The sequence below is a fragment of the Pleurodeles waltl genome, chromosome 3_1, assembly GCF_031143425.1.
Source record: "Pleurodeles waltl isolate 20211129_DDA chromosome 3_1, aPleWal1.hap1.20221129, whole genome shotgun sequence".
Classification (NCBI taxonomy): domain Eukaryota; kingdom Metazoa; phylum Chordata; class Amphibia; order Caudata; family Salamandridae; genus Pleurodeles; species Pleurodeles waltl.
The window spans coordinates 1,936,300,934-1,936,373,022 of record NC_090440.1 but is presented as its reverse complement, the minus strand read 5'-3'; the positions used below and the strand labels follow the sequence as shown (position 1 = coordinate 1,936,373,022).

Genomic DNA, 72,089 nt, shown 5'->3' with positions numbered 1-72,089 from the left:
CAGTGTCTTAAATAATACCTGTTTTGGCCATCATAAGGGCTGTAGCCATCCATTGCCCCCAATAGGACAGGACAGTCTCCACATCTGACACATTGTGTGGCACTGCAAAAAATGGCCGCATCTATAAAGTGACAAAAGCTAGTGTCATGTAGAGTAAGTCAAATATCACTCCAGAATGTAGGTAGGCATGGACAGGACCATAGATTGTGGGCTTGTGCAACACCAACAAATGTTGATTGGTGCTAACTCAGCTTTTTTCAATTTACATGGGGACCAATACTAGTTATGAAGGACCCTGAAGTACATGAATGTCGTACTTGCTTCTCTAAGGGTAAAGTCATGATAGTGCATAACTTTTGGCCAGTTGTCTTTTATATATTTTATCATAAGTGCCGTCTGCCAAAAAACTTAAGTCTCTCGATATACAATGGAGGAATAGAGAGTATCTATGAGGATCTAATATCTGTTTGAACTCATGCCCCAAGAGTTGCCTCAAGTCTGTTAGTAATTTTGAATGGGCGAGTCATGTATTAAAATAGGACTATTTCCAAATAAATTTTGTAGGTAGTGTGGTGACTGATTATATTGCCAACTTTGGAAGCGTGAAAGGCAATGGTCTGCACATAACGATTCAAAAAAGAAAAGTGGCCCATCATCACCATAGAGGTCTACCATCATTATAATTCCCACCCTATCCAATATTGGTCAGTCAATCACCAGCCATCCAAACCTAATACTAGGGTTATACCACAGTGGGGCATTCCGATGCATTTGGTAATTTATTCCAAATAACTTATGTGCTTCTCTCCACATCTGCCACATCATCTTCACCACCAGGGAAGCAAGCAGCAGCCTCACAGGTTTATCCGTATATAGCATACTTATCTGGGATGGGACTCTTAATATGGCCTTCTCTATGGAGACCCAAGATGTGCAATCAGTGTCATCCATCAAATCTCAATGGACTAATTGTGAAAGGTGATGTGCCAGATAATAAATATTCATACTAGAAGATGCAGGTCCCCCACTCAACTGCCAGCATGTAGTCTCATTGGTTTCAGCATAGGCTTTCTGCCTGCCCCTATAATTGTATGTATGCACTTACTGAGCATACAAATGGCTGTTCTTGGTACAAGGAGAGTAAGCATACCAAAGATATAGTCGAACCTCAGGGCTGTCCCCATCTACATCATTTGTACCCAGCTCAATAATGATATTTGGATGCAAGACCATCACTTAAAATCAGAGGCAGTCTTGTTAATTAGAGATTGTTGATCACCATGTTGAATAATCCCTTATTGATCAGGATGCATAAATGCTTCCACTCAGATGACTCCCAAGTGAAGCTATAATCATCCAGTGTATGTCACCGAGAGCAATCAGTAATAATGATAGCTTCACTCTTAGCCCAATTTATATGGTATCCAGAGAATACCAAGAATAAGTCAATAATGGATATGGGAGGGGGGATTGATGTAACAGGTTTGCTAATGGCCAGTAGCATATCATTAACTTGCCCTGCCTTGGTAATCACACTCTTAATAAGATTATTATATTATATGACTGCTGCCAGTGGCTCTAGAGAAATGAGAAAAGAAAAGAGGATAGAGGGCTTCCAGGTTGTGTGCCTCTATGGATATTTAAGAGCTATAACACATGACCCCCTTAATCTATTTCAACAGTAGGGTTTGAATACAATCATTTTACTTTAGTCAGAGAATCTAGTCCTATTTTGCCTGCTCCATAGGGCAAACAAGATAGTACCATTCTGCATGGTTGAATGCTTTCTCTGCATTTAAAGAAAGCAGTAGCTAATCATTTGTCTCTCCTTAACTGTCACAGGAGGCTTGTTAGGGTTTGCATACAATTTCTTGATGAGCAGCCCAATAAGAAGCCCACTTGTGAATCATGTATGGGACTCGGCACAGCTCTCTTGAGTCTCATCACCAGTATTTGGCACACAGTGGGGTCCATGTTCGGTATGAGTATAAGGCTGATAATAGCTCCATTGTATTCTGGTCTAAATTCACCTTTTATCTCAGCTTCTTAAAACAAATCTTATGTTGTATCAATATCTGTTTCCTAATCTTATAAAACTCAGCTGAGAAGTCTGGGGCTTAATTAATTACGGAACATACTTGAAATGGCATCTGCTATCTCCTCTTCCATTATCTCCCCCTCCAGCAACTCACGTCCCTCCTACAATAGACTGGGAAGATTGGTACCTTCTAAGAACACAAGTTATTTTGGGAATCTTCCTGTGACTCAACACTATAAACCCTCCAAAAAATATGCAAAAGCATTGGCTATATCTATGAATGTGTAGCAAGATCGCCATCTCTGGTCCTGATTGAAGATACACCCAACTGGGCCTCCCGCTGAAAAATCTGCACTGCCAACAATCGTTCTGCCTTTCCCCCCTCTTCATAATTTCTCCACTTTGATCGCTGTAGAAGATATTCTGCTTCCGTAATAAAATGCGTATTGAGATGAAACTTTGCCATCTCAACCCGACATAGTAAATATAGATTTGAACATACAGTATACTCTCTCATTAGAGTTTGTATTACCGCCTCTAGCTGAGTTTGTGGCTTTCTTGTCTGTCATTTCCGAAGGACAGAATCGCTTATGTGTTACGACTCTGTCGTCCCATTTCTAGGGGGGGCGCTGTAAGGGAACTGTCGGAAGCCTGGGAATCACCTTGAACACTTATCTAGAGTCCATTGCCGACTCCCGTTTGTTTCTCTTTTCGCCATGGTATGCTTTTGTAGTATTACATTTGCTTCCTGGGACTGCACATCCCATAATGCACAGCCTGGTAGTCAGGAAAGCTTGGATTCTGTTTTACATTGTTTTCTATGGGAGAAATCCAGTTGCTCCTTTTCACTGGATCTTCTCCTCCAGGACTTGCGAGTATCTGAAACTACACACACCTAAGACCTCTCCTGTGCACCTAAGACCTCTCCTGTGCAACCCCACCTGGGGTTTTCTGCAGCTTGGAACTGCTTATAAGCAGCCATTTCCTCAAGATTCTTCATTGTGCATTGGAGTTCGATTCCTTTGTGTTACAGACCCCTTATCGGATGGTGTTCCAGTCTTGCTCCTGTTCTGCTCCAGCTTGAACCTGTTTCCTGTTTCTCTGCCCTGCTACTGATTGTTCCAGCCAGAGTCTGCTCCCTATCTCTTAGCCTTGTACCTGTTTGTTTCTTCCAGAGCCTGCTCCCTGTTTCTCTGTCCTGCTCCTGCCTTGTTTCAGCCTGAACCTGCTCTCTGTTTCCCCATTCCTGTTTACTGCTTATTCCTACTCTCTGTATTCCAGCCCTGTTCTTGCCTGTTCCAGCCAGAGCCTGCTCTCCGTTTCCCAGTCCTGTCTCGGTTTGTTCCAGCCAGAAGTTTGTGCCCTGTTTTCCAGTCCTAGCCCTGCCTTTGCTTCAGCCTGAGCCTGTTCCCAGTTCCGGCCTCTGCCTCTTAGTTTGTTCCTTCTGTTTCCGTTTCCTCTTGGTATTTGTGTCTGGTAAGTGTTCAACCAGTCTTCACCAGTGTATTAGTGTCCTCCTTTGTACTGGGGTTGGCTCCTGGTTTCAAGGAGGCAATTCCAGCCCCCATCCTTGTCTACTGTTATACGTTGTCTTTCGTGCCGAACGGTGACAGTGTGCTATTGCTGTTTTTCCAGGAATTGCCACTGTGTTTCCAGCTTGTCCCACAAGAGCTTGTCTTGTGTGTGTAAGTACTATCTTTGTTTGTGCTCTAGGGTCCAGAGACAGAATCACTTCTGCTGCCTCCTTTCTATGGGGCTGGTGGGGTGACTATCTGTAAGAGCAAACGGCACAGAGGCATTGACATTCCCTGTCACTGTGGGAGGTTCTAGGCCCTAACCTGTGTACAAACCCAGTGTGTTTGTCCATTAGTAATCCGTTTCCTGTTTGTTCACGCAAGGGTTGCTCTGCTTTTACTTTCCTGATTCCTGTGCCTGTCCATAGCTGTCCTTTCCGTGTATGCCTTTAGCTGCTCTTCTGCCCCAGTACACTACCTCTTTAGCATATTCAGTGACCTCAAGGGGTGTCCCGACCAGAGTCCTGATCAGATCCGCCCGAAACCGTGACATTATGAGCTCCCCTAACACTACTGCCTTACTTGCTCCCTACAAGACCTGAGATATCACTGATCCTTCATTTTCATCTACGTACAGGCGAAGGATAGCGGAAAGTTGATTCTTATCTTTGGGTGTCTTGTAGAATGACATGCTTGGATTCCATTTAGCAGCTGGGCCAATATGTCTCAACTCAAGCCCCATCAGTACTGGGGCATGATCTGAGATGCATCTTTCAAGGATCGAGTACTCAAGGAGTGCAGGTAATAGACTGGGGTTGAGAAGAAAATAATCAATTTTCGAGCATGTTCCATGTACACTTGAAACAAAGATGTACCCCTTACCCCAAGTATGTGATTACACCAGGAGTTTATCAGGCCGTTGTCTGAATTAGCATCTAATAATATTCCTTGGTCCTTAGCATTAGCCCTATTGTAGGTTCCTGTCCTGTCTGAATGAGGGTCTAATGCTAGTTTCCAATCTCACCCTTTAAGCAACTTTAGTCCAAATTCAGTCAATAATTTGTATATAGATGTTAAGAGTCTGGCAGTATTGGGCACACAAATCAAGCCCACCACTGTAATCACATTCATGGTCTTTATTTAAAAAACAAATAGCATCCCATTGGATCAACCCATGTGTTTCACTGTCTATGGTAGCTTTTTATGGAGAAGATTGGCCACCCCCATTTTTTAGCGGGACTCAGTGGGTCATAAGTCACAGGAGGAGGGGTCTGTCTGGTCTTGGAATATAGCTATCACTGATAACTCTGTCCGTCAAACGTTTCTTCAATTTGTCAGATTCGAAGGGTGATAAGTGTATGTCTTGTAGAAAGGTTATATCGGGCATTTTGTAACTAAATAATGCAGGACTTGGTTCTGGTTTATATAATGACCGAGGCCCTATACATTGAGAGAAAGTAGGTGTAGATGCTAAGGGCCATATTTACAAGTGGCATGTGCCACCAGTGTGTATTTTTGGTGACGCACCAAATGAAATCAGTGTCTCTGGTACTTGGCCTAAACCAATATCTTGCCATAATTATACAAACCAATCCAGTTGTCATCTCTATCAGCTCCCATCAAATCCAAGAAACCTATAACCCCTCCAAGATGATGTGTCAGAACAAATTGGTGTATTTGCCACCCCCAATCACTATACATGGAAAGGTCTTACCCAGCCTCCAATGAGTGGAACGATCACCAAAACCGTTGTACCTTCCCCGACAACCCCTCCTCGTTAAGGTCATAGCTCAATCCAGAGGAAGGAGCCAAGATGACGTCCGTGTAAGTTGCACTGTTTGGAGCTCTGCAGGCTTGTTTGACGTTATCCTGACCCTCTGATGCTAGCTACCTGCTGCAATATTGCCTTCTGGGGCACCCCATTGGCCCATGGGGAGTCTGAGACAGGGGCCCCTCCTGGAGGAATCACTGATGTCATGCATAGCATCCCTTTATGCGGCTTGGATGGGGCAGCTGGCACAGTCCTTACAATTTGTACACAAGCGCCCGACGGCTGCTGCAATTCACCGTACTGGACTGGAGCACATCGGGGCAGCACATGGAGCAGCAACACTTAAGCCCAGAGGTGTAGTATGGATCCGTGCTGTGGTGCCCGGTGATGTTGACAGTGTAAGCACTGAAAGTGAGACACTGTAATGCTATGTATATTTGACCACCGACTCCATCTTGACTACTGACTCCATTTTGTGCTTAGCTTCAGGTGCCATCACAGCGGCGGTGCAGGGTTTTTTCCACACAAGCTTGTTTTCCACACAGAACTTGTTTGTACTTTCCTCACCAGAACAGGGTCACACCGTGCCAGAACATAACATGGGGGGGTAAGGAAGGTAGACGAAGGCTGGGAATGTTTTCATCAAGGAAAAGCACTGCTCTGTCTCTGGAATGCGCATGGGGGCAGGGACCGTTCCTTCACATGTTTTTGACACAGACTGAGTACAGCCAGCACTTGAATTTCATCACCAAAGGGAGGGAGGTTACTAGAATCATCCTCTTGAGTTAGTTTAAAGTATATAAGACGGGGAAACCTGGCACTGAGGAAGGAGCTCATCTGAGAGTGGACGCACTGCACAGGATTCCCATTTCGGGGACGTTCTCCTGCCTCAGCTATTTAGTGTTCCATATATATATATATATATATATATATATTTTTTTTTCACTGCATATATTCACTGTTGATGTATTGCACATTTTTTGGGCAGCTATTGTTTAACTGCTGAGTATTTTGGAATATACACGTGTTTCACTGCATTCAAGTTAAATGCTCATGTTCATTAATTTGTGCGCTTTTATTTGATATCTGGGAACTGCTTTAATAAATTCATTATTCAGATTAAGAGTGCTGCATTCTTTGGCATTGTTTCCTCTTAGTTTAAAGGAGAGGAACACACAGTAACGCATATGAACGTTCCCGGTAGTGACCGCACCTTGCTGCAGAGGCCTGATCTGCAACCATGTGCCCTGAGGCAGACCAGGCTCCCTGGAGGAATTAAACTCTCTTACTTACTGCATATGCCTGACTGAATCGTGTGAGTGGGACGTGACCGGAGAGACACAGAGATTCACGCAGCGGTGAGGCCGCAAATGGCGTCCCTCCCCCTAGCAACACTGAAACTTTGTGCAGCATCTGTGGTGCCTGCCCTTGCCCTCCCAACCCTGCACATTACACTGAGGAAGTGACTATGACGCGGAGGGCCTCCTTCTCAGCACTCAAACTAAGGTAAGCCATTAGCCCCTGCCTCATAGTGGAGTTTCCATCACCTCCCTTTTGCCCACGTGGGGCCTGGAAGGTGCAGGCTCAAACCATGGGAGGAACATGACACAGATGCACACTGTTGTTCGCCCCGTGTGCAGTTCCCCCAACACTTACTTCAGACACTGGGACAAGAGGTCCTGGGACCATCTTACCCCCAATACAGCACCAGCTCCAGCTCCAGACTGCTGTGCTCGCATCATGACAATACCAGCCCCTCACTTTGCCTGGTGCACATCCTGCTTGCACAGCACGAGCCTAGTATGAACGGTCTGAATGCAGGAACCATAATTGTGATGATCAAGCCTGTAATGACTAAACACTGAACCAAAACAGTTTTTTCTCCCCCTCTTATACGACACCCGGCTGGAAGGTCACGCAAGAGTGCATTAGCTAAACACTGAAACAGATTTGATGAAAATCCTGGTGGCTGTGCTGGACATCAAAACCAAGCTGGGACCGAAAATTGACACCCTCAGGGTAGACATGGGTCTACTAAAAGAAGCTGAAAGATACAGTTGAAAATATGGAACCCAGCTTGGCTTTTATCAGACCAACAGTCTCCAATACTACTGCTCGCATCAAGGCCCTACAAGAAGAGGTGGTCTATCTCAGAATATTTGCCCACAAACAAGAGGCCAGGTCGTGACGCAATAATGTTCGAATAGTGGGCCTCCCGGAGCGAAGTGAGGGCCCCAGCATGGAACTTTACCTCGAGAAGTTTGCAAAGATGATCCTGCAGAGCTCGCCTTCCACCTTCTTTTACTTGGAGTGTGCCACACAGAGTTCTGGGCAGGTTGCCCCCTCCCTGGGTGCTCCTCTGCGACCAGTAGTCACTCGCCTTTTCAATTAGAGACAGAAATAACATCCTGCAGGTCACTTGGGTGAGGGGCCCATGGTCGGTGGAAAATGCCCAAGTTAACATTTACCGTGACTCACCATGGAAGAATAGCAAAGGAGGTCTTCTTTTCTCAACATGAAGCAGTGCCTCCATGAACATGGCATCAAATATGCTCTACAATTTTCGGCCACACTTTGCATTATGCAGGATAAAAGTGCCAACTTTTCTGCGACACCTGAAGTGGCATGGGCTTGGCTGGAAGATAGGGGCATCACCACCTCGCTTCAGAAGATATCAGAGGACTCTTCCCAATGAACTGCGCATGGACAACACCCTTGCAGGCCAAGCCCTCCGATGGGCACCTCGAAGTAACAGGCGGCCAAGGAGAGAGCACTGGCGTTTAAGGATGTGGAATAGAGTGTCTACCCCTAACCCTCCTGGTCAGAGGCAGGTAGTCCCAGCGAGGAGGCATCAGACATCCCCCAGATGTTGATAGATACTCCAATTTGGGGTGGGCGGGGCCCTCTGGTCATTCCACAGAGGAAGAGGTGATATGATCACATATCATTGGTCCCTTTCACTTGTTATTCTACTTTGATTTCAGCTGGGGTCGCACGGCACGACAGGAGCAGGGACCGGGCTGCTGTTGATGTGGCCGGGGGGGTGAAAGAGCACCTTCTACTAGTGCTGACACTACTCTGTAGACACTGCCCTCCTGGCTTAATGTCACAGTCTTGACTGGTTAAAATGTTCTATGTTGATGCTTTTAAGTGCTGCTGGCCAGACACATGTTGGTGTGCTGGCCTGGGACTGGGTGTTCAGAGTTGAACATGAGCTTTTTTCCTGGGTTGTTCCCCTTCTATCTCTGTTAGTTTGCTTAACATGTTATAGGAATGGGATGCGGTCTACTGGATGGAGGGGTGGGTGAGGCTTGGGGAACGGGCTGGGGCGGGTGGCTGGTTACATGCCACTAAATGGTAATACCTTACATTAGAATGGGGACACCATATATGTTACTGAGCTGGTATGTAAGGGGGTTGGCCAGTTATAGAAAACATTATTGTGTACACGAATACCTGCGTAGATGTAAGATTTATATTGTGCTCCTGCAGGAGACTCATTTGATGGCTCCAGACCTGGAAGGCATGCGTAGGCGCTGGCCCAGCATACTTGTGGGGACCACACACTCCAGCTCTGCTGGGTGGCACCAGAATACCATTAGAGTTAGTACACACCAGAGTAGATCCAGAATGGTCTTTGCAGTCCTTGAAGGGATCCTAGATGGTCTCCCCATAACCACTGTTTCCTGATATGCCCCCAACACCAATCAGGCACTATTTCTCCAATCTCTTACCCCAGCATTGATCCATAAGTTATTGGCACCCTGCTACTGGGGGGCAGGAGGGGAGATTTTAATTGTGTCCCAGACCTTGCCTACAACTGTTCCAGCCTGACTGTGCCGGGGTCACACTCAGTAGCACTTAACGAACACCTCACACGCTGGACATCCCCTACTCGAGTGGTAGATGTGTGGCGTAGCTTCAACCTCCTGCTTCAAGAGTATTCATTCTACTCTGGACTGCACGTTCTCCATACGAGGCTTGATCTTGTTTACTGCAGCTCAGAAGCCCTTACAAGAGTTACCCAAGCTGAATATTTAGGTCGCACCACATCACACCACTCCCCACTACTGCTCCAATTGACCTGGGGCCATGGGCGTCCCTGTATACCTCCCTGGCACCTCCATACAGACGCTTTGCGTGAGGAACCCTTTTGAGATACCCTATCTAACCTAATCACCTCATACTTCACAGATCATCCGGACCTGCTACTAAATGGGACGCATTTAAAGTGGTACTGCAGGGACACACAATTAAAACAGTATATGGCTCCCATATTGTTATTGTATTGTACTGTTATTGCAATTGTATTTATATATGGTTTACTACTCCTGACGAGGCGTCAATGCGCTTTTCAGCAAGTACCACGCTACTCCAGAACCCAAAAGGATTAGTGGTGGATTACGGTAGGGAAATGTGAGTACAGTATTAATATACAGAAATATGAGTTAATTTAGAACAGTAGATGTGAGTCTGTTAGTTGGACTGAATAGAATAATGGAGGGCTAGAAGAGGGAAGAATCCAGAAAGTGTTAATTGGGAGATCATAGTAGTAAGATGAGGTTTGGGATGAGTAAAGGAGAGATGGAGAAGGAAAGAGTCTCTAGAAAAGGATTAGGGAGATCGTAGTAGTAAAATTAGGTTTTGTGATGAGTCAAAGGAGAGATACAGGAGGGAGAATTTATTAGGGTTGTTTTGGAGATCATAGAAGTAAACTGAGGTTTGGGGTGAGCCAGGTCCCTTCAATGGATAGCCGTGCTCTACAATGTGCCTCTAGCTTGAGTGATAACTATACACATTATCTCAGAATTCATTCACTGTAGGTCGCGCACCTGGCAAGGCTGCCCCTTATCCCCAATAATCATTTTGCAAACGATGGAATCCGAGCTGGGGGAAGCTGGCACATTATTTCAATGTACACAGATAATGCATTAGTTTATTTGTGAGATGATACCACAGTACTTACCAGACTCATAGCATTACTGAAGCATTTCGGCATGGCCTCTGTTCTGAAGGTGAACTGGGACAAATCACTGTTGTTCACACTGGTGGCCCTTACGGAGCCCCAACAAAGAGAGCTTCCACACACCCTGTTCACCTGGTCCTACAATTCTATCAAGTATTTGGGAGGCAGAATATATCAATCAGGCAACTATCTGATAGAAGGCAACATAGGCGTGTTCCTTACAAAAGCGAGGTCCTCTCTATCATTCGGGATGTCACTGCCACTATTACTAACAGGCAGGGTGGCTATTTCCAAGATGTTAATCCTCCCTAGATTGTTGTATTTTTTTCCACAGCTGGTGCCCGCTAGGATATTTGCAGACATGCGAGCACTCCTGACAGCATTAGGCAGGCAACGAGTGGCACTTACCAAATTATACGCGCCCTTAGATTGGGGGCAGGTTAGACACCCCAAATTACGAATACTATTATGCAGCAACCCAATTGCAATGGCTCACGCATAGGTGGCTTGCAGGGATACATAAGTTAGAGCTAGGACACTGGTTCAAGGGAACACCACCATTTTCAGCATTACGTTGGCTTCTGGGCTCGGATGAAGTGGGATCATGTGGAGAGGGCAACGCGTTCATGCTCATAGCTAAGACTTGCTGGTCTACATATGTGACAAAAAAGCACGCTTGTCTCCCGTACGCACCTGAATTTTCCCTTTGGGCACTGCCGGGATGTCATGTATTACAAATGCGGCGGGATGTAACTGTCTGGCTCGAAGCAGGATTACCGGCCTGGGGCGACTTGTTCACAGATAAGATCTTTGAGAACCTAGGAGATGATCATGGTATTCCACAGGGCTCATTCCTCATCTATGCCACTCTCACACGTTACCTGCATATGACCTGGTGGAAAACACAAGAACCTGAAACTTCCCTACTCTTACAAACATTATTGACACACAGAGGCACCCGCAAAGCTGTTACACACCTCTATACGCATGGCTAGCGAAGCTCCCTTTCAATCTCTCCAAGCTTATTGCCGCTCTTAATGTCACGCTGACCGATAAAAAAATGGTATCAGTGTCTAGAGGCACCAAAACTGATCTCTAAGAATGCCAGGCTGATGTATACAGTTAAATTATTTGCATCATACATATCTTACTGCAGTACGCCTGGCGTGAATGTACCCAGGCATCACCGATGCTTGCCCTCGTTGCCACACTGCTCCTGTATCCTTTACTCATATAGTGTGGTACTGCCCCAGCTTATCCCCTACTGGGAAGAAGTTGTGGAAATAATTTCAGAAGCCTCAGGTATCCCCCACAGAGATAAGGCATACATTGCCTGTTAGGCACCACCTCTAGCACGGCCGCGCACAAGCATTTATAGAATATGCTTGCGTGTTGGCAAAAAAGGAGAACAGCCATGTGCTGGAAGTCGCCTATGCCTCCCCCTCTTGGACAGTGGCTTTCGGACCTGCGCACCAGCATTCTAGCACAACATGTACTATGTAAAGGGGGATCAGGCCAAACCATGCGGACTACACCTCCAAACTGGCACCAATATTTGGAAAAGGTGGAACCCAAGTCCGATTCCAGGGCACTATAGACGACTACTAGGTCTGCCTGACCAACAATATCACGTACATAACCCTTGATATACCTCCTCCTCAGAGGATGAGCTGCAGAGCACAAATGAGTTAGATTCTGGTGACATAAATGCACACCCACGGATTGCCGCTAGCATCTGCATGCATGTATGTATGTATGTTTGTCAGGGGCCATCGGGACAGTTCCCCCACCCCGGGCCACCCATTGTCCCCACCATATTCATATCCTCCCTACACACGCACTTACGACCCCACCACAGATGTAGTGTGAGTTCATGCCATTATGGTATTTCTTATAGAATGCAGGCATTTTCGCAATCGTGCTCCCTAATGTCTTATGTATATATACTAAGCTATCAATATACACCTCATGTTGACCATACGCACTACTCTATATTCAATTGTTCATTGGATGTTACGAGGAACGGAATCCCGCATTACTTAATATCAATACTGTACAACATGGAATGTTTGGGAAATATGATTGTTGTTTTGTTTTCTTAAAACAATAAAGGTTTTTTTTTTTTTTTTTTTTAAAAGGTCGAAGATCAATCCTTAAAGAGAAAGAGCAGGACGTGTCTGTTTGGAAGACAATGGCACAAAAAATCTCTCATGCCCCTCTCACCCCCTAACTTCTTCAGCATCATATCTAGTCTTTCACATTCCAGCGTAGTGTCCTCAGAGCCATCTCTGGAGATCAGGGATGCATATGGCCATGCCCCTCGTGTCTACTGATTCAAGGAACAGTTCGAGGTCTTCCAGTTCATCAAAGGCCCTGTGTGTACCATTGATAGTGAGGAGCATCATGGATGGTTAAAGGAGGCCATATCAAATGTCCAATTTCAGAAGTGTGGAGCATAATACCAGGAATGTCTTCCTATGAACCATAGTGTCTAGCGAAAAGTCAGCAGCAATGAAAACTTTGGAATCTCTGTATATGAAAGAACCTCTGTGGCGTTTCACAACTGTTAAAAGATGTCTGGCAAGCTGAAGGCATACGATGATGGGGCATGGTGTTGTCCTGTTATTATCAGTCCAGGAGTTGATCCAACATGCACGCTTAAACCCGAGTGGTGGGGAAAAGGCGATACCTTTAAGTTCCAGTAGAAACTTTGCATGGAAACTCTCCATTGCAGCTGCCTAAGAACATTCCCGGAGCCCCGAAAAGTATTCCTTCTTTTTATGGTCCTCTAGCTCTACCATCTTTCTCTTTATCTACCATAAGACATGCCCCCATCAATCCTATGTTCAACAGTACTTGTCCTGTCTTCTAGAGCCGTCATCCTCCTCTCAGTAGTGTTAATTTGCATTTGGAAACAGCTCGTAGGGCCTGGATTTCATATCCTACGCCAACCAAGATGCATCATACTATAGAAAAGTTATGGAGTTATTATTGCCATCGTTTTGTTGGCACAATTAGAAGACTATTTTGAATGGACGTTTGAATGGAGTACAAATATATTATTTCAAATCTTTGAAAACCATGTCAAGAACAGTTGAATCCTAGAACATGAGGCCACCATTGAGAAACAGCAGCATCTTCGTCACCACCTCAATGACACATAGATAATCTTTTAATACTCTACTAAAAATGCCATTGTATTGGTACAATATATGAAAAATAAGTTTCACCACTAATTTCAAAAGAGGCATATTTGCATGTCGAAGCCCCCTTCCTTTTTTTTTTTTTTTTTTTAACATTTCGATCCCAGAGGGTGAGGTCCCCAGGACCTAAGTTGACCCAGGGAGAGGTGCTGGGCGGCCCCATGCCCACTTTTTTAAAGAAAATAAGCCCCAGGCTCTTCACAGGCTCGGGGGAGGGCAGCTCCCCTCCTCTTTTTGACAAAAGGGGCCACCATCGGCTCAGAGTCAGCTGGGTTGCACGTCCCAGACTTTAAATATACCCACCCGAGGGATGGGGTCTCTGGGACCCTAAATGGGCTTTGGAAGGGGGCCCTACTATCACTCTCAATAAATATATATATATATATATATATATATAACAAAAATGGCAGCCTCCAATTTTTTAAATGTATTTATTTGCAGCTATCCAGTGGGACTCCAGCCTGGATCACAGCAAAATTCGTTGATTTTTACTGGCCCTGGGGTGAGGGTTTCCCTCTGAAGGAGTCCCCTACATGGGGCCTAGTGGGGTTGTGTAAGCCTACCCTGCCCCCTTATAGCATTTTCTTTTTTTAAACTTCAGTACAGGGGAATAAGTTGCTGATTGCTGTAATCGTTGCCAGCATGTTGCTGGCAGCCAATCAGGGCGTCTGACTCCCTCAGGAGTGAGCTGGCCTAAGGGACAAAAAGCACCTAGACCATTCAGAACGCTCTATTTTTTTTCATTGGCGCTCCTGCACTACTCTCACTGACCCAACCATCCAGATATACCAATATTTTTGCACCTTTATTTTTCATAAGCTACTGAATGAATTTACACCAAATCACATAAAGCAAATCTGCGGACCAAGATATAGCTTCCTGCTAAATTTGGCATAATCACGTTCAGCAGTTTTTGCCATAGCGCTGCTTAAAGCAGTCTAAGGAAAATACATGAGGAAATCTGCCTTTGGAATCCCCTTCTTTTTTCTCTGCCCCAGCTAGACAGATCACCCTAAAGCTTTCCAGGAAGGAGCGGAAGTGAATTTGCTTTTTCTTTAGACAGGTTTGTGAAGATTCATCAAACAGTGCCAACGTTATTAGCAATATAAAAATGCCACGTCCATGGAAGAACAATCCTAACTATAACTACCTAGTGTCAACAGCCACTGGGGGTGAGGGGAGTGGGGTTTACTACCCATATCTATTCCTGAACCCTAAAAACTCATTACTCACCAGTTTCCTTAACCATAACTGAATCCTAAAACCCCTTACAACTCTGTACCCTTACCTATCCTTAAACACTTAAAAAAAAACTTACACCCCTTACTTAGTTCGAATCAATTTCATTATTTAGTGTAATAAATAAACGCAGCTGCATTCGAAAATGGCATGCGTAGTACTACTTGCGTGGAGACGCCTGTGTTGTAAGAGCTACTTACCACTACAGATACTAAAGCAGGGAATAGAGATAAAGACCTGGAACCCAGTATAGACAGGGTACTAAGCAAAATGAAGTCCATGAGAAATATGATATAGGCCAAGGTGGAGAAAGTGGCTCTGAAACTAAATTCCCTCACCAGCAGTTCAAATGATTCAGAGAACGGAGTGGTAGTAAATGAAGACTTCGTCATAATACTCGAGGGCAAAGGACAATCTCTCTCAAGAGAGTTGAAAATTACTCATATGTGCCTTAAACACAATGAGTAAAGGGCTCCAAGAGAAAGTGGACACATGGAGCCCTTTTTTAGAAAACTGGTGAAATCCTTGCTTCTCAAAGGAAGTATGGGATTGCACCAGAGCAGTATTGAGAGAACAGTGGTAGACTAAATGTTTACTGCGTCTTAAGTCGTAACTTGTAAAGACCAAGCAAGGTGTATAGCGAGTGAAAACAAAAAATAAAAAAATAATCTATTGTGCTCTATGAACCAGTTAAGTACATAAAATCTTCAATAAGAAAGAAATTATCCACTCATTTCTGGAGAGGAATGCTCACAACAGCAAAACATTGGAATCATAAAGCCAGTGGGCACATCCTTTCCACCCGCTTACCAAAGCTTGAGAGGTAGACACAAATGTTTAAATGTTCATATGGGATGCTAGTTCCCCCAGATAAATTCAATTATGGCAGCTTGAAGAGGTTTAAACAAATGCAAAGACAGAACCACGAATGGCCTTAAGACGATACAAGAATCTGAATAGAACATTTATTGTATTAAGGTTTCTCTGACAGCGATAAAGATTACACCACCACCTCATTATAATGCACATTTCCTGAAAAATAAATATGAAATTAAACTTGCGCACATTCAGAATATCATCAGTTTCACACTACAATAATCAACATACTTTGGAGTACAACAGGATTACTAATGACAAGACTGCTACAGAGAAACCATCTGTATTTTAAACCTCACTCAATGCCTTACTGGATAAGTGAAAATCAGAGTGAGATCATCGGCACAGGCAGAAATTGTCTGGGAAAAGACCTCCCCTTTCAAATGCTCACTCACCCTACAAGTCTCTCTCTCTGGATCGGGAATACTTTCAACAGGCTCATATTGGCCTAAATGGAATTATAGGAGCAGAAATATAAAGACCATAACCATGTGATAGGCGGTGAGGTCTAAAGATCCACAGATGATAGTATCAAACTATTTCTGGTGCATTCTTTATATCTCGAAGTATCATGACCAGTGGTCTTGGGTAAGAATTAGTAAGACCCAAGAGTGTTAGCCTGTATGCTAAGTTATTTTCCAACAGAGGATAAGTCTTTATGGTTCCTCAGAAATTGACAAAACAAGAACTGTAAGTAATTTATTAGTAATTTAGAAAAAACTTTGCCGTTGAAATGAGGTAGTCGATGTTTGGGAAGATGTATGTAGTAAAATGTCTTTCAGGAATGTTTTGTTTCTTTCTTGTATTAGTATAGATCCCCTCACCTACCTTGGTGCCTCAAATGTATTGAGTTGCCATTTGTGTTTAGCTTGTTTGCAAACAAGCTTAGGGCCGCTACTCACCACAGAGCAAACAAATCTTGTAGCATGCCTTAGTAATGGCCCCATCCATGTGCTCATAAAAGCTAAATGCTTAGCAATGTGCCTGCTCTTTCTTTACACCTTGTTGATGTTGGCTTGAAGTGATCAGGACCACAGCTCCTGAGCCTACATCTTGATGATCAGATTTAAGGCTCATTTACAGTTGGTGTAAATAATCACCCACACTAAAAACTGGGGGGGAAGGCATTGAAAGCCAGAAAATTATTTCAAAACCATCAGTAGCCAGGCAGCACGTTCAAAACCAGCACACTGCTATTGCATAGAGATCCATTTCACCACTGGAAACCAAGAATAATTAGATCTGCTGTGTGTGCTACCAACCCTTTAAAGCAGGCATATATCACTGCAATCTCCAGGTAACAAAGCAGTTACAATTGGCAGCGTATCAGCAAATGCGCAGTCTTCATCCTCCAGGTCACTGGTCCTATGTGTTTCTACACTGGGCATAGGGTATTTACAGGAGAGTATCAAAGAAGCCACTATGTATATCATAAGTATGCAATTTCCTCTCAAACAAATAGTCTCCTGAAACACCTGGTGTCTCTGCTAGGATGGGAAGAACCTCATCACCCTTTTTTTCTAAAGAAGACTCTAGCACACAGAGGTGGGTCCTTTTTTTCTCAGTTCAGAAAGAGGCAGGTCTACAATGCTGGAGTGCAGTAGCTCCCATTGTAATAACTTTCTAGCTTCAATGGGGTTCCCTCTGTACATGCCTGGTTTAGGTCCAGATATTGATTTGTTCAGCTATGGATAAATGAGGAAACATTGAGTACTACTGGGGCTAATTTTAACACTACAAAAAGCACTTCAGACAAGCAGCGGGGTGTTCACACCACAAATTTCAGAAATCAATTGTGGGCTTTTCTGATTTGGATGTAAAAGCAGATGCTCTGAAGGTCCTTGTTGCCTTTTAAATAATAATGTTTTATTTTTCTCTATGCAAAAAGCAGTTTAGTTGTTTCAAATTTCAGATGGGAGTCTATACTAAACTAAGACTAACCTCACTTTCAGATGTACTACTTCTAACTTCTTTCAGTAGTAAATGATGCCCTTTAAGTTTAAAGTTTGGAGCCCTTGAGGTATATTACTGAGGATCAGCATGGGCTCATTTTTAACACTTAAAGCTGTATCACTTCAAAACTAAAGTATGTTCCACTGAAATTAATTAAGGACAGTTTTACTGTGAAAACCAGCAGTTGTATATTTTTCTAATACAAACAGCCTAAATGTAGCCAACACTCATCAATACCCTTTAAACATATTGCCAACCGTGACACTAAACAAATGTAATAATTTGGTTGCTCTCATGCTCTTAACCCCAAACCCGTAGCCTTATATTCCAAACCTTTAGCTTTACCCCCTTAACTTTACACACGTAAGCCTATTGCTTATACCAAAAACCCATGTTCCCTTATCCCTAACCTTAATCCTTTAATCTGAAACCTAGGATCTCAACTCATAACCCTTTCACCCCTAACACTTATACGCCAAGTTAGTACTCTTTAACCCAATACCCCAAATGCCTATTGTATTCCAGGCCCCCTAATCTCATATCCAAACTCTTAACTCTTGCGTCATACCCTTAACACCTTTTACCCTAAACTATATATCTGAAACCAATTACCCTATCCTCCAAACCCTTTAAGGTAAACCCGACTCTCAAAGTGTTATTCCTAAAACCCTAAAACTAACACTACTCCACAAACCATTAACATGTAACCCAATATCCCTAACACCATACCTATAAACCCCAATCTTTAACCCTTTTCATACTGTCCCTACATCTATATATTTTGGGAACAAACACTTTGGGAAATGCTTTTTTTTTTTTTTGTTGAGGTATATATTTTTTGAATAATTGATAAATGTTACTTAGAAGAGTTGCTTTTTAGGTTTTAAGCCAATGCCTGGTAATATGGTGTCCTGGAATTCGAAAACTATGAATGAGAGCCTTAGTGTTCAATACCGACTGATCTGGAGATAGCTCATTCCTTCCAAGTAGAAAATTGTATATGCCATCTTTCAAGAGGAATCTCTGGTGAAAGGGCACAGTACGGAGTCACTGTTATGCTGAAGTTTGCCTAAAGATAGCAAAGGCCACAGCAGTACTTCCTTACAGTCTAAGTACAAAGACCCTGCAGAAATTAAGAATATCCAAAATATTGCCAACATACTTTCAGGCTTCGAACCTTCTGAGGCAAGAGCTTCTGTACACGGTAAAAACAAGGGACTTTATTTCAGTCCAGCAAAACTGAGCATCAGGCTGCATTTCATAATCTTCATGGGCACTGAAAATAGCCTCGCCCATAAAAGGTGAATTCGCCAAACTCTGACTTCAGGCTTGCTAGATCTCCCATGAGCAACATCTTGTAACATCTGCAGAAATTTAGATTAGCAGATTTAAGATATTATGTGCTTTGAAAGACTATAAGCCTTATTTAGACTTTAGAAGAAAAGGCAAACCCCCAGATTTCCAGAGGAAACAAATTATTGAGAATAATTCACCAACTGAATCTTCTTCACAATAACATCCCTCTGGTAGAGTACATTCATCCTGGCAGAGTATACTTGTTATTTAGTTTCATCCAGAAATTGGACCATTTTCAGTTCCCTTCAAATTCTAAATGAGGCCCTAAATTTGTAGTATTCCCTCTGGCCATCCAGCAGAAATGTATAGACCTTTTGTATTTTATTCCGAAAGCCACTCAACATTCTGGAGACAATAGCAGAAACATTCTCTGCTAAGAAACTGATTTTATTATGCACACATTCTTCTGCATAAAAACCAACTAACATCACTCGCTCTCTCTCTCTCCCTGGAAATGCATAAGCATTTTTATCACAGAATGTTCTACAGACTGCCGACAGGTGATATGGAATGGGAAGCCTCAACCAATGACTAGGGCAGAACCAGCAACCTCATGTTTCTTCTCTTTTGCCATAAGTACTCCTTTAATAAGGATAATCGTTTAAAACTGTCACAAATTTACTCAACTAAGGAGACCCGTTAAGCTCAATTGGCTTTTGTGCACAATAGGTACCTTTAGGGTACCAAAACAAGTAAGAACATTGGGACCTAGATCTGTTGTGAAGGAATCCTGAATCCTGTTACTGCTTAGTCATAACATCTTTGCTAGAGGGAGAACAAACTAGCTTGCCGAATGGAGAACAGAGGGAGGTAAGGTGGAGAGGAAAGATTGAGGTAGAGAAAACACCTGTATGAAGAATTAACATCTACGAGGCAAAGTACTAAAGTCAGTAGAGGTTAGAGTGATGAGATATAATGTGGACGGCGGAGGGGCCTACATGGTGCTTGAACGGGAGAGATAAATGTTTAGAGGTAAGAAGAGATTAATCAAACTCATTGCGGTCTAAGGCCCTTGAATTTCAGATCTGAACAACAGCTCTGACTGATTCTATAAGATCTTTGTAACGTGAAGGATACTTCTATAGTATTATTCCATAACCTGTACGATCTGCTGCAATGCCTGAACCTGAAAAGTCTAAACTAAGGTGATAGCTGTGCTGTTAGAAGACGTAACATGTAAGTTCTGTATACCCTGAGGAACGTACGGTTGTCTCTTCAATCCCTATAATTAGCATAGGAAAGAAACAAGAGACACCTCTGTAAAAAATAACATATGGACCAGGTATTCTATACTCATTCGGTTAACCTCAGCCTGAGAAACTTTCAAAACAGGTATTGTCCCTTTATCCCAAAACCACATGAATCACATACTTCGACTCCGGAAGATAAATCTAACCCCACACTTCCCTGATGCTTTGTAAGTTGGGGTTATCAGGTTGCATTAAACAAAATGTGTGAGCACAGGGATACCACCAATTTCATCAGTGACAGTATTAGTGTACTACCCAAGCCACAACTATGAGTTTTGAAGGTTCTGTATCTTGTCCGTACTCAGATGTGCACAGCTAACCTAAGTGGAAAATACAAAGGTAAAACTTGCATCACTCATAAAAACAAAAAAGGAAGCAGTCAGACTGAACTGGAAATCTCTGTTTATAGTTTCACATATTTTGGCCGAGCTCACCATCCACCGTCTCAAAATCCCTTCTGCAAACTGAGTGCATGGAGTTAGCAATCAAGCAAGATGCAACAACCACTTATTCTCTCAGCTTCACCATCGTCTTTTACCTTTTGGCCCACTCGAGTGGGTGCAAAGTCTATGTGTTTAAAGTTGCACCTGTGACACTTGAAGACCATGATCGTGTAATGGACCACCTATTTGCAAAAAGAGTTTGACACACTTTCGACCTCATGGATTGAAGGGCAGGATATTGAGGCCACTAAGCATGATTTCTCGTCAACCATGAGCTCCAAGATCAAGCTTCACCATCAGAAATGGCTATCACTATTCGTGCAGAACACTGGAAGGCTAGTGCGTTAATGCGTTATGTCTCACCCACAGGCACTTTATCACTTCTTTGTGGACCTATAGTAAAGCATGGGTTTAAGCATGTCTGTCTCTCACTGGTAAGCATTCTTGGTTAACTTGTTGTACTGTACCACCATTCTCTCCCTGGCACATTCTAGCACTGATTCTTGCTAGCATTTTGAGGTCTAGGGCACAGCTCGGTTTTGGCACCAGTTCCTGCTGTCAATGACTAATAACACTTGTTTTTTTCTGAAACGTACTGGAATAAAAAAATATTAAAAAACACATTAATTTCCTCCACTTTATGGATTACTCAACACTGCCAATTGCTTGCACCTGCTTTCTTCCCAAAAAACAACTTGAAGAGTCTGCAGCTTCGCTTCTTTTTGTTTCACCACGTGCACATCAGAAGAAATGAGGACCATCCCAACAGAATGCTCTGATGAAGTTATATGACTCTGCTCTCCAAGACCCTCATCCAAGGTCAATGTGTTGCATGGAGGCAAACAAGGGGTGAGCTGGGGGACACAGGAAAAATTCATAGAAGTCTGTCCAAGCAATAAACCAAAATATAACAGTCATCCACAAAAACTACTTCCCCTAGTCCACAGTGACTAGTTTTGATCTTGTTCTGTGATGGAGGTCATCCAAATAAGTGACAGTGCCTGCAGAATGACTTGCAGTGTCTGTGACCTCTTCCGATAGCAGAACCAGGGTCTTGTCCAGTGAGGACTGAGACTGCAGCCTAGGTGCTCTCTCCAGGCAGCTAAGCTAGGGTTTCACTTCTTCACCTTCACCACCAGTTTGAGACGAATATCACACAGGAAGATGTTCATAAGCTCCTCACCGGCCTCTTGTGATATCTTGCTGATTAGCTGACCTCCTTGGCCAATGAGCATCTTCTATTGACAACAAAAAACACAGACATTCACATAATGGCAGAAGCTACATTACGCAACAGAAGGTTTGCATGCCACAAAACTGGAAGGGACTATGAGGCTGTACTACTAAAGAGAGACAAGTTTGCTGCCTCTCAATATACTGCCAAGAAGTGGTAGTATGGTGAAGTTCAGTCTGCAGTGAACACAGTATAACCCACATGGCTCTTCTACTGAGGTGAGCTCTGAATGAATGAGCGAGTGGTATGTAATACCGACCTAGAAGGGAGAGATCTGCTGGGTGTCAGCAATGAGGCAAAACATGCAGCTGCATTATTAGGGCGAGCTGGAAGTTGTGCGTGTGTCAGTGAGTGTAGTATTCAAAGGAGAGCAGGCTGGTGTAGGTGGAAGTGGCCCACGGACGTCTATAGTGATGAAGAAAGCTCATCTGGATATCCTGCTGTGTATGTGCCCAGGAGGCTCTAGCACCATTAAGAACTCATCCTTCTAGCATGACGGAGTTGTGGTCTTGGAAAGAAAGAGCCTTGTGTTGATGAGTGCGCTGCTAATGAGGAGTTAACACTGGAAAGAGCAGGGCCTAGTGTTGATCAGTTTAGGACCGAAGATGATGCAGGGATAGGGATAACTCAGTTTGGTGTCAAGGAGTGTGGGATTTAATAGCATTTATACAACGAGCTCATCTTGATGTTGGTGAATATAACATCAATGGAGCTGTCATACTAGAGAGAACTCAGCAGGGTGATCGTGAGAATGGGGCCCAAGAGCTTGTAGAACTGGGAAGTTTGGTGTTGGTAAGTTTGAAACCAAGATACTGTATCACTGGTTAGTTCAGCTTGATTGTGACAGAGGTGGGGTTCGTGTACCAGAGAGTTAAGAGCTTGCCTTTGTATCGGAGTGTGACACCACAAATTCTGAAGTCCCATTTACAAAATTATGTGTTGCAGTTTTTGTTCGAATTAAGGTTTTTGTTGAACCGTAAAGCTTTAATCTCTGAATTACATGACCTGCCAAATGGCAAACTCACCGCATGGCTATCTTTATGTACCAAAAGCTTCTGAAGGATAACCAGCTCCCCTCCAGGACCTTCTTCCCAGACTTCAATGGACTACAACAAAATGAAAGAGGCAGTGCTGCATGATTCAGAGTTAAAATGTTCCATTCACCAGCACCTTTGAAAAACACTGGGCAACTCTACCTATCAAGTCTGTCAGATCTTTTGACGTGTTTCTCTGGATGAAAATCAATACATTTGTATACTTGTCCAAAGGGGTTTAGGCCACTCCCTGGTTATTTCCGAGTTCGCATATGCCTGCTTTCTGGAGAGCATTAACTGGCTTGCCTGCTTATTTTAAATATTTCTCAGCTTTGGACATCTGCACTAGTCTCACAGGCTCTCACTGTTTTTTCTGTATGTTTTTCTATTTCCTAGTGTTCCTCACATTGTAGAGGCCATACCTTGTTCCGCTCAATCTTGTTTCCTACCCACTGACGCTATGAGTGTACTTGGGATTTGTACACATTGCACCCAAGTTCACTGTTCAGCTATGTAGTATTGCCAACTCTAGATCTACTACCTGCTATATAAACATACAAATGAAAATATCTACTCTCTAGGTAATTTTACCTTTACTTATACAAGTGTTGTCTGCTCTCTCTTGGCATTTTGTGAGATTCCTAGTACAGGCCTTGTTTACGCTCTCAGTGTATTTCTGAGACCACCTGTATAGTCCCTGCCTGCTGTCTCTAGGCTTTTAAAATCCCCCATACAATCATTGAAACCTCTCCTTTTCTCAGCCTGCACGTACAGGACCTGCCTGGTGTCTTCTAATTTTCTAATCTCAGATGCACGGACCTACCTGGACTCTTGCTGAGCATTCTAAACTCACATGTACAGGACCTGCTTTTTCTCTTATGCGTTTCTAAGCTCACTGGCACTGTCCTTGTCTGTTCTCTATATTTTTGACCTCATCTGCATACCCTTCGGCTGCTTACTTTAGATATTTCCGAGCTACCTTGTACGTGCTATGCTCAATCTCTGTTTTTTGAAGCTCACTTGTAAAGGCCATTTCCTCCCTGATGCCGTGTTTCTCCTTACTAGTTCAGTCTTTGATTACTCACTTTGTTTAAAGCAGGCTTACACAAAATGGCTGTTCCTACTCTCAGCTATGTGTTTCTGAGCTCACCTTCTCCTCTCAATAACTGATGTTATCAGTTTTAGGTCTTACCTGCTCGCACTGGGCTTTTCTTGCCTCACTTGCACAGACCTTCACCAATCTCTGAATTTGTGAGCTCACTTAAAACAATACTAATGATACATCATTATTTTAAAGTACTGCTCCATTTCAAAAACCACAAACATGCTCCATTTACAAAATATTTCAAACTAAAGAGGACATGCTTTATGATACAATTAAATCATTACTTCACATTGTCTGCTTCTATAATATTAACTAAGAGATACATTTCTCTTCTAGTGTTTGTATTATATTTTTCAGGTTTAAATCACAGGGTGAGATCTAGAAGATATGCTATTCAGCTATACGTTTACAGAACATTATATTTAGCTGGTAACTTGATGCCCTTCCATACAACTGTAAAAAAAAAACAATTTTTATGCTACCTCTTATGCAAATAGTAGCCCACAACTTTCAAACTTCTCATCAGCTGAATGAGCTCACTCGTTTTGTGCTTACAGGTATATTGGACTTTCCAACCTTGTTTACAGGTCAGAGGAGGTCGGTGTTAAGGTATAACCTTCTAGTAGAGCTACCTTTATGTAGATTGCTTTCAGATCATATCGAGTTTACTGCTTTTGGTCACTCGTGTATTTCTGCTCTTGCTGACTTTGGACTTACCTGGTTTACATTGTAAGGAACTTCCTGGGGCAGATATTCCAATAACTTAGAGCGGACAACATTATTGCAGATTTCTTGCGGACACTGGGTGGTCACAACGCCGCTGTGAAATTCCCATGGACTAGGCTTCGCTAGTGACAGTAGGTACCTCTGGAAAACAATGACACAAGCCAATGTGAAATTAATCTACCATATCTGCTTTTATGTCATTCTCCACCCTTCCACGGTAACCTCAAGTACTCGCATACTCAAGTAACGAGCACTGGCAGAGCCAATAGGTCTTGACTATGCAAGAGCTATTGGGTTTGCCAATGTTTTAGCCACGCTGTACACAAGCTCAATAAGGCTAAAAGTTAGTGGCGTAGAGGAGAGTGGTGTGGAGTGTCGTAGAGTGGAATGGTGAAGAGTAGAGTGGAGAAGAGTAGAGTGGAAAAATGTGGAGTGGCACAGAATGTCGTGTATTGGAGTGACAGAGTAGAGTTGCATTTAGTGGAGTAGCGCAGAGTGAAATGGACTGGTGTAGAGTGCTTTGGTGTTGAGTATTGCAGAGTATAGTGTTGAAGAGTTCAGCAGCATAAAATGCAGTGGCTTAGATTAGAGTTGCTGCTTAGTAGAGTGCAGTGGCACAGAGTGGAGTGGTGTGGCGTAGAGTACAGTGAAAAAACTAGAGTGCAGTAGAGTAGAGTATTACAGAGTAGATTATAGTGCCGTGGAGTGCAGTAGCTTAGAGTGGAGTGCTGCTGAGTGCAGTGTTGTAAAGTGGAGTGATAAGGAATTGAATGGCATAGAGGGCATTGACATAGAATGCAGTAGTGCACAAGTAGAGTGGGGTAGAGTTCAGTGGCGTAGAGTGCAGTGTTGCAGAATAGTGTTGGAGAGTGGCGTAAATTGCATTGGCACAGAGTGGTGTAGAGTGAAGTGGCATTGAGAACAGTGGTGCATAGTCGAGTGCAGTGGCATTCGGTACAGTGGTGTAGAGTAGCATGCAGTGACATCCTGTGGAGTAGAGTGAATTAGCGTAGAGTGTTGCAGAGTACAGTGGCGTAGAATGCAGAGGCATAAAATTCAGCAGCGTACAAAGCAGTGGTGTAGAATGCAGTGGCATAGATTAGAGTGGTGCACAGTAGAGTGCAGTAGTGCAGAGTAGAGTGGCGTGGCAGAGTGCAGTGGCATGGAGTACAGCGGCACAGAGTCAAGTGTCGTAGAGTGGCACAGTGCATTTGGTGTATAGTGCAGTAGTGCAGAATAGAGTTGCATGGAGTTACGTGGCAGGGAGTGCAGTGTTGTGGAGTGGCGCAGGGTAGAGTGGTGTAGAGTTCAGTGGCGAAGAGTGCAGTGTTGCAGAGTGCAGTGTTGCAGAGTAGAGTGTCAGTGCATTGGCATAGAGTGCAATGGCATAGACAGCAGTGGTGCAGAGCATATTGCAGTGGCTTGGAGTGGTGCAACGTGGAGTGGCGAAGAGTGAAGTGTGCATGGTGTGGTAGCACACAGCCACTTCAGACAACACATTTTCAACTGAAATGACCACTACATTAACACAGATATACAGTTTACTAATACAACGATACAGTGCACAAACAATGTGTGGAAATGGCATCACCTTCTGTGATTTGTTTTGATCATATTAAAGTATTAGTTTGCAACACACTTCAGAATTAACTAAAATTTCCTTCATTTATGCTTCGCTAATTCAGATATATACTTAAATACATGCACAGTTCATTGTGTGCTAGAGAAAAAAAAGTTAACACAAGGCTCCTTCCGAAGACAGAGCCTGACGTTTGACCTCTGTCTCTGAATGCACAGCAAATGTGACAAGATAAGAACAAGAATTACAAGCCTTTTAACAGAACAGAGCACTACTGGAAGAATACAAGGAGAGCTAGTGAGAAAAAAGAAACTAAACCTAGACAGTCTGAAACAAATACAGCCAGCAAACAGAACACAGAAAATGTGAGTTATAAACCACCATGTCAATGGTAAGCAACAGGCAAAATGCATTTCCGGGGAAGGTTTCTGAATGTCCCCGTGATGTCTTTAGCAAACTGAACAGCTCCGCTGTCTGTTAGACTTCAACTTAAAAATGGCAATTACATTATTCAGTTTCTCACAACAAGCTAAAGACTGGAAGCCCTGTAGAGCAACGATTCATGGAGAATTATAGATGTGAGGGTGGAATGAGGAATTTAAGAGTTGTAGTGGTGGTAGGGTGCAGAAGGTGTAGGTGAGGAGCACAGGCAAGAGACGCAATGCACAGCATGGTTGGGAACCTTCTGAGTGTGTTCTGCTGCATGCAATAGCCTGTAATAAAAATGTATCTCATACATTTACCTTTAGAGTCTCTACTTCCTCTCCACTCAACGCAGACAGCATGAAGACTTCCTGAAAATGAGGCCAGCCTTTCCTACTCTTTAGATCCATTACCAACTGCTTCTCATCTGCAGCTGAAGTAACGCAATCTGTTTCAAAATCCTCCCAGTTCTCCAACTTTCTTCTGTGGATACCTTTTCCAGGGTCCAGGCTGCGATCAGAATCTGCTTGGACATCGCTGTTTATTTCTTTGTGTACACCTCCTACATACTCCACGAGCTGCAATTTGTGTTTTTTGTCTGCCTCACCAACAGCCACCTCCCTAGTTACTCCTTGTGACTGCAAAGTTTCCTTCTGTGAGGAAGTGGAGAAGGGCTTGACCAAAGATTTCACTTGCAGCTTCTTTCCATCCACAAATCCCTCTGTCAGCTCCTCTACCAAGTCCAAGAGTACTCCTTTCTTCTTCACGAGGTCCACCTAGAGAAAGTGAGAAGTAATAACAATGAGAATAAGAACAATCTGAAAGAGAACCACCTCTGGGAATACAAGAAAAAGGACTTTTGATATGCTGGCCTTCTGCTCAGATGAGGAAACTGATAATTAATGATTGATAAGAAGAAGGAGGTTACAGACGGAAACACCACCACAGGGAAGAGCTATTTTAGGTACCACTAAAGTTCATTTTTGAGAATCAATGACAGTCTGTACGGAGGTCTTTCTTACAAGTTTGGAAAACCAGGATAGTGGCAAGGCATCATCTAATACACTTGATTCACTGGTCTATTAATATTTCAAATAAAATGCAAAAACGTAGGCTTTGTGTGTGTCAATATGTTTGTGTTGAAGAGGGTTTTTCCAATCATCACCAGTGCTGAAGGCACAAATATAAGAAAACAGGCATCAATTGCATCATGGAGATAATAAGCAGAATCATATTAATATAGATGTGTTCCAAAAGCCCTAACACTGCTGCTTTTTTTTAGAGAGAGAAATGATTAATAACAGAAGTGACACTGAAAGGAGGTGCTAGAAAGCAATGTGGACGATTCACCTGGCTCCTAAAGCAGAGCACTGCAGAGAAAAGAACAATAAGTTTAAGGCTTCAGATTCATTTCACAATCTTTGTGCGTTTAAGCCAGGCTTCTTTAACAAGTAGTTCGTGAGCTACTGGTAAGCTCTCCATTGTCCTGTAAGTAGCTCTTCTGTGTGCAGCTCATATATGTATACTAAAATTGAAAAGCATGTATACGGGATGAAAATATGTGTATTTACAGAACTTATGCTGATGTTTGAACAGAAATGGTTGAATGTGCAAAATATATTTAAAGCAGATATTTGAGTTATGTATTTTGAGGCAGCATTTGGGGGCTCCTGGCGCATATTATTACACTGCTGCCAATGGTCTTTCACCTGTGGTTGTTATGCATTACCCTTATAGAGGCAAATCAAATTGACAAACCCTTTTCAACATTAGAACAGCTAACTCTCCCTGACGCACTGAGGTGATAACTGCTGGTGATCTTGGATGGGATGGCCACTAATGTAATCTTGAATAGTGCAGTCACTATTACAATGCTAATAATAGTGGCGTGTGATGATTTTAATTGAGCATAAGTAGCTATGATTGCAGAAAAGGTTGGAGACCTCTGCTTTAAGCCAACAAGTAAAACTAAGAATAGGGTTTAATAATAGTTGTTATTTTGTGTACTTGTAGGCATGAATCTCAAAGGGTCGTGCACACCGTTATACTAGAGAGTGTGCATGCATAATGTTTTGAGGCACAAAGATGCCAGAGTGAAGAGACTGAAGTTATTGATGTAATATTCCTGTGCACATTTTGATGCATATAGCCTCTTAAAATATTTAGGCTGCACTAAACATCAAAACTACATGACGTGTCACCTGTTCCATTATGCATTCCTCTCTCTCTCTCTCACAGTCTTGCCAGAGTCCTCCACATCTTAACAGCCCCAGTTCCTAACAGCTAAGAAGTCTGGTAAAAAGACCAGATCTATCAATAAGCCAATATATTACTTGTGTATTTTAGGTGGGCCACCATGATCACCTCTAAAAAGAAGCACTGGACAGAAGATTAGTGTGAGCCTAGTCCCCAAAATTGGCAACATTTACCCCCAAAAGTCTTCTTTTGTGCAATTAACAGACTGCAGGGCAGGGTATTTGCACTTAAGAGTAACTGGAGATTGAAGCTCACCCTCATCTAAATGTTTCCCTAGTCCATGCAGCTCTCTTGCATACAAACGCTTGTGATGGTAATGAGGGGTCTTTTCTGTCGACCTAGACGGATTTATAGTCCACTAGTAAAAGTCATCATCCAGAGTGTATAAACTTATGTATGATACTCTATGTAAGGGCCTGAAAACCATTTTGTTTTGTAATTTTTGCATACTTGGTGTATCAGAAACCTCTAAAGGCGTGCTGAGGTGGCATGTTAGCCAGCATCGGACTGTCAATGCAGGTGCTCGGGGGACGTGACTAACCAGGCATGAGAAATGAGGAAAAGGAGACTGATAGGCAGGTTTGATGCTCTCCCAACGAGGAAGTGTGGAAATAGAAGAGAAGCGGAACAATTTACAACACCACACTGGGCATGAAAGACAGGGTGCCTTATATTTTGCCCAAAGTTGGTATGCCAGGTATATGAATGTGCATGAGGATGCATGGAGGTTAGGCAAGCACAGCCAGAAGCAGCAAGGTTTCCTTGGCTCAGGATGAACAACTGGCTCGATCTGAGCCATGACATAAGCAGGGCACAGAGTCCCATATCCCAGCCTACTGCTCTCATTGGTTGACCTGTCAAGCAAAGGCGAGGGAAGTTCACAAAAGCTCAACCACCTAATGAATGCAACGCCATCACACTCACAAACACACCTCTTAATGTACAGTACCAAACAACATGGCCACACACTACAATGCATGCCCCTGAGCGCACAAACACAAACAAATGAACTATAGCAAAGAAAGAACAAGTACTGGCAAAGATAATCGTCTGACTTTTGGGAACTATTGGATTTGCCAATAGTTTTTAGGCCTGCTGCACAGCATCCCCAAAGCGGGTGAGAGGGGTTGGAGAAGCAAAATCAAACACAGGGGCATAGGTGAGAGGGCATTAACATGGAAGCAGTGGTGGGGGAAGATAGCAAAGTGGAGCTCAGGGGGAGAAAACAGGTGAAACAGCACCAGGTAGCAGGCAGGGGAGAAGCACAAAGGCAAGATAGCGAAAGGGCGGGGGCAACAGACCAGAAAGAGCACAACATGGGGTGGTGTGAAGAAGCATATGGATGACAGAGAGCAAGAGAAGTGCACAAGGGACATGGCTGGAAAACACATGCACCCCAAAAAGAAAAGAAATGATGCTTGAAAAGCAAGCACTGGAAGCATGAAAGCCAGCCAATCAATAGAGATGGTAAAGCGACTATGCTTTAAGGGAGGAGCAAACACAAGATTGAGAAGCTAGGACAGGAATGTGAAGCAGACAAACAAGAGGAACAGGAAAGCCAACTGTAGAAAGCAATGGGTGGGCTCCGAACCCGTTTGTTTTTGGTAAGCCCAGAATATGTATTGCCATAAACAGTGCATGCACTATATAGCAGGCGAACCCTAAAAGAAGAAACAAAAGTGGATAAATTCGATGTGCGCTAATGTAAACAATACAGTGACATCCAATTTCAAAGTGAAAAACGAGGCTCTCACAACCAGTCTACACAATATACTTGCAATGAGTAGAAGGGAATAATTGAGGTACAACAAAAGAGTCTTAAGGAAAAACATGGTAAAGTAATACCACTGCAGAGCTAGCCCAGCCATGAAAGTTCACAAGGACGCAGGACACACAATGCATTAGTAATCACCATCACTCAGACTGCAGACCTATGTATAGCACAGAATCAACTCATCAAGACATCTGGCAATGCCTCTTGGTGGTACTTGATGGAGGCGAGTTTGCTTTGATGACACTGTCAACTATGAGACACTGCCAAACTGCCCCATGACTTCACCATATCAAGCGTAAGTGAATGAAAAAAGAAATTAAAGTCTCACTACATCTTGCACAAATCATATGCATCGAGAGACTAACTAACGTACCTACAAACTAATATTAACAGATGTGTTCCAACCAGGTATCTCAGATGACGAAATGCCCATTCTTTACTTTGTGCCAAGGGCCATCAATTGCTGGTAGTCGCAGATTTGCTATCCAAGGACCAAAGCTCTCAAACACTCTTCTGTTACGAGTGAGAGAAGAGCAAGACTAGAAACTGAAAACCTCTCTGTTCAGCTTCACCTTAAACTCCTTTGGTCCCCTGTCCAAAATATGAGCTGTTTTTTCCCCCCACTGTACCTCCCCCATAATTACTGATAACCCTGTGCTCTAAACCAGTCTCAGCTAAAGTCGCATGTCCGAAAAATAATCAATAAATAACTAAACCCACTGTCCCACTGGCTTAGGGAGAAGACAGTATCAAGTATTCCATACACTCTGATATGCCCAGGGGAGCAGAGACCACTTCGCACTCCAGTAGGACATTATTATTTACATGCATTTTTATTTAAAATGGTAACCACTTCGCAAATCACTGCAATGTCTGGGATAGAGACTCTTTCGGTCTTAAATATCTGGAATACATGAGAGCAATTTTATTCATCTTTAGAACATTCTCTGTTGTATTTGCTATTAAATGCTTGGCTTTAATGTAACTAGTAAGAAATTACATTTTGCAATTGTTTTGATTAAGTAATAAAGAGTATAATGAAAACAATACAATAAAAATAATGTAATAACTAAAATAACAATAAATAAAATAATAATGAATAATTCCATTCTTTCACTTGGCTTCTCATTTCTTTTTAATTAGAATCTTTGATATATTTTCTGTGCCGTCTGAAGCTTTAAGGCCTCTACGCATCTACCTGTGTGTTGGGTATTCTCTGAAGAGATAGGGAGACATAATTCAGTTCAGAAGAGGCTTTTTATGACACTGCTTCTGAATCCAAAGAGAAATGACAAAAGATAAAGACACATGCTTCAAAATGGTACAGGGTGAGACCCCAACCACACTGCGCACCCCACCCTGCTAAAGTAGTAGTGCTTCCTGACCCCTCTTACCTTGTTCATCACCAGAATGCTTGGTACTTCTGGGAACTTGGAGAGGCACTTTAACACCTCTGGGTGCAGCCTGTGCCGCGTCCAGAAATCTGCAATATCGACCAGAACCAAAACTGAAAAAGAAAGGGAAAAAGCCTTACACAACTTTGCAACATGGCACCACTGTGAAGGCCATAAACCCCTCACATGGCACATTGATAGTACAAAGAATACTACGAAAATCTAAATCTTCTAATTATCTTTCAAATTCACCCCTTCTAACCTGTGACAATTCTACTACATGCAGATCTCTGCAGAAAGAGCAGAACACAACTGATCTATCTTAGCCAGAGACTGGATACCTAAATGTTTGCTTTCTACCCGCATTTGTTCAGATGCATACAAGGTGTAGCTGTGTAAGTGTCTTATACGCACACAGTGTTGATGCCTACACTGCACCCTCCATCTGTGACTCACACTAACTTGAACAATGTGAATGAAACTAATGTCTGGACAGTCTCTAGCTTCCTAGGACAGAAAGATGATAGAATGGCTGTGTAACTGTATGATGCGTGAACAATAGTGAGATGAACGCATTGCGGACTGGCCTGCAACAGAGCAAAAAGGCACCTTTTCCTCTTTCAACCCCTCACTCGTTCTAACCAACTACACCGCTGCTCGTTTTTACAATGCCTAGAAGGGGTATAAGTGCTTTGGTTCAGCTGCAATAGTGAGTTTAAGGTCCCCGAGTCTGTATTGCCCGTTGAGCTTACAGCATTAAATGCTGGCGAGTTGTAGAGGTCTATTAGCACCCAGCATTTTTTTGTGTCTGTAACGGTTAAAGAATGGTTTATTAAAGTGGACCCCAATGAAATATTTAGTGTGCCTTGTTTGTGCTCTGCTATATAGGTGTTTGCTTATGAGAAGGAAGTAGAGGGGTTTAGCACCTAACCCCACATCTTTCTTCTTCAAATTCTCAGCTTCTAAAGGCGGCTGTATCGCCTCCAGTGGTACTCTGCCCCTTGAATTAATCAAAGGAGTTCCAGAAATGCATCTTAAATTACTGTTACCTGCCTAAGGCCCCTTCTTTTACACTGACCATGGCTATTCACTTCTGCAGAAGCAGAGAAGGACTGATTTCAAAAGGAGCTTATCAGTGAAAAAATTAATTAACAAATCGGTTTCAAAACCTTTTTTTTTTTTTTTTAAAGAAACAAGCTCTTATCTTTTGCTCTGACCTCAAACAGATAAGGCTACCACTAAAGAACTACATAACTGTAACCGGTTTTCCAGAAATCTGATGAAAAACTTCCCCATGTACATGCCGTGCACCAGTGCCTAATTCACTGATGTAATCCAAGGCATGTGCTACAAAGCCATCTTCTCTTCTAACAGACTCACGTTTATGCCTTTTCCTCAGATGCTAGTAGTGTGTCCCCGCCCTCCCTCCCTTCCTGCACTCTTAGAACCCCTTCTGGAGTGATTAGTGTGATGAGCTGTGGGATGCGCGGTTTCTAGTAGTACAGACTTGATGAACTTCTAGCAGGTTTTCAAGCATTCCCTAAAGAGACCTGCTCTTTCTTGCTGAAGATCGGTAATCACAATACAACACATGCCCATAAATGCACAGAAATGTCAGCACTGGCTGCACCAATAAACGGTGAACATTCCCTTACTTGTGAGTTACTGAAATTATCATGAACTGCATGTACCAGAATGCGAGGGGGAACTTTTACTGAGGTGCCAGCAGTGTGCTCCCTCACCTGTAAACCTGTTGATCACAACTTATGGACTTTAATTTATATCCATTTGTTTATTTTAACATGTGACATAAAGCCCTTCTCGAGGAGTCTCACTTGTAAACCAGTTTATCTCAATATGTAGATTTTCATTTACCTTTCATCGTTTAGGGCTTTTGAAGCGTGAAACAAGTTGCATTTTTATTACACCCCCATTTTTGGAATATTGCATATTTTTTCACTCATTTGGTTACAATTTTGTTTTCCATAATTTTAATATGCAAAAGACTAGTTTGAGGAAAAAATGCCTCAAAGGAAATGTAAACCTGATGTGTGTAGTATATGAAGGGCATTTTCTTCAAGAGGAGCTGGTGTCTCAAGTTACTTTTGTATACAAGGTAATGGTCTACCGGGAGCCAATGGTGTGCTTTAAGAATATTTTTGATGAGATTATGATTGCTCAGGTTAAGGCATCTCCTGGCTGCTTGGTTATAAAGTTTAACAGCACAGCAGTGAGATTCATTCTGAGATCACTGTATGTAATGTATATTTATAGCCTTCATTGCCACTGTATAAAGTAAATATCCTAGTGTGTCGGACCACTACATTTATCATTCACAGTATTTATGTTTCTGTTCTGCATGTTGTTCTAAAGCAAGGATACTTTTGACTGCTATGTTGCTTCAGTAATATTTGATCTGATAAAGTGACACTGCAAGAGTACACAAAATGCTGAACCAAAAGAATTCCCTCAGCTTTCTGGTTGGAGTGCTTGGAGAAAAACCAGCTGGCCACAAAAATGTCATACTAACCTACATTAGCAGCTTTCATGGAATCCCATGGATCCTGATACAAAGATTTCTCCAGGTTATGCCTGGAAAAGAATCACATGCACACGTCAGATACTTGGACCTGTTCATCTAGAAAAGGCAGATGTCATGAAATTAAATCATGAGCCTTCTCACCCTCAAAGATCAGTTTCAAGTCGCAAGCTGGAGCTTTCCCCAAATTATATGCTCCCACCACCATCTTCACTATTACATAATTACATTAATCCTCACCTTGGTATGATCCCTTGCATGCTCCTAGCCCTGCAGAGATCTGTGTCTTGGGATGTCCTTTGTGAGCAGTGCCCAGGCCTTTCCCTTACCCGGGGAAGTCCTTGAACCTTTTCCATGGATCCAAACCCTCTGCCCTCCTTGCTAAGCCATGTCAGTGGGCCACCATCTTGGAGCTCAGGCTCAAGATCTCCCTAGGGCCTCTTACACCAAGTCCCCAGTCCCCAGACCCCATTGGTTCCTTCTTCTAAAGTGCTGGCCATACTCTACTACTTCCTCCCAGAATTCTTATCACACCTTGTGAACAACACCTTAGTGCCTATTCATGCTCTGCATTATAACCTTTTACCTGGGCCCTGCCTACATCATCAGGCTTCTTCTTTCGTAATTACACCAGGGTTCCTCCACCTTCAGCTCTCCTAAGTCTAATAAATAGTATATATGAAACAGCTTTATCCTGTACGCTTTCAATACCTCTACCCAATGCACTCCATAACATCTGCATACCTTTTCATCTTTGACTTGCTGGTGAGGCCGGGTGTATCCAGGAGGATCTAAAAGGGATGAAGTGAAAAATCAACAATGAAGGTGAGAAACTCTCTTCTTTCCAGAGCAGTCTCTGCACTTTGCACAATCTGCAAACAAGCATTTAATCTCTGGATCAGTGCTACCCAACCAAGGTCAGTGAGCTGACAGGACTTTGTCAGACAAAATCAGAGACCTGTCCAGTGAATAGACCCCTGCCCTGCGTGCAGTGATTTATGCAGTTACTGAAGTATGGTTGGGCAGACTGGCAGCATGTCTGCAAAACACTGTGCTCTCCTACACTTTAGCTATGTTTCCGGTAATGAAAGAAAGTACCAAACAGACTCACTGAAGGACAACCCAGGCAGGGGTACATTTAGAGTAGACAAAAAGAAACTAGTGTTTCTGTTCAAGCAAAACATCCCCTTCCTAAAAAAGTTAAAATAACTTCAACTAAGATTAAACACCGACTCCTCTTCTCAACTCACCATCTGTGTGTCTGCATTAGTGATAACCCCCATGGCCTGGCAGCGTGTTGTATGCACCTTTTTGGACACAGGAAAGACCTGGGTAGCAGGACGACATCAGTGTTAATACTTGACTTACTGCTGTGGTTTGCCACTTATTCATATCCTGCCCCTAGAGGAGATATAGGTCACCTTTCTTCCAAGAAGCTCATTGGAGAGTGTGGATTTGCCTGCATTAGGGGCTCCAACGATGGCCACTCTCAGAACCTTGGGATTCTCTGGCTGGTCCGGGACATGTACCAACAGGCAGTCCTGCTCCTCTGCAGAAAGAATAAACACAGGTTAAAGAAGAGGCAGGAATGCTTAAATGGAAGTGTATCCAAATATGGAAGGAAGAAAACAAGAGTACTTATAGAATGGGGCACAGGCAGCACTCAATGTGCCATCAATGCTTCTGTACTCTGTAGAACCAAAATAGTGAGACAATTTATTATGCACTTCCACTGCCCCAGAGATAACAATAGGGAGGTCCATTTCTGTGTACCTCACCTGTTGTCGAAATTAGCTTTCTGTGGCTTAAGTGTCTTTTTTTATGCCAGAGGGCTGGTGGTCAATAATGCCAATCTAATTTAATGGGTGTAAGAAGCCAATTTGTCATAACTCCTTATCATGCTTCATTAGAAAAGGATATCCCTGAATCAACAGATACCTCCAAATTGTCAGGAGGAGTGTGCTTTACCAATTCCAAAACCCAACTGATACTTCAAGGTGACATTTGGAAGCATTTCCTCCACTGAAACAGAATCCTTTGTTGCTCTTGGTTTCTCTCAAGCAAATTACCCTAGCTTTGGATGAGAACTATGCATTGAAAGGTCCCTTCCTCATTTAATCCCTTATGTTCCACTGTAAATGTATCAGACGTCCTGTCTTTGAAGTGACATAGGAGCCCCTTTACCCACAATGTGAAATGACTGTTCATACTTGAACTGTTCTTTTACGTTATAAGTGTGCATGAAAAATGACACGAAGAGACAAGCCTATAATGGAATTACCTTTGATGAAGGACACAGGTGGTGGGTGTTGACCTAGTGCAGCAGAAAATTCCTGCTCTTTAACAACTCCAAGAATATGGCCAAGTGCAGACTTCTTTCCGTAACAAGCAGCAGACACACTGATCCCTTGACTCCTTTTCTTGAAATATTCCCCAACGCAGACTGCATAAGAGGACGAGAAATAAAAAAATCATGTAGCTTGCAGGTCAAATGATATGCTCTGCAGATCAGTAAGCAACAACACCCACTCCCAAGCAACTCTCTTAAGTAAAGTCAGAACATGTATTTAAACTGGAACTGGCAAATTCTGACATTTTGTAAATCTCTTAAAAATACATTCTGTCCAGTTATGACAGGATCAAGTCATGGCTTTTACCTGCGAGTTCTGCCACACTAGAGGTACTATGTCAATGATACGTTTTAGATCAAGCAACACAGAATTCGATATTAACAGAATACTCACATAATATCAAACTAGAGGAAGGGAGAAGAGTAGACAACATCTACAAAATGTACTTCAGAACAATCTCTCAATATGAACTAGAGTTGAATACAGAAAGGGGAAACTTACGTAAAAGAAGACAGGGATACAGAGAACACATAAAATCAGAAAGAGAAATAGTTTTTTCAGGGGGTACAGTGACATAGCAAATACATGATTTGACCCCAGAGACGTCGTATGGGACTAGCAGCAAAAAGAGAGTTTAGGAGGAATACCAGGGTCAGTCCAACAAACACTAAAATAAATCATGATGCACCCAAGACAGCTGTTCTGTAATAAAAGGTAAAAACATGGAAGGAAGGCCTGCAAAACAATGCAGAAGTGAGAGACTGAAAAACAAGCAGATATGATTTTGAATATGTAGGTGATGGGATAAAAGTATGGGCTAATCAGGATTCAGGAAATGTCACTACTGAATCGGTGAAAGACTGTGCCTTTGAAGAGCACAAGCAGTAACATAGTGTCCCTCAATCACTTGCATATAACGGCGACTTCTGAATTCTGTTCCAGAAATGACGATCATATAATGTGTATTCCTATCACCCAATGACATATTATTTGAGGTTAAAAACAACAAATGTTTATTTTGTCCTTTGGACAAGTAGACACAGCTGCCCGCAGCAAAAACCATATGGCTGGGTGCTTTACAGTTTGTGAAACTGCGAGTTATTTAAACGTATATGTAAGATTCATTAATACAAAGCCTATACTATTAGGGCACGCGCTGTAAGGCAATGCAGTGAGCTTAGCTTGTATTAGTGACAGTGGTTCCAGCATAAAAAAGTGTGCACAATTTAACAATTTGAGGCTATTTGTAATGCTCTCAGAAGGCTCCCAGCTTATAGGCAAATGCATGCAGAAGAACAAAAGCAAAACAATGGAGACTGCTTTTATGTACAGAAAAAAATTTGGTAAACTATTGTGCAACTTTAAATACTTATTCACTGAGGCATCCGATTAGCAAAAAACATGTTTGATGCATGCTGCTATTTTTAAACAAACATTCGCAAAGCCAATAGGTCTCGCCCATGTAAGATCTACTGGCTTTGTCTTTTTCTTTTTGTTTAGCCATGTTGTACAGCAGCACAGGTGCAGTACAGCATGGCTGAAAGTAAAAAATAAACCACTATGATAAGTTCAATGCTGGGCACGTAATCGTTTTAAAAAAAAAAGAAGAAGAACTTTCAACCATGCTGCACGGCAGCTGCTCTGCTGTATAACACTGCTAAAATATACATCAAAAAGGCCAAATAGCTTGATTACGTCAATGTTTTTTGTAGCAGGAGTGGCGGGATGGGGCAAGCAACACTTCAGCACGGCTCTGCAGGTTAAGTAATCTAAAAAAACAAAAATAAAGTAAGGGGAAAAAGCGCTTGGATGTGGCAAGCTCACAGTCACAGCGATCTTTTTTGTTATGGCGAATCGGAGACAGCTCTACATGTATAGCGGGAGGAGGGCAGGAGATGTCAAGCAAAACGAGGGGCACCAGGAGGAGGGAGAGGGGGCTAGGAACACGTCGGACAGCAAGGAAGGGGACAACAAGAGGATAGATAGTGAGAGGTGAGCGGGATTGCCAAGCAACAACAGAGGCAGGAGCAGCATCAAACCACCAGTGGGGGTGGCAGAAACAGGAGAAAAAACTACACAGAAGGAGGGTGGGAGGGAAAACAGAAGCAGCAACGCTGGTGGGAGTGAGACAGATGGGGCAGAAGGAGGGCAAGTAATGACAACGCATATATCTCTCTATGCAGATAATATGCTTTTTTACCTCAGAAGCATGGACAGTAGAATTGCTTGGGTTGTATAATCAATGGGGTTATTCAGAGGTCTCAGGCTTTATGATATTTGAGAAAAGGTCATAGTTGTTACTGATCAACCCCGGTCTGTCAAGTGCACCACAGGTTGTGACTAGGCAGGGGCTCAAGTGGGAGCCTGAACTTGCTTATGCCTACTACCCCTGCAGGGGGATAGGCCATCAACCAGGACTCCCTAGACACCTCTATCCTGGGCTTTTCTTTAAATCTGACTCCATGTATAACCCATTTTGTTTCAGTCAGCCTCGAAGCCTCAGCTCCAGGTGTTTCTTGGCCTTTCTCTTTTCCATTCCCCTTGAGGGTTGAGGTCAGGGCTGGCCTGGCAGAGTCGGATTCGGACTTGCGGTGTGACCTATTCAGCCCCAGAGTCTGTTCATGATTTCTTCATGAGCAGGGATTTGGAACATCTGCTGCCATAGGTCGTTGTAACGGATAGTGTTTGGCCAGTGGATTTGGAGTACTTTCCTCAGGCAGATGCTGATGTAGTTCTGGACTTTGTTGATAGGTCACTGTGATCCACCAAGTCCCTGCTTGATACAGAAGGGTCAATTTTACATTGGTGCTAAAAAGCCTGATGTTGGTTTGCAGGATTAAGTTCTTGGAGCTCCAGAACCTCTTTAGGTGAATGAAGGCAGCCTTTGCTTTGTCGATTCTTGCCTTGATATCGGCGGCCATGCCAACCTGCTTGTATATGACAACGCCCAGGTGGAAAAAGGCCTCAATCTCTTCCAGTGCCTCACCTGCAAGAGTGACTGTAGTTGTGCAAGCCATGTTAGCCTTCAGGATCATTGTTGTCCTCTGTGGATGTTGAGGCGAATTTGTGCTGATGTGGCTGCCACATTGTCGGTCTTCTCTTGTATCTGCAGATGGGTATGGGAGAGAACATCTTCAAAGTCCAGGTTGTCGAGCTGCATCCAAGGTGTCCACGGGATCCCATTTCTTCTCCTTGATGTAGATGTCTTCATGATCCAGTCAACGGCCAGCAGGAAGAGAAAAGGTGAGAGCAAACAATCCTGGCAGACTTCAGTCCTCATTTGGAAGGCTTCCGTGAGTTGTCCTCCATGGATTATCTTGTAGGTCAGTCCCTCGTAGGAGTTCAAAATGATTCTTACAAGTCTATCTGGCACAACAGAGTGAAAGTGGAGTTTCCAAAGGATCTCTCTGCCCATGCTGTTGAATGCCTTCTCATAGTTGATGAAGTTGACAGAGGGGTGAGTTCCATCCCATCGACTGCTCAATGATGATGCACAGTGTTGCAATCTGGTCTGTTCAAAATCCATCTCTGTGGAACCAGTCACAACTGAGCTGCGACTTGTTCCTCCATTCTGTTCAGGATGATTTGGTTTAACACTTTGCCTGGGGCTAACTCTGTCATGGCCAGTCCCAAGCCTAGCTGCAAAAGGAGAAGTGGTATGCATGTGGCTAGCTACCTCAGCATGTAATAAATGAAAAATACATACCTACAGAAATGTCAACCAAAAGTGGGAGCTTGTGATGCTCAAAAAATAAGGAGACAAGATATGTCATATAGATAAAGATATTACAGAAGATAACCTAGGGAACTTGCTAAAGGTCAGAGTCACATTCTGGTGCAAGTTGAATATCATTATAATGGGCAGAGGATCAATGACAAAGAAGATTATGCTCCCCGTGTTTTGTATTTCTTTGCTACCCTCCCTGTCTGAGTAACCCAGCTTTGGATCAAAGCCATGAACACATTACTAGAGAAACTGATCTGGGAAGAAAGAAAGCAGAGGATCACTCTCCATATATTACAATGCTGCTCCAAAGAGGGTGGGTTTGGAGTCACATATTTTGAACTCTATTATGCTGTAACACAACTGCAGTGGGTGACCAAAAGGCTGGATGGCACAAGGTGTGAACAGCTGTGGTATCAGAGCAATCCACACTTCATCACAAACAAATCTCCTCACCATCGCATTGAAATTGGAGAAGGGTAGTCAAGAAAACCTGGTAGAGACCACTTTATGCTCCGGCATTACCACTAGTGGGTTTTCCTTCACCCAGGCTGGGTAATTTACAGCTCAAGCCTGGAGAAGTGGCCGGATGTGGGGTTACTAATCGTTGGTGATTGCTATGACAACCGGGAGTTAAGAAGCCTAGCCTCTCTTATTGAGAAAGAGGGCTTGTCAGTCACAGTTCCTGACTAAAAGTGCATTTATAAGTGTGCTGTATGCCCCACCAGGGGGAGGGCAAACAGACCTTCCTAAGCATTATGTACTGCAGACCCTACTAATGTTTGGGGTAAAGCTGCTTGGATGTAGAAAACTGAAATTTCCCAAGACAATGGACACTGTGGTAAAAGTGAGCACCTCATGGGAGGGTGTAATTCACAGAGAGCTGATGGATAATGAGGACTACAGTTTTTTTATTATCCCCACCAGGTTCCAGAATTCAGCTACACTCAGGGTAAGTACCTCCATATCACTTATCTGACACCACAGAGGCTGAATGCAACTGCAGTAACTGAAGGCAAAACTTGCCTGAGATGGTCACTGATAGATGCAGACTTCATGCACAAGGTCTAGAATTGCCCGATTATTGTTGACTACTGGCTGAAGGTAACAACTGAATTAGAGCACACTACACATAGGGCACACCTCAATAGGTCAGAAATGTGTGTCTTAGGTCTGTAGTACTGACCAACGAAACTGAAAGAAGGCTCCAAATTCCACGACTTGGTGCCATTGGTAGCAAAGTGAGCCATAGCTATGCACCAGAGGTGATCAGAGAGTATATTGCATAGCAAGTGGAAGGCCAAAGTGAAAAAACAGGCAGTTTCAATGGGGGCAGCCTTGAAGGCTGAGGAACAAACTGACGGGCGCAGGCAACCTGTGACAGAAAAGTGGACAGAAATACTGGCAGCCTTTAGGGCAAGGGAAGAAGAGTGATTCAGGGGATCCCTTACAAGAATACGACAGGAATGTACTGCTATCTCTGTGAACCTGAACACACTTAGGGGCAACCCATATTCCCCTAGGAACTGGGTACAGGCAATGTCTCACTTAAAAATGCTCCTAGAGGAATTATTTAGCTATAGTATGTGTACATATTATCCAGTCTTCAATTAATGAATAAGACAACTCCGTACTGTTAAAATCCAATATATTACTCAATAGGATTCAGAAAGTTTAAAAAAAATGTACAACAATGTGTTTTAGCCATGTTGTACACCAGAATGGCTGCTGTTCAGCATGGCTAAAAGTTTGTGGCATAGAGGAGAGTGGTGTGAAGTGTCATAGGCCGGAGCAGCATAGAGTGGCATGCCAGAGTGCAGCTTAGAGTGAGGCAAAGTAGCCTAGCGTGCAGTGGCATGCAGTAGAGTGATATAGAGTGCAATATCATAGAGTGCAGTGGTGCAGGGTAAAGTGGGGTAGAGTGTAGTAGTGTAGAGCGGAGTGATACTGAATACAGTGCAGTGGCATGGAGTGCAGTGAAGGACGGCACAGAGTTCAGTGGCAGAGAGTGCAGTGCTGCAGAGTAGAGCATTGTAGAGTACAGTGGTGTAGAGTGGCATAGGGTGCAGTGGGTAGAGTGGAGTGATGAAGAGTAGAGTAGTGGCATAGAGTGAAGTGTTGCGGCGTAGAGTGCAGTAGTATAAAGTAGAGTACAGCAGAGTGGGGTAGAGTGCAGTGGTGCAGAGTAGAATAGAGTAGCGTATAGTGCAATGGTGTAGAATAGAGTGGCATAGAGTGCAATGGAGTAGAGTGCAGTGGAAGAGTGCTGCAGAGTATAGTGGCATACAGTGCAGTGGTGCAGAGAACACTGGCGTAGAGTGCAAACATGCAGAGTGCAGTGGTGCAGAGTATAGTGCATTGGTGTAAAGTGGTGCAGAACAGAGTGGAATAGTGTAAACTGGAGTGGTGTTGAATGTGGTAGCGATGAGTGCAGTGACAGAGTACACTGGCATAAAGTAGAGTACTGCACAATACAGTAGAGAGGCATAGAGCGTAGTAGCTTGGAATGAAGTGGTGTAGCGTAGTGTGGTGTGGTGTGGTGTAGCATAGAGTGGAGTGGTGCAGAGTAGAGTGGCTTAATTTAGTGTGCATAGTGTGGTGGCGCACAGCCATTACAGACAACACATTGTCAAATTTAACGACAATTACATTTGCACAGATATACAGTTTTACTGATAAAATTATACAGTGTACAAGCGGTGTGTGGGAACATTGTCGTCTAGTGTACTTATTTGTTTTGATCATATTAAAATATTTGTTTCCACCACACTTCTAAATTACCAAAAATGTGCTTTGTGCTTTCCTCATTCTGATATATTTTGAACGATCAATGCAGTTCATTTACAGACATGTAAACTTTGCTGTGTGCTAGAATAAAAACCTTTCTTTCACAGCAACAGTGTCACATAAATCCTCTCAATTTGAAGTCAGATGAAGAAAAGAAACCGCCAAGCTCCCTCGGAAGACAGAGCCTGACATTTGACCACTGTCTTTGAATGCACGTCAGGGACTAGGACGAGATCCAAGGATGAAGCATGACACCAATATGGTGTGTGAGAGTCACCAAAAATCCCAATAGAGACACTGGTGTTGAAGTCAGTGAAATAACCTGAACTTCCATATTAGAAGAAGTTCAACTGTGGTGATCCGACCTTTCATTGATCATATTCCAAATTTCAAATGTGTTTCACATCTTGTGTCATAGCAAACATCTGTGGTGATGGAACTAATGAAGAATCTCAATACAGATCTTATGGCAACGCACACATATCAGTGGTAAATAAACTCCAGTAGAGATAGACTAGAATTCCTCGTGAGTGCCATCCACCACAACATCACACAAACATTAAACACTATCACCCTCTTGAAATGAAGAAGAAAAACAAGGCACCAAAACCAGTAACAAGGAGAACAAGCATTTTCAATGCAACGGGTCTTGCATTTGTTCGAGTTAGAGCTATTAGCGTTATAAAGCAAAACAAACGCAGCGCGATTGCGCTATGTAAAATGCAGCGCGATCGGGCTGCGTGGAAAATAAACAGATAAAGTAGTCCGGACTCCAGGCTGAAAACATCGAGCCTCTTATGTTTTTGCTGCTTTACTGGTGCTGTGTAGGTGGGCTAAACACCAGAAAAGGCATGATGTGTGCATGCCTTTCACAAATGAAAGCAAGCGGATTTTAAAAGGCAAGCCCACAAACCAATGTAAGTGACTGACGTGGCATGGGCGTGGTTTCGAGCCCAAAGAGAGATTGCAGAATGGACGGAGCACTTTGTGCTCACCCATAAAAACTGACTTTTATCCTGAAAAATATGTGACAGCAATCCCACAAGGAAGTGGACAAATTCCCCCTGACAATACCAAACAAATAAGAGTATAAGAATAGAATACTATGGCAGTTGTATCAGTGCCGCTACGAATCAGTTGTAGGAAATCGAACATTTTCTAGGAACCAAATCCTGAGGTGCCTCAAAACTGTCCCTATCCCACCCAACCGATCCATGCCTACAGACATGACTCAAAGACCTCGCACAACACTGTGCATAAAAAACAAATATTCTTAATGCTTCATTTTCCACTGAATAATTAGTGTATCCATGAAATACTCAGAGATTACACTACTATTAATGATGATGATCAGCAGAATCTACCAAACTATTAGCCAATATCAAATCCAATCTGACATAAGAACGAAAAGACAAAAAGAGGCCCTTACATCTCTGGGGACCTTTTGCTATTGTCAGGCACTGCAAATTGGGAAGGTGCTAAATAGTTAATAAACATGTTCAAAGATTCAAAGGGAGCGACTGAGAGGGAGGTATATATGAATTTGACATTTTGACTCCATCTCTATCACATACTAAAGCTTACGCAATGAAACATAATCGATGAAAAACTAAGCTCTAAAGATTTGTTTTGCTAATTATGAGTAGCATTATTAAATATACCACACAAGCCCCCCCTCGCCTTTAATTTAAAATGTTCCCAATAACTGTATCTTGAAGCTAAACTATCCATTGCTAAGTAGAAAAGATGCATGTGGATTTATCATAGGTAAAGAAAGTTTGTCTCACATTTTATGTGCCCACATTTTGTTTTTTATTTCTTACAAAGTAAGGAGTCTACTTCCGGACACTAATAAAAACAGAACACAATCACTAACTTCTTAGATCCCTAGTTGGAAAGCTACACTCATGCCTGATAGCTCACTGTATTTCACAACTGCAATTTGTAAGAGACATCATCACTAATATTAACTTGATGACATCCATGAATAGTAACACAAGTGTACCCAACTTGTTAAATCAATATTTTCATTCCATTAAGAAGTACTGCATGGAATGTACGAATTGGTATTTATAAATACATCTATTTTTTAATGTAGATTCTTGCATCCTTGCAAACATGCACTATGGGCTTGCAGTGGCAGACAAACGGGTAGGCAAGAATGTGTGGTTTAATCAATCAATCATTGAATTTGTAAAGCGCGCTACTCACCCGTGAGGGCCTCAAGGCGCTGAGGGGGGCGGGGAGGCGGTGACGGGGGTGAAACGGGGCTGCTGCTGCTCGAACAGCCAAGTCTTGCGATGTCTTCTGAAGGTAAGGAGGTCCTTGGTCTGACGCAGGTGGGTGGGAAGAGTGTTCCACGTCTTGGAGACGAGGTGCGAGAATGATCTGCTGCTGGTGGTTGTTCTGCGGATGTGTGGGACAGTGGCAAGGGCAAGGTTGGCAGAGCGAAGCAATCGGGTCGGTGTGTAGAAGGAGTGCCTTATGTTGAGGTATTCTGGTCCGGTGTTGTGCAATGCCTTGTGAGTGTGGATGAGGAGTTTGAAGGTGATTCTCTTGTTGACGGGGAGCCAATGCAGGTCTCTCAGGTGGGCTGGGCTGTGGTAGTGGATGTCCAGGATAAGGTGTGCTGAGGCGTTCTGGATGTGTTGCAGTTTTTTCTGGAGTATGGCCTTCCGTAGAGGGCATTGTCGTAGTCCAGTTTGCTGCTTACAAGGGCTTGGGTGACTGTTCTTCTGGTTTCAGTGGGGATCCATTTGTAGATCTTCCGAAGCATGCAGAGGGTGTTGAAGCAGGAGGAGGAGATGGCGCTGACTTGCTGGGTCATAGATAGTGACGATGTATATTATATACATGTGAATAATAGCTTGGATACAGTCTTTCACTGGAAAATAAGACTCACTCATGATAAGATGGGAACTTCTCTTTCTGTGCAGTAATATTATTTCACATTTTCTAGGATATTTAATAAATAAGTGGGCTGAGTGCATCTAGGATACGAGTCAAAAGAAGCCTGCTTTTTCCATGGGCCATCACAACCATGGTTCAGGGCATTACATTGGTCACAGACGTCGCCTAGTTTCTATGGATCTGCTCCTGTGCCTGGGGACACAAGTCGCCTTAAAAATCTGGTGAACCTGGCTCTTTTGTCCTGGACAACATCTTCCACTAAATGTAGACGGGCTTCCTCTGCCTCAACAGTAGTCAACAACACACAAGAAGCTACAGTAAGGTTACCAGATGACAGCATTTGACCACCAAAGCAATGCTCCAGTACTGAGCTGTCCTTTTACATTTTTTCCAGGTATGCATGTTAAATAAAGGTGAACCACGACAAGAATTTAAAAAATACATTATTATATTAAATAAAAAACCGCAACTGGAGCACCGAGTCACCTGTGATATGGAGGTATCTGGTAACATTAGGCTGCAGCAAGTAAAGTTGAATCTAACCGGGCTGCAGTAATGTAAATGTCAATTAGTTCGATAACTCCTGCCTTAACAGCTACGTTCAGGGTTGGCTCACTAGGTAATCCCTTGAGTTTAGAAGGAAGTCTAATTTATGAACCTTGCAGGCTCACTACTCCAGAACGTCACAAGCCGATGTTTCATCCAACCCTGAGATAAAGTTCTCCATCGCAGATTCTCACAACAGACAAACGTCCCTTAAAGTTCGGGAAGTCTGGAATGCGAAATGCGTTTTGCAAGAGTTATGCAAATGACGGGACTACGCCCATCTGCCCGCTTCCCTTTTCACTGACCTTTGCTCTGTCTTTGTAGGAGGGATGTCCAAAGCTGAGTCCCACGTCCCAGGACCCCAGTGATTGCCGCCATGGTGTCCTCCTGCACGGGTCCCCGAGTGGTGTTCTGGGTGTTAGAGAGAGGTTTAACATGGAGCATGAGAGGGCGGTGAGCGAGGCGGCCATATTGGAAGGGAGTCTGTGTCTCAACCACTGATTTGCCAAACGAACAAGTCACCACTTTGTTTTGCACAGGCAATTCCTTTATTTTGAAAAGCATGTATTGAATGTTACTTAATAAATGTCTGGGTCACAGATCATATTTTGCATTTATCATCTACAGCTAGATGGATTGTTGATGTAAACGTTGACAGACTTAATAAGTTCGTAACTCGAATCAGCTCGTTTGGTGGCGCAGCGTGCAGAGTTAACTGGTTACAGCTATGCTCGGGCATACGTGCCACGATTCTGTGACTAAAAAGAGGTACCATTTTTAGTTAGCACATTTATGACATCGCTTAACATGTTACAACCTATGCATCACAGAAAAGCTCGTGGATTCACCGAGGAGCTCTAGTGGAAGATGTATAGTAAGCAAATGACTATATAATGCAGCATGCTTTTGTCACACTATGGAGGCCTGAACACCGAATGGAAGTTGAGTTCTAGAATCTGTTATGTAGATTTGGCAAACGTGTTAATAATTAATGAAAAAAATTGCACATCCTCCTCACATCATCACACATTATTTTACACCTCATTTGGCTACTACAGCTGAACAGCTTGCAGAACCATGGACAATTTATAACATTCATTGGTTTTTCTGAACAGACAATGTAAAATTGCCAGGCCAAGACATTGTAATTTGGCTACATATTTGATCACAACTTAAAAGTTAGAAATGCAACTCCTGTCTTCTATTGATGCAGTACTACCACATTAGTATGCTATCAGTCTCAAACAGCACAATAACAGACATCACTGACTCAGGGCTGACATTGGAGCTGGTGGCACCAGGTGCTACAATGACCACCTTCTCCACAAATTCCCTCACTATCACGTCCCACCAGTTCCCCATAGGTCTCTGCAGTTCCTCTCTCACATACATTTAATTTGTTTTATAGTGCTACTCATACCAGTGTAGGGTGTCAGAGCACTTTACTTCACGCAGACGTTGTGCATTGACAATGAATCATACATGTGTAAATCAGTCTGGGAAATGATACATAACACAAAGAGGATTAGAAGGTGTAGGAATCACATGTCATCCATACTAGTTGGCCATATAGTAAGTGTTTGACTGAAGAAGCACAAATGCAGGATCTAATACCAAACACAGTGGTTGGGGTTGGGTTTGCTAATAAGAATGCATTTCTACCCTAACAACCCCTTTTAGCAACATTAGGATAATGAAAGACTGGGGGAAAAAAATTAACATTCTCACCTATACCATGCAGTTTACATGCAGCTGAGCTCTTTGATGGCAGTTTATAGGTCACTGTGTTACTAGCTGGCTGCAACTAATGAACTTCAAGTTTCAAAATGATCTCTGTGCCAAAAGTAGTAACCCACTGTGCTATCCACATAAAATGCAGTTCCATCTACATGGTACACATTCTGCAGCAGGCATTTAATGAACCTGTCTGTACTAGTTTATCGTAAGTCGAAACTACCACTAAAACTCTCATCTCTCTCCAGTAGGAACATTAATCACAACACTTAACTTATTTTCCCCCGGATATTTTTATTGTTTCCTGAAAACTGCTGGACATACAACAGAACTCTGCAGAGAGTGCTTTCCACAGCAGCACTCCTAGCTCAGCGCCAGGTGCAACTGCATACCTCCAGCCATATTTGACTGCCCTTAGACGACCCCTGCAAAGCACTAATAATGCTGCCTTGCTCCACTGCAGGCACTCTGTGGTTTGAACTACTCTCTGTCCAGTAAAGTTAACTGGCTGCAGTTAGACTTTCATTAACACTTACCATTAAACTGCAACAGTGACATAAATTCTGGTGGTCAGCTCCAGTCTCCGGTCATCTCCTCCTCCAGTGCACGCTTAAGTCGACTGTGCCGGTGAGACAGCTCTGATGTCTTCAGGGAGCCTGTGCCGTCACAAAACATCCATGTGTGCCTTTTGAACTCCTGGCCGCAGTTCAACACCCACTGCCCCTGTACCAGGAGCAGTACAACACAGCACGTCGACACTGACACACCAGTGGGGTGGGGCTGTCCCCCAGATTTACCCAAGGCACCGTTGCCGGGGCTACTGAAGGTGCTGCTTGTATGAAAACCAAAGTGTTCATATCGTTTTTGAGCCGAGACCCAAAAAACTCCAGACAGATTAGCTAGGGGCGATGCTTTGTGTTTTTACAATTGCCTAGGCACTTCAATTTGGAAGTCCGAAAATCAGATGGAATGGTCGGTATCAGAAAAGCACGAGAATAGGAGGTACCTTTCACTGTGACAGAGTCACATTTTGTCTTTGTACTGAGAGTCTGCCCGAACCACACCAAGACTTCAGATAAAATGTATCACTGCCTTTGTTTACATTCCTATTGAGCTGAACACTTTTAAAGAAAGTTACTGTTAATTGAGGCCTATAGTCTCTTCATTTCTGTGTGCAAACCTGCTTTTCCTTTCTGCTAAATTGAAAGGAAAACACACTGCACAAGCAAGCGTGAAACTCCTGTTCGTACTCCTCCCCTTCCTTCCTGGTTATTTTTCAACTAAAGTGGCAGCTGTGCACTGATTCTGACACCCGGATCATGCGATATGTGGGTGCACATGACGTCACATGATCAAGCCGCACTGTGCTGGGTCCCAGCTGCTAGCATCTGGCATCTTTAAAATGACCGGCAGTGGTAGACAGACAGCTTTTCATGAGGCACGAGGCAAATAGATTAAGCACATGGAGTCACCATAGTGTTATGCATGCCTCTGGCTTTCCCTCCATATCATCCATCGAGCCCTCCGGCCAGCTGCTGCCGGCAGCAAGCAGGTGGTGTGGAAGGGCTGCTAATGAGTGACTATGCATTTTAGTGCAGTAATGCGGACCACCACACTAAAATGAGTTAGTCTAACCCCTGATGTTTGGTACTTGCCAGGGCGATTTGATGTAACATCATTTCTTGAAAAGCTTTCGGTTTATATGTATGTAACTTTATTAGTCCTGCCAATTAGGTCATATCTCACCATGTTGACTGTGTGTCTTTCAATGCCTGAAACCTATAAAATGTGATCTTTTTGGGAGATGTGCCAGACGTTTTGCTTACTTCCTCAAAGTCAGACTCTACATTGGTCTGTCTGTTGATTTATATTCAGACTTTTCTTGCTTTATAAACTGTGCAGACACTATGTTAGTCTGCCTATTCATTTGTACTTGGAGTTTCCTTGACTTTTGAACTGAGTAGATTTATGTTAGTTCTCCTGCTGAACTATACCTTGGTTCTGGTCTTTTACTTACTTTGGAGGTAGACCTTGTATTGATCCTCTAGCATTTGCATTACTAATTGCATTATTGATAATGATTTGCATTTGACTAACTATGCTTTTGCTTTCAGTAATGATTCCTAAATTTGAGTAAACAGTTACGATTTTGACTTTGAATTTTGTCATGTGAAGGCTTCTTTTATCAGCACAAGGGCAGTCGTCTTCTGCGACTCACATGTCCACATCCTAGGTCCTGTGTCTCATCCTTTGATTTATTAATTAAAAGCGCTGACATTTCCATCTGAGGGAAACTAGTGGGCAAAGGAAGGAGCGGCTAATGTGATTGCCCTCATGACCACAAGCTGTTCATAAGAGTAAAAGCTGCAACTTTGATAATTGTGCAGGAGTCATCATTACAGCTTTGGCAATGAGTTTTTCGTAATGACTGGGAACTTGTGCCTATCACTGTTACCATCAACAACATTTTCCTTTTTAATGGTACTGTGCACGTCGCTATGAAAACACATTTACAACATTATCTGAAGCATGTTTATTTCATGTGGTTTTTGCTTTATTGTAAGAATAAGCTATTCTTGTTACCTAGTGATGCATTATTTTACACCAGCCGACTTCAGCAGCCTCACACACTTGCACATCTTCTGTGTTCTTCTTCCATCTTTGCCAGTGCATGTCCTTGGCATTCCTCTCATGCAGCTGGCAATATAGTCCAAAAGACTCTCCATAAAGAATGCACCATCACTCACTCATACTCCTGTGTGGTTGCTAAGATCCCGGATAGCAAGTGTGTACATATAATGAAGGACTAGAACTAGAGGATTTTCCTTGGGATAATATGGACCTTATCTTTGTAACCATGGATGTGGAAAGTTTATATACGTGCATTCGGATGGAATGCGGTTTAGAAGCATGTGAGTCTCCTGGAACATACTCATATGTTGTTGGACATGGCCAGCATGATCCCGACTAATTATGCATTTCTATACAATACTATGTGGTACTTACAGAAGCAAGGGACTGCTATGGGTTCCAGGTTTGCTCCATCTTACGCTAACCTTTTTATGGGTTTGTTTGAGGTGGAGCACGCCTGGGGACGCCAAGCACATCAATGGATGAATAACATTATTTTTTATGTTCGCTACATAGATGACATTTTCATCATATGGAATGGAAGTTTAACTGATCTCTTGGCTTATCATGTTTATGAATGAAAACAGATTTAATGTGAAATTAAGCTTGAAATATGATAAACATACCTTTGAGTTCTTAGATCTACAACTCTATGTACAGAATAACACCTTCCATAGTGATATTTTCAGAAAACCTACAGCCTGTAATAGTGTATTACATGCCACCAGTGCACATCCTAGAAAGACAATTTAATCAGTACCATATGGTGAAATGGTAAGGGCCAGGCATAACTGTAGCCAAGGCGAACAATATGAAAAAAAGATTACTGGCTATAGATCTAGAATTTTGCAATAGAGGATATGATGAAGGTGTCCTTAGAAGGGCCAGAGCAAAAATTAAGGGACTTGATAGAAAGTTTACCTTAAAAGAAGATCATAAAAAGAACGAGAATCAAAAGAAAAATAGGCATATTGACAAAAAATGGGAGATATGTCTTGTTACAAAATATAACTTATACAGCAATCATGTTTTCAATGTATTGAAGAAGAATTGACAGATTTTGAATTCATTAACATTGTCAAAAGGAGTGTTACCAAAAAAGCCAAAAATAGCTTATCGTAAGGGAAAGACACTAAAAGATATTCTGTGTCCTAGTTATATAAAAGATAACCAGAGTAAATCAGAGGCAGAGACATGGTTATCGGTCAGACCATTAGGCTTCTATACCTGTGGAGGATGCTCAATATGTAAAATGGGAGTAAATAAGATACAGAAGTTCAAATACAGTACCAAGGTTGAATATACTATCAATTCGTTCATCAATTGTAACACCACGTATGTGGTATATGTGATAGGATGTTCATGTGGGAAATTGTAGATAGGTAGCAGTATTCAAAGTCTCAAAGTAATAGTGTTGGAACATGTGAGAGCCATAAAGAATGGTGATGTTAGATATCCTGTGGCAATCCATATACAACAGGTTCATCCAACACATACCCACATTTGGGTTCATGGTATTGAGCATGTGTCCCAGAGAGAGGAGGAAGTAGGGAACGTGCACTCCGGCAATCTGAGGCAAGATGGATATGTCGCCTGCTCACTGTAAATGAAGGACTAAATGTAAATAATGAACTTCACTATTTCTTAGGAATTTGAATCATATAGGAGATAATAATGGTCTATGATGACTTTACAGTGAGGTTGACGGAATTATGACTTGACAAATTACTAATGAAGTTGACATTTTTATGGCCTTAGATTTGATGCGTCTCATCATTGGGTCTTGATTGGAACCATAGATTGTCATTGAATATTAGATTTGTGTTAATGATCTTGTAAAGATATGAAATCATGATCTACGCTCATCTATGGAAGGACGTTTAACGAAATTGGATTAGTACCAAATAGTATTTTATAAGGTCGATGGTGACAGATTACGATCAAATGCCTTTCACTTATAGGTCAAATTAGACATACAAATAACCTCCTTCTCTTTGTTTTTCAATTGATTTGATTTGGCAAATATCATAAATTTTAAATATCTGCCCAAAATCAATACATTTAAATATGGCTGCCGTATACACACAGACTGGGAATCTAGGATCGGTTGTCGGGAGAGAACATATTCAAGTATGGCCGCCCCAAATATTTCTTATTGATAAAAATCTTTAATGTCATCTGATATTAACCAAGTAGGATTTATTACATTTGTTTTAGTTGCATGAAAAGACGTGTGACACACATATGATATTCGTTGGCGTATTTTCGAATGGATTGAAATCGGCATATAATAGGAATTCAATATGGCTGCCACGAAACGTAACATTCACACAAGGCAAAATAATGATGAGCCGACTTTTGGTAGAAAGTCAGATTTTCCAATGGTTTTGATTATTATTTTTATCCATACAATAATTGTTTTTACTTGAGGTTCAACAAGTGGATATATTCAATAAATGTGGATTGAGATCATTTAGAGAATGTAATCGGGTGATGTTACAGACTTTCCAAGATGTCCACCAAATTCGTATGTACTGACACGAATTGTAAAGAAACTCACACAGGTGACAGCCATAAAAGGTCATTATAAAAGCGGGGAGATTCCACATGAGAGGATTTTGCTTCTCTGTCGCCCCAGGTTATTGCACTCAGAAGAACTTTTTTGACTGATTTATGAGGTATGAGTTTGTTAATGATATAATCTTCATTCGGGAAAGATTATTTCTATTCGTGCTAGTTTTTCCTTAAAAATCAATATATCACTTTAGTCTTTTCAGACTAAGCGTAATATGTCCAAACTCGCTATAAATCAGATAAAAGCTGTCCATTTTAGATTGCACTATGCATTATGTTTATGTGTTTCTCATACAGTCGAAATTTGATTAACATGGCTGCCGCTCTATAAATGCGCTTCTTATAGCGTTGACATAAAAATATAGAAGATTGTTTAAGCTGGTGATTGAGATTGAATATTATTGGGTTGCTGATCGATAGTTCTATATCTACACTTACCGTGTCTAAAGATAAAAATAATTTCTTAATATATTGCCATTTTTTAGGTTGTTTTAGTAGGCATTTTTTCGGCCACATCACTTAATATCGAATAACATGTGGTATGTATTATTTGTATGATGGCAACCTAGATTCTGACATTTTGGTTATCTTGTCGGGAAAGGATACTGTTGTTCACACAAAATCTATGGAAAATGAATAAGATAAATGATTTTCTACTATTTATTAGGGACGCTATTTTCTGGGACAGTTCAAATTCAGTCATTAGGAGAGTCTGATTCACGTCACAACGTCTCTTCTCTATCTGCCTTTGGGCTATAATAAAAAGAATGAATAATTGAAAATAACAAATTTAAATAATTGATGTATTTATATATAGGGACGATTTCTAATACATATGGATCATATAAATAAATTCAAAGGTGACATGAGAATATGTAAAATTTTAGACTTTTGAGAGGTACATTTATGTATGGTTTTAATGTTTAATTATTATTTTTGTCTTGTAATGTTTTTTCTTTTTCTCTATATTAAATTATTGTTATTTATATTTGTATGCTTGTAGTCCTGAAGAAGTCCTTTGGGACGAAACGCGTTGGCTATGGCTAATCACACTACGTGGAGTCACATATGGATGATTATAATTGAATTAATAAAAACCTATCATGTTAAAGGAGAACGTGGTCGATGGATTAATTCTTTGATATGATGCTGCATAAGGACACAAAGACATTTAAGGGAATTTTCCCTCATCTATAAGTTTATATAATTGTGCGGAGTCTTATTTCGCACATATAATGAAGGAGTATGATTCAGAATATACTGTACAAGATTTTCCATGGTAAGATAAACAACACTGATCAGGAAAAACAACTGAGTAGTTGAGATTAATTGGAATAGTTGAGTGTTATTCGAAACTGAACGTTGCTGACTGCATTTTCAAACCACATTATTTTGAAATTATTGTATCTGTGGGAAATATGTTTCTAAATATTTTTTACGTTTCATGAGTGGTTTGATCTATGTACTGTTATGGCATTAACTCATCACTTTAATTTATATCCACCTAGAGAATTTCTATCGGCGCCTGGTCATCTGAGCATGCTTGGTAGTAATGGAGAGAATATTGTATAAAAAACATTAGTACTATTGAGGATGAAAGAGTCACATTGTCACCTTAAAAGAAACACATTTTTTTGTTACAGAGTTTAGGGACAGAAGGTCTTAGAATTAATAACCAAATGCAATATAGAGAGGAGTACCAGTGATACTGATGCTTTCGCAAATGCTGTCCATGATTTGAATGGACACTTTTCTCCTTCTGTGTGCATTACAGTTGCATGTTATAATTTATTTCAATGTAAGCAGAACAAGGATGAATAAACTGAAGATTGTGCATCTGCTTTAAAAACACTTGCAATTAATTGCAAATTTGGTACACTTCATGACAATCTAATCCATGAACCAGTCACCATGCATACCAAATGCCAAAGTATACAAGATAAACTCTGGGTGAATGGGGATTCCCCTTTAAAGGACATTATTGCATTGGTACAAAAAACTGAGTTACCAGAAAGATGTCCCAAACATGCACAAAAAGCTGAGTTATCAAAAAGATGTGCCAAAGCTTCCCTGTGTCAAGAGAGTAGGTGCTTTGGTAACAATATGGACAAGACTTCCCTGTTAGAAAAGAGAAAAGACAACAACAATAAAAAATGTACTTGAAGCTACAATTTCAATTGAAAAAGTCAACCATTACCTTTTATAACTGTGGCAGTATGCAGCGTTCTGCAAAATTTCTTAAGTTTCCAGCCTGGGATGTTAAATGTTTGGGTTGTGGTGCAATTGAACACTTTGCAAAACTGTGCAGAAACAAGACTAGGAAACAAGTCATCCAGTGTGCCACTGAAAATGAGAATAGTTTTGCATCTTGTGATGAAGGAAGTGATGTTGAACATTAAGGAAAGTGACTGTAATAAGACTTTGTGCTGGGTAACATTTGGTGGTGTGCCCTTACAAGTAGCGGCTCTTGCTCACCATACACTATTACTGCTAGAATAATATGGGAGGAAGAGTTTGTTAACAAAACCAGTGAACATTTGTTACTTCCCTATATCAACCAGGAAAGGTGTACTGGAAACAGTGTATATATTTTGGGGTGTAGGCCCTTGGTTTTTACAATTAAAGATAGAAACGTTTTGTGTAAACTGTACGTTGCCATATATAGTCAGTCTGTTTGGGATGGAAGGATCCAGATTTTTACACATAACACTTCCCCAAGCAGGCTCTGGTTGTTTTTGATAGTGAAGATACCAAGAGTTGGGTTATGAAGAAGATCCTCAAAAGTATTGAAATAAAAATTGGAATGTCAAATTGATGTATGCACAAGAACATTTTGAAATTTGATGCGAAACTGAAAATCCATCAAGTCAGAAACATACCCTTTACTGTTAGGGAGGAAATGAAGCGTGAAGTTAAAAAGTCGCGAGAAACAAAAATCATTGAACCAATCAAGTCTGCTGAGTGGACGTCTCCGTTGGTGGTGGCACACTGTGCCAGTTAAAAAAAAAAAAATATTGCAGCTTTATAGATTCCTGATCTCAACTTGAAGGTAGATAAATATGTAAATCTTTGATGTCTCAACAGTTACATTGTGGTAGATCAATACCCCTTCTAGAGAATTGATAAGAAGCTTTCAATTACTAGAAGTGCTCAATGGTTTTCTACGATTGATCATACTAACCGGATGTACAATTATATTATCAAATCACTGTACATGCAGATAGTAGGTCTTTGACCTCTTTTATTATGCCATTTGGTTGTCCTCAATTCTGCCGGGTGCGTTTTGGTCTGGTCTCAGCAGTGGCTGCTTTCCAAAGGTTGATGGTAGATTTATTTGTTATATGCCAGGGATAATCTGCTTCCAAGATGATATCTTATTGTTTGTAAGAAACAAAGGGGAGCCTGATGCATGCCTGTCTGAAGTAAGGAGGATTTTTTTTAAAAAAAGGGCTCACACCAGAAATTAGTAAATGTAAGTTTGCAAAGCAGAAGGTCATTTATCTTGGGCATGGACTACGCAATGAGGGTATAAAACCTAAAGAGAAACTGGCCAGTTGTGGCAGATAAGAATGCACCTGTTCTTAAATAACAGGATCATCTCAAATCATTGTTGTAATGCCTGAGTTTTATTTCAATTTTGTAAACTACTTTGAGAAAAGTTCCATGTGCCTTCCACGTGGTCTTCTGATTGTTCAGCAAACACATTTTACATAAAACTATGTCAGAACTAAGAATGGCCTTAGATCACAATTTTCACTCAGAAACTGAAGCATTCTTAACAGCTTCAATTGACTATTTTTTTGGTTTGACACCCTCTTGGCTTACCTCACGTCCTAGATAAGTTGCAGGACATAGTGCAAACTTGCATTTATTGTACTCTCAATAAATCCCTTTTGTGCTAAAAATTTTGATTAATGCATGTTGTGTTGCTCCTCATTTCTTCCCCATGATAGTAATTTCGTCTTTAAAAAATCTACACCTTTGACATCATTATATACATCATAGGTTAATCTCTGAAAAAGGCTATTGCCAACGCTATGCCAAACACCATCCTCACTAATTGGAACACCCTAGAAGCCTAATGAATGCTTTTAGTCTTTTTCTTTTATGACTTAAGGGTACTTGACAGTACACCGAAAAGAGATCAATAGTGACAATCCAGGTATTACCTTGATCAGAGATAGCAATTAAGTAAATCTTGTAAAGGAAACCTGGCAACTTGAATATTGTTATTAAGAACCCTGAGGTCCATACATAACCAAACCTTACCATCAGTGACATCATGAATCCCAAGCCTTAGCAATTAAAGTGGAGGTTGTCTTTGTACCAGCTGGCCTGTAACTTGGTGTCACTAAAAGGTTATTTTGTTTTAAATTGGCCCTTCTAGCTCCAGATAGAAACTCATAAAATGGTTTAAGGCAAATTCGCCGTTGGGCTGATAGGTATGGTCAAAGACTGGTAAGTGAGACAAATCCAGCGAAGTAGAGAGAGAAAGAAATTATACAAACATGGAAAAAGGTCAGAGAGCATCAAAACGAGCAAGATGGAGACAGACAGTTAAGAAAGAAACATTTAGAACAGAAAAAAAAGAAAAATGGGTATATAGAAATGAGAAATGAAGAAGGGAAGAATTGGGAAAGGAAGGTGAAAGAAAGCAAAGGAGGAAAGAAGGGCTAAAAGAACACAGAGAGAATAGTGAAAGGTTGGATGGATGAAGGGTGAAACAATGCATGTGGATTGATGAAAGGGTCATTGGTTAAAGAATGAATAGATGCATGCATACAAAGATGAACGGAATGGTGACAGGATAAACGGATAGAAAGTTGAAAAGATGGATGGATCAATATGTGAATGGAATGTCAATGGATGAATGTAATGAAGAAGGGATGAATGGAGTATGTAAGGATAGAAAGGTAAATGTGTGGATGGGTAGAATGATCCGTGCATGAATGGAATGGTGAAAAAATGGAATAGGGATGAAAATATAGATGTATTAGAAACTTGAAGGGTGGATGGATGCAAAGGTGAAAGGAAGCATGAATAGTTAGGTGGATCAAAGAGTGGAAAGGTGAATGGGTAGATATAAGAATGAAGGGAACTATTCTAGGAAGGGTCAGGCATATTACTTGGGTATTATTAAGGGTTTTGTTTCACAGTGGAGGATATTTGAATTTGCACGATCAGTGGTGCCAACCACTCCGCTGACTCCACTGATTTGATGATACCTGCTTTCCATAACCTTTCTAACTACTGTGAAACAACCTATACTCTTACAAAGATAGGTATGTTTAGAACTTTATGTATAACGGTGGCATCTTCTGTTAAAATTATTTTTGGAGAAAAAAACTTCTAACTTCCCAAAACACATTTAGAATTTCATAAGCATGCCCCTCCTAGTGTCAGCACTCCTTCCTACTATCAAGAATCGGTCTGGATCTTTGGATTCAGAATAATATCAAGAGTGCCTTCGATCTATCCAACTTAGTAATGGTGTTCCTCTTTTGCTACATACAATTTAACTGTTGCTTTCCTGTTCTTAGATACAGACACTATTATTATGTACTCAATCATGGGTTCACCTGTAAAACTGGACAAATTTCTGATGAGTCTAAGCTTTAATTGATTACTCCAACAAAATTGTCTCTCAATTGTCCCTCTGTTATCATTGATAATAGCATATGGTGCTCCTGAGTCTGTTCCTAAATGCAGTTTAACTCCTCTTATGTTCATCTCACAGCCGTCTCTTTGTAGAACCATCTTTAACCCACTGAGTACACAACTTTTGTTGAGGGAGTAACCATTATGAGCAGAACTGCTAATGGGATTTTCGGTTACACATTTGATCTTGGCCCGTCTCCCTCTTTTCTTACACACCCTCACAAAGTGCCCCATAATTCCATACCCTCAATAACTGGACAATGCTTACTGTAAGCTACTGCTGCTATAGAATTGAGTGAGAGGATATTTTCTTCTTCTTAGCTCTTGTTTAAAGTTCTACTGTAACATATTTTCTGGTTTGCTTTGTAAATCTCACCATTCACTGTAATAATTTCTGTCCTGCTTTTGAACTTTTCATGCTTGGTATTACTAATTATTTAATTTTTCATTAGTATTAGTTAACACTGCTTTAGCACACCTCACAGATAATTGAGCCTTTCACCGAGTTGTTACTATGTTGGTCATTTTGACATTGGCGGTAAAAACTGCCTACCGCCGCGGTGATGGCTGCCAAAATACTGTCACCACGGCTACCATCCGTCCCCCATATTATGATCACTGCTGGACTTCTGCACAAGAAGGGTGGAAATCTGGCAGTGATCATGCTGGCGGATGGTGGTAAGCTGGCACTGCTACCACCAGCACCGCCACGCCAGTTGAATGCCGTCAGCCGTATCATGACCTGTAATACAGCCTGGCAATGTTCTGCTGGCGGGCGCTGCTGCGCCCCTTCCCGTTCCCTGCCGGAAGACCTTCTCGACAAAGGTAAGTCGGGCTTCTGACAGGGTAGGAGGGGTGATATGTGTGTGTGTCTGGTTGTGTGAATGAATGTGTGAGTGTGTGAATGCGTCTGTGTGTGTTGTGGTGTATGCGTGGTTGTATGCGTGTGAGTGAATGCGTGTAAGAATGGTGACATGAGTGCGTGTCTGCATGTCAGTGTGACTGTGTGTAAGAATGTGTGTGAGCATATCTGGAGGTATGCATGTATGAATGCGTGTATGCCAGTGTGAGTTATTGGGTGTATGCGTGGTGTGTGTCTGCGGGTGTGTGCATGTATGGGGGAGTGTGTGTGATGATCTGAGGGGTTGGGGTTTGGATGGAGGGGGTGGGGGGTATCAGGTGTGTGTTGGGGGGAGCCACCTACCGGTGACAGGGAGTGAATTCCCTGTCACCGGTAGAGCCTACCGCCATGGTCTGCAACGCCACGAAAACCATGGTGGTAGGCAGGCTCATAATGCCGCCGCCGGTACTATGCCGGCCGCCATGGCAGTATGAGTGGAGAAGTGGCGGGTTGGCTGCAGCCAACTCGCCATTCTCATAATGTGGCGGTATGTACTGCGAGCCTATTGGCGGTACTACCACCACATTTCCACTCACCGCCAGGGTCATAATGACCCCCTATGTCTTTTAAGGATACATCTCCATTTACCCACGATCTGTCTTGAACACTTAGATCATTGTTACACTTGATGACTTTGATGCAGATAAATTCATCATGCAAATTCTAAAATGGCAGACTTCTTAAGTGCTGATACATGATCATCAATTATCAGTAGTATCTGTGATGCTTTGTTTCCTTTGAAAAAAAAAGAGTCCACCTATTGCAATGCTGTGGGTGAATAATTGATATTCAAGTCATCTATGACATTTTTAAAACCATCACCTTTCCCAGTTGAGTTGGCTTGTTTTTACAATCTGGGCTTATAGATTTAATATTGGAGGGCCTAATGAGTACACGAGAAGCCCTTATTTCATCATGGAAAACTATCCTCTTCTTCTATTGTAGTTAAATTGTTGGAGAATACTCCTTCCATTCTTTCCAATTCATGGCTGAGGGAAGAAATACTTGTGTAGGAGGTAAAGTAAACATTTGAACTGCAGCCATGCTGAAAGAATAAGCAGAAACTATTGTGTAGGACCCTGTAATACTACGTAGTGTGGCTAGAAACTGAAGGTGTTAACAGAAACAAATAAAAATAAACAGAGATTTATGACTTCTCATGAACTCAGTTGTTCTAATAGTTCAAAAACGATGTCACCTGGTAAGGACCCGGTTAGCATGAGATTAATGTGTACGATCTTAATTTTATGGCAGTCTTGAGGTTGCTGGTATGAAACTACATCACTAGGCATCACTTCTTCCTGTAGCTGTTTAGTGATCGGAATTACCCATCAATACAATTAGAAGTAGAGCCCATTGAGAGAACTGGAACATAACATTTCTTAAGTGATCTAGAATCCATGGTTCACTACTATCACCCACTACAGTAGTTTTTAAGGCCTGAAGAGCTGTGTGGTGATGGACTGTAGAGCATGATAGACTAACCTGTGAAACACCACTCCTGCATGATATTTGGTTGCCTGGGGGTAATGGAACTAGCACAATTTGAATGCTGGGATTTATTTGGCATATCAAAATTAGGGGGCATTTGGGACACGACATACCTGAGGACATTTGATACGCATGCACATGAATTCAGTATCCACAGGAGTCAATTGTTTAGATTCCTACAACGGAAACCCGCATTATGTGTTTACAGCTTGAAACTAGATTCACTTCCCGAATACAACCGCCTGAAGGCAAAGTTCAGTAGTGAACCGCTGGAGAAAAAAGGAATATCACAAATTTGTTGTGCATTAGTCATTAGCGCCCCTGGCCGTTAGGGTCACCCAGAACAAGGACAAATTAACTGACTGAGGCAAAAATAACATCCAGAGAGCTGGCTGTATCATCACACTTACGACTGGTAAAATTCAAGTTTCTACACACCAACACTCCTATATAAAATGCAGAATTCCCGAGATGCAATGTAGACCCTTGCAACTTTCTCCATGTTGTGTCATCTTGCACACATATTAAAACCTGCTGGGATAACGTCCAGATGAGAGTCACACAGATGCTCATTGAATGGATTCTACCTACACCCCAGAAAGCACTTCTAGGTATTGTGGATGGTGAAAATTCAGCCTACATAGGCTGACATTGATCGGGCTTGGATTTTGATAGCAAAAAGGGACATTGCCCTTTATTCCCTGAGTTAGAAAACTCCCCTGATCTCAGTGTGGCAAAAAGTGTTATATTATTGTGCATATCTAGAGCAAGAAGAGTCTCAGGCTACCCGAAGAAGCATGACAAAGTATGGAACCTGTGGCTTCAATTTTATTTGTAATCTGTCCAAAATGTGTGCTGATGCTATGTGCAACATCAATTATAATTTTTCTTCTTAGATTCTCATCTTCTAACTAGAACACTAATAAGAACTGTTTTATAAAAAAAAGTGCCCATTGAATTCCATGTGAGTAGTAAAATAACCTAAGACTGACACACAAACTGGAAGTATTTTGTGGACAAAATAGATTGGAGTTCCACATTGTGAAAAGTTCAGTTAGTATGCTACCTTGCTGAGGTAAGAAGTAAAAAGCAGAGATTTTTTTTCTTTACATTCAAATTGTATATTCATAGTGTATAAGCATAAACAACGTGGAAAAGGATCTTACCGTGTGGTAAATGAGGTTAAGTTTGTTATTTAAAGTTCATGAAAGTTGCCTCAGTTTCTTCGTGACCTACAGCAGTTGTGCCCCAAATCCAAAATTGCTTATGAATGAGGTCAAGCGCTAAGTTTGTAAATTTCTGCTCAGCAGGAATAATTCTCCGAGAACTGTGTCTGAGAGGTGCAAATATGTGAGGTGCAGATGTGTGAACTTCTCTCATCGTAACAACAAGGCTCAAGACACAGAATCCTGCAGCACGAGGACAACAACCCTAGAAACATGGCCAAAAAAAGTAAGGTGACTCACCAAATCTATATCCAAACATTGTGCAGAGGGCAACTAGATGTCCCCACCTCAATCACTCCACGGTGCCAAAAGGATACTTTGCAAATCTGCCTACAGCGATGTCCAGAGCGAAGTGCAGTACACGTGGTTTGAGTGAACACCCACCCAGCGGCGTCATGTCCAGAAGGAGAAGGAGAGAAAAAACCAACAACAGCACGCGTTGCATTACTAAGCAAAGCGCACGAGCGCTGTCAACACCTGCTGAGCATCGGAAAACAAGTCAATAAGATGAGCTCACCAAGACCTGGACATGAAGTTCCTGTTGCTTTGGGCGAATCACTGTCACTGTCATCTGAACATATTGCTAATGTAAGCGTTCCTGATAATGTAATGGACTACATGATCAGTTTGTTTCCTGAAGTTTTTAGGGATCATGTGGGTACTGTGCGTGGCTATGAACATCACATTAAATTAAAGAAGGATGCAGTTCCAGTAGTACACAAAGTCAGTCTGTTAATAAAAACATACTAGTAGACTGTCATCCTCTTCCACATATTCAAGAGATGATCAGTAAGGCGGGAGGTTAAAAATGTTTTTCTAAAAAAAAAATGGCTCGCGTCGCCAAGCAACTTGCGCGAGAACCGTAGCGGAATTCCAAACAAGACGCACTGGCGTTGCTAAGTAACAGGCGTCAGGGGCATCATGTCCAGAAGAAAAAGAAAAAAAAAGCACGCGTTGCGTTACTAAGCAACACGCGCGAGTGCTGTCTACGCCTGCTGAGCCTCGGAAAACAAGTAAATAAGATGAGCTCATCCAGCTCGGAAGGCGAATCCTGGCACACCAATAAAAACGTCCGAGCAATTCAGAGCCGCTCAGGAACCGTGCCTACAATCAATGCAGAAATCCGTCGGTGGGCCTTGAAGTCCATGATCCGAGGTCAACCCCACTCCTGGTACCAAACTGTAGAGTGGGGAAAGAACGACCTCGGACACAGAAGAAGTGATTTGGTGCAGAAGAACGAGTTACTTACCTTCGGTAACGACTTTTCTGGTGGATACATTAGCTACCTGTGGATTCCTCACCTAATGAATACTCCCATGGCGCCAGCATTCGACGGAAATCTTCTTACTAGTCTCTGCACGTCGACGAGGACGTCACTCTAGCCCACGCGACGCCGTCTGACGTCATACAGGCAATAAGAGGTCCTCGCCGACGTGCCGATGACAGTACCAACATTTTTTACGTGCATGAGAATAATAATAACCCAATGTAATGAAAGAGCAAAGCAACATCTCTTAATATTGTAAATCACACAACATTGCAATAAAATAGCTGTAGATTTAATATAACCTTCTTTTTTTTTTTTTTTTTTTAAACAAATAAATATATTTATACATACGAATCATGTATATACACAATATATATAGATTTATATATAAATATACACATATATACAAATATCATATATGTAAAATGTATTGCAACTTTGAAGACCAAAAGGAGCACACTCACGGATTGCTTGGAGAGACCAAAAAGGCAACGGGGAGGCGGGTGGGACCGTGAGGAATCCACAGGTAGCTAATGTATCCACCAGAAAAGTCATTACCGAAGGTAAGTAACTCGTTCTTCTGATGGATACAACTACCTGTGGATTCCTCACCTAATGAATAGAGTCCCAAAGCAGTACCACGCCCGGCGGTGGGTGCCTAAATGGTCAAACCAAGAAATCCTGCAGCACTGACCGTGCAAAATGACCGTCCCTTCTGACCTCAGAGTCCAAACAGTAATGTTTCACAAAAGTGTGAAGGGACGACCAAGTTGCGGCCTTGCAGATGTCGACCACAGGAACACCCCTGGCCAAGGCCGAAGAGGCCGACTTAGCTCTGGTGGAATGAGCTCTAATGCCCTCAGGCGGATCCTTCTTTGCCAAAGAGTAACAGATTTTAATGCAAAGAACAACCCACCTGGAGAGTGTTCTCTTGTGGACTGCCTTTCCTCTCCTCTTGCCCACGTATCCTACAAACAGCTGATCCTCCAGCCTGATATCCTTCATTCTGTCGATATAGAAGCTCAACGCCCTTTTTGGGTCCAGGCGATGTAGTCTTTCTTCCTCCTTTGAAGGATGAGGCGGAGGATAAAACGTGGACAAAGTGATTGTCTGAGCCAAATGGAAGGGTGAAACAACCTTCGGAAGGAAAGCAGCCTTGGTCCTCAACACCACCTTATCCCCATAAAACGTTATATAAGGGGGTTTAACCGATAAGGCCTGCAACTCACTCACTCTCCTTGCAGATGTTATCGCTACCAGGAATACTGTTTTAATAACCAAATACCTTAAAGGGCAAGAATGCATAGGCTCAAAAGGGGACCCCATAAGGAAAGTCAGGACCAAGGACAAATCCCATTGAGGCATAACGAATGGTTTTGGAGGATATTGATTCAGAAGACCTTTCAAGAATCTGAGAACAATAGGGGATTTAAATAACGATGGTTGGTCTGGAAGACAAATGAAGGCTGACAAGGCAGACAAATAACCCTTAATGGTAGCCACTGCACAACCTTTCTGCGCTAGAGACAGTGCAAAAGACAACACATGTGACAGATGAGCATGTAAGGGATCAATCTGTCTCTCTCCACACCACATAACAAATTTAGACCACCTATTAGCGTAGATAGATTTAGTGGAGTGTCGCCTGGCCGCTAAGATAACATCCACTACATCAGGCGGGAGAGAGAAGGAACTCAGGTTGCCCCGTTCAATCTCCAAGAATGTAGGTGCAGACTCTGGAGGTTGGGGTGTAAAACCTGCCCCTGCGACTGCGAGAGGAGGTCTGCCCTGAGAGGGCGACGGAGCGGAGGGCACAGTGAGAGTTGGAGAAGGTCGGAGTACCACACCCTCCTTGGCCAATCCGGAGCTATTAAGATGACTTGGGCCCTGTCTTGGCGAATTTTCCTCAACACTCGAGGAATCAAGGGTATGGGGGGAAACGCGTAAAGCAACTGGTCGCACCAGGTTATCTGAAACGCGTCCCCCAACGCTCCCTGTATCGGATACTGGAGGCTGCAGAATAACGGGCAATGCGCGTTCTCCCGAGTGGCAAACAGATCTATCCGAGGAAACCCCCACATCTGGAAGATTAAACAGACTTGATCTGGATGGAGACGCCACTCGTGGTCTGCCGAGAATTGTCGACTGAGACTGTCCGCACGTACATTCAAGACCCCGGCCAGATGATTTGCCACCAAGCAAATCTGATGGTCCTTTGCCCAGGACCATAGCCGAAGAGCTTCTCTGCAGAGAAGGTACAACCCTACTCCTCCCTGTTTGTTTATGTACCACATCTTGGTAGTATTGTCCGTCAGGACCTGTACCGACTGACCACGAAGGGATGGGAGGAAGGCCTTGAGAGCCAGACGTACAGCCCGTAACTCCAACAGATTGATATGAAACACCTGTTCCTCTGGAGACCAAAGCCCTTTGATCTCCAGATCCCCCAGATGAGCTCCCCATCCTAGGGTGGAAGCATCCGTTATTACCGTGGCCACTGGTGGCGACTGCGCGAACGGCTTTCCCTGTGAAAGATTGTTGCCCGCAATCCACCACTTCAATTCCGCAGCAGCATCTCTGGAGATCTTGACAGTACCTTCTAAATCTCCCTTGTGTTGAGACCACTGCCTTCGGAGGCACCACTGAAGAGCCCTCATGTGCCAGCGAGCATGCGTGACCAACAGAATGCAGGAGGCGAACAGACCGAGCAGACGAAGGACCTTGAGGACTGGAACTACCGCTCCATTTCGAAACATTGGAACCAATTCCTGAATATCTTGAATCCGCTGAGGCGGGGGAAAGGCTCGACTCAATGTTGTATCCAGTACTGCCCCTATGAACAGGAGGCGCTGAGAGGGCTCCAGGTGAGATTTGGGCACGTTCACCGAAAAGCCCAGGTCGAACAACAACTGGGTTGTTGACTGCAGATGATGCGACACAAGCTCCGGGGACTTGGCTTTGATCAACCAGTCGTCCAAGTAAGGGAATACTGCTATCCCCTTCCTTCTGAGCTCCGCCGCAACCACTGACATCACCTTTGTGAAGACTCGAGGTGCTGAAGTAAGACCAAACGGGAGGACCGCAAACTGATAGTGCTGCGACCCTACCACAAACCGGAGATACTTCCTGTGCGACTTGAGTATCGGGATATGAAAGTAAGCATCCTGCAAGTCGACAGACACCATCCAATCTTCCTTGTTCAACGCCAAAAGCACCTGTGCTAGGGTCAGCATCTTGAACTTTTCCTGTTTGAGGAACCAATTCAAGATCCTCAGATCCAGGATTGGTCTCAACTGACCATCCTTTTTGGGAATCAGGAAGTATCTTGAGTAACAACCTCAACCCTTTTCCTGCTCTGGGACCAACTCTACCGCGCCCTTTGAAAGGAGGACTTGAACCTCCTGTTCTAGCAACAGGAGGTGTTCTTCTGAACAATAAGATGGGCGGGGCGGGATGAGGGGCGGGAACTCCCGAAAGGGAAGGGCGTAGCCTTTCCCCACAATGCCGAGAACCCAAGTGTCCGTTGTGATAGACTTCCACTTGTGGAGAAAATGCTGTAATCTTCCCCCTACAGGAGAGGAGTGAGTGGGAAACGGTGGAAGCCTAAGGCTGCTTCCCCTGCTGCACCCCTCCAGAGGACGAGGAAGAGGCAGAGTGCTGTTGAGAGGCTCCTCAGGTACGGACCCCACCCCTCCCCCTCCCTCTAAATGACCTATAGGGGAGGGAAGAGGCGGGTTGCTGGAACCTCCCCCGAAAGGAAGAGGAAGAAGAGCCACGCCCAAATCCCCGAAACCTCCTGAAAAATCTAGAAGAGGCAGAGGAAGAAGGAGCTTGCAGTCCTAACGATTTGGCTGTGGCCCTGCTCTCCTTAAATCGTTCCAAGGCCGAATCTGCCTTGGCTCCAAACAGTCTGTCCCCATCAAACGGGAGGTCCAGCAGGGTCGACTGCACATCCGCAGAGAACCCTGAGTTTCGGAGCCAGGCCTGTCTTCTTGCCACCACAGCCATGCCCATCGCCCTGTCCACCGAGTCAGTCGTGTCCAGCCCAGACTGGATAATCTGGGTCGCGGCAGCCTGGGCGTCCGAGACCACATCCAAGAGACCCTGGGGAAGCTCCGTAAATGAAGACGAAATATCATCCATCAGAGCATGGATGTACCTCCCCAGAATGCACGTTGCGTTGGTGGCCTTCAACGCCAAACTGCATGACGAAAATATTTTCTTGGACTGCGCATCCAGTTTCTTGGAGTCTCTGTCTCCAGGCACCGTCGGGAAGGAACCAGGCGCTGACTTTGAGGAACAGGAGGCTTGCACCACCAAGCTCTCCGGCGTAGGGTGTCTAGAGAGAAAGCCAGGGTCAGATGGTGCAGCTCGATACCTCCTGGCCACAGCCCTATGAACGGCCGAGGAAGACACCGGCTTCTTCCACACCTCCAACACCGGATCCAGCAAAGCCTCATTAAATGGCAAGAGAGGCTCAGCTGCAGCAGAGGCCGGATGCAATACCTCTGTCAGCAAATTCTGCTTCGCCTCTGCCACCGGCAAAGGCAGGTCCAAAAAGCTCGCTGCCTTCCTCACCACAGCATGAAAGGAAGCAGCCTCCTCCGTATATTCCCCTGGAGATGAAAGGTCCCACTCAGGGGAAGTGTCCAGCCCACTGGCTGTATCCAGACCATGTAGTCCGTCTCCAGAGTCCTCAATCTCTCCCTCCTCTAGGACTCGCTGGTACTCCTGCTCTTCTAAAAGACGGAGAGCACGCCTCCTCGAATGAAGTCTCTCCTCGATACGCGGAGTCGACATGGCCTCCGCCGACGTCGAAGAACGGCGCCGATCTCCAGAAGCATCTGACGCCACGTCCGGCGCCACAGGCAGCTTCGGCGCCGAGGCAGGAGCCGGAGGACGAGGTCTTGGAGCCGATGGACCAACCGGAGTCACAGGGCAAAATCCTGACTTCGACGGAAGGGCAACCTCCGGGGCCGAAACATCCGAAGCCACCGGAGCGGCCACCGACGCCGGCGCCGAGCCCACATTCCCAAAAGGGAGAAAGGGCATAAAGGGTGCCGGCCGAAGAGGCGCAGGATCACCCAACGAAAAGGCCAAGGGCCCCGAAGGACCAGCCGGAGCAGCTCCTGGAGCCATCTGCTGAAAGATGGTATACATCGCATTAAGAAACGCGGTACTATCGGCTCCAGGAGTGGGAAAAGCCGGATACTGGGGTGCCTGGATCGAGGGCGACCCCGACGCCGGCCTCGACGTCTGCGACGCCGGAGAAAACACAAGAGGCTGCACCACCTCAATCACCGACGCCTGACCAGGCGAAGTCGGTGACGCCGGAGAGGGCAACGGCGTCGAAGGATGCGGCGTGACCGTGGGGCTGACCTCCCAAGTCTTCCGACGCCGAGCCGAAGGTGACCTCGAACGAGACTCCTTGCTGGAATTACGTCGTGAGTCTCTACGGCGCCGGGAGTCTCGATGACGCCGGTGAGACCTTGGCGAAGAAGACTTCTTATGATGTTTCTCCTTCTTCTTTGACTTTGCCATGAATAACTTGGCCTCACGCTCTTTGAGGGCCTTCGGATTCATGTGTTGACATGAATCGCAAGTCGAGACGTCGTGGTCGGAGCTCAAACACCATAGACAGTCGGAGTGAGGATCTGTAACTGACATCTTGCCCCCCCACTCTCGACAGGGCTTGAAACCCGACTTCCTCTGAGACATTATTACCGCAGAGAAGACTACGCAGCAGACAATACACTGTAACCACGAAGGTAACAGTAGCTCCCTCGAAGATAACCGTTTCGAATGCACGGAAAAAAGGGAACTGTCATCGGCACGTCGGCGAGGACCTCTTATTGCCTGTATGACGTCAGACGGCGTCGCGTGGGCTAGAGTGACGTCCTCGTCGACGTGCAGAGACTAGTAAGAAGATTTCCGTCGAATGCTGGCGCCATGGGAGTATTCATTAGGTGAGGAATCCACAGGTAGTTGTATCCATCAGAAAGTTGTTTATTTCCAGAAGTAGCAAGACCCACAACAGAAACTGCTGCCTCCAGCTTCGGGAACAACGGTCATCTGACCCGTCGTCACCGAAGCTCCAGAATCCCCAACATCGCACCAATGAAAAGACATTCCAACAATACCCAACAAAAGAATGTCAGAACAGAACGCAATCATACATCAGCTATTACGTCACCTATTACAGGCACCCCTTGCAAACGCACAGCATTCCATGTAGTAAAGATGTCCCCTCCATCCTTTCTGTAGTGCTGCGCCTTCAGGCACAATTAAGTGGGTCTCTTGTAATAGTGCAATATAAATTCCTCCTCTCCGTATGTAAGTCTATGCTTTGTAATACTTGGCCATGTTATAAAGGCCACGGACATTCCAAGTTAACATTTTAAGACTAGTCACTTCCTCACTTCTCTCAGAGGAGCCTCCTGGCTCTCACCCATATGCTACTCATGACCATTGTGTTAAGTAAACCATGTTACCCTCCTACCCCAGGACGTCGGTCAGCACGTTCAGTTCCACCAACATAATAACTAAAACAAACCCCAAACTATAGCACCAAAATAGGATGAATAACAAAGTGTACTAAAAGTATTTAGTACTGTGATGGGTTAATGCCTTTATTAGTCCTTTCTCCCCGGTGTTTACCACCTTGCTGTGTGTAGGTTAACACATACTCAGTTACTTTTTGTTTTTGCAGCAGTGAAGTGCACATTAACATCATTCTTTCGTTACTACATGGTTATGGAAGGTATGAGTAAAGAAAACCAAAATATTAAGGGGCACGATTTACAGTCAGATTTCAGTCAATTATCATACGATAGTGACTGTAGATCTTGGTATGTAACTGGGGGTGCCAAGTGTTCCTAGAATTCACTGTTGAGTCTGACCCCAAGTCAGTATCAGTATAATTTTCAGACACATCCTCCTGCGTCATATCCTCATCAAGCAGTATGGTCCGTGTGTTGCATTGTTTCTCAAATGTGGCATGCTCACAGAGTTGACTCCGCCAGATTATTGGCCAGATAATCAGTCCAGTGTTAGAAACACAGAGAGTTCCAAGTCAAGTACTTCCCAGTAACAGTTGCTTTGAGGAAACCGGTAAATGCATTAGGCCTATTAGCCAGCATGTAGGTCACCGTGCCTTACACTTCATCATGGGAAATACGGTGTGATGTTCTCAAGTATGGATCACGTGCATAGCACTGTTTTGCTGCACAGTTACTTGGTCAAGGTGTACTCATCTACTGGAGGTGCGCTGTTTGGGCAAAGTAGGTATTAAGTGGTGGCTTTAAAAGGTGAGGGAAAAGCAGACCTTATGCTTGGGTGTGGTTATTCCTAGATGATTTGCCTCCTAACACCAGGGGTCTGTAGGCGTCAGGCCGTCTGTCACCTGCTTTTCCTCCATCCGCAGCTAACAGAGATTCTGTTACTCTGTTGTCATCAGGCTACACCCCCAAATGGATTTATCTAAGCACATCTGTACTAACTCCACTATCAACCCGTCAACTTTAATTCTTTTGCAAGATTTACATTCTTTGCAACATGGACAAGCTCAAATGCATGACTGACACTGTTAAGTTGAGCACTACAAACACTGAAATCAC

General features: G+C 43.0%; 1 protein-coding gene across 1 annotated transcript; it reads right to left on the bottom strand.

Moving 5' to 3' along the window:
- Nucleotides 1-15,682: 15,682 nt before the first annotated feature.
- ERAL1 (Era like 12S mitochondrial rRNA chaperone 1) lies at nucleotides 15,683-47,402 on the bottom strand. The gene is made up of 11 exons (XM_069226208.1): nucleotides 47,297-47,402; nucleotides 36,955-37,116; nucleotides 36,095-36,222; nucleotides 35,924-36,001; nucleotides 35,418-35,464; nucleotides 34,665-34,726; nucleotides 32,135-32,247; nucleotides 27,031-27,486; nucleotides 24,700-24,849; nucleotides 22,869-22,949; nucleotides 15,683-21,847 (listed from the first exon to the last, which is right to left on the bottom strand). The coding sequence occupies exons 1-11, from the start codon at nucleotides 47,367-47,369 to the stop codon at nucleotides 21,725-21,727; spliced, it is 1,473 nt and encodes a 490-aa protein (XP_069082309.1). The 5' UTR covers nucleotides 47,370-47,402; the 3' UTR covers nucleotides 15,683-21,724.
- Between the last annotated feature and the right edge of the window lie 24,687 nt (nucleotides 47,403-72,089).

What these genes read in the sequence shown, in the direction of transcription:
- ERAL1 (XM_069226208.1), bottom strand. Translation starts at nt 47,369, where the DNA reads ATGGCGGCAATCACTGGGGTCCTGGGACGTGGGACTCAGCTTTGGACA. An exon ending in ACCTGTGTCCTTCATCAAAG is followed by an intron (nt 36,223 to 36,954) that starts GTAATTCCATTA and finishes TTCTTTCTGCAG; the next exon opens with AGGAGCAGGACTGCCTGTTG. An exon ending in AGCAAGTCAAAGATGAAAAG is followed by an intron (nt 34,727 to 35,417) that starts GTATGCAGATGT and finishes ATTCTTTTCCAG; the next exon opens with GCATAACCTGGAGAAATCTT.